Source organism: Pinus tabuliformis, chromosome 7, assembly GCF_031772625.1.
Source record: "Pinus tabuliformis cultivar Carrire ecotype Pingquan chromosome 7, CPIR1, whole genome shotgun sequence".
Lineage (NCBI taxonomy): Eukaryota > Viridiplantae > Streptophyta > Pinopsida > Pinales > Pinaceae > Pinus > Pinus tabuliformis.
In genome coordinates this window covers 1,078,930,504-1,079,002,592 of record NC_142293.1, presented here as the reverse complement: position 1 = coordinate 1,079,002,592, position 72,089 = coordinate 1,078,930,504, and the positions used below count along the sequence as shown (strand labels likewise).

General features: G+C 39.6%; 2 pseudogenes; both read right to left on the bottom strand.

The window, feature by feature from the left end:
• Positions 1 to 34,751: 34,751 nt before the first annotated feature.
• On the bottom strand, positions 34,752 to 35,431 carry LOC149251328 (BTB/POZ domain-containing protein At1g21780 pseudogene; annotated as a pseudogene).
• On the bottom strand, positions 35,367 to 61,415 carry LOC149251327 (protein DETOXIFICATION 40-like; annotated as a pseudogene).
• Between the last annotated feature and the right edge of the window lie 10,674 nt (positions 61,416 to 72,089).

The following is a 72,089-nucleotide window of genomic DNA, read 5'->3' as shown; positions in this document are numbered from 1 at the left end:
CCTTGAATCAGTTATGGATGTATGCTTCTTGTAGTTTCCTTTCTTTGTGCTTTTACAGGATCTTTGTGTAGCTGGGCTGGTGAAAGAGCAAGGAGCTAGGAGCAAGCAGCGAGGAGTGAAGATTGGATCAACCATTAGCGCAAGATAACGGTTAGTGGATCATCCTTCTCTTCTCTCTCTCATCTCATAAAGAAGTAATCTTGAATAGCTTTGCATTCAGTATTTGCTGAGGTACTATCACCCTTAGAGTGGGATAGGGTCATTCCGTATTGGATACTTTTCCCAACAACACTGGGATTCTCCACTAATGGAATCGTAGACTTAGAAGATACGTGGGAGTCACCCAGAGAATAATCCATCTGATCAAATTTTACGATCCTCCCTTCATGAGGAAAACAAAGGATGCGAAATAATGATGATACTATGGCATCCATCTCATAAATCCAATTCCTTCCTAAAAGGAGGTTGTAATCCAGATTCGCTTCAATTATTTCTACCTCAATATTTACCCCCTTTCCCCCAACATAGATGGGAAAGGCTGGAATAATATCGTGCGGCTTATGAAAATGTCCATGAAATGCCGTCAATAGAGTAGGTGAAGGAATAGCTTGAGGCGATCCAATGGCCTTCCAACATGACATGGACATCACACATGTGGAAGCTCCCTCTTCTATAACAATTCGAAAGATGTTGGTCTTTCGATATGTGAATTTTATCTGGAAATCCATATGATGCGAGAGTCTCTTTTGACGTTTGACATATCAAAAGTAAGCACAAGAGATTTTTTTGGATCTACTGCTACGATTGCCAAAAGTAATGCACTCCTTTGAGTAGGGCATGACTGGAGTACCTCTAACGCTGACATAACACAAGGACTTTGAGCCAGATCTACTACAATCAAGTAGTTTTGGGCTACCTTAGCATTAGGGTTAATTGTCGAGCACTTTGCGGAGCCTTTCGACATCCGAGGTATAGACTCAATAGAGGGCCTCTCAATATGGAGCGGCTCTGAAGCATTGGAAGCAAACTTAGCCTTAGATGATTATGATCCACTGTAATCATGTGATTGTGTAGCGGCGTTGATATGTGAACTCATAATGTAGACATTTGATGAATGATCCCCTTCCTGATTGCCCCCTGCGGGGGTACCAATATTAGAGTTCACACCAACAAGTAATTGTTGCCCTTGGGGAAAAAGGTTAGTGAGGACAGCTTGGGAGCTAGAGGACCCCTGCTGCACTAATAAGTGCTGAGCGTCTTGGATCTTAGGGCAGAGATGAGTCAAATGATATCCATTGCATAACTTGCATGGAAATTTTAATTCTTTCTTGGAATCTTTCCTACCCCCTCCGGCATCATTGCCGGGTTTGTTTGCATTTCCCTTCCCATCTTGGCTCTTTCTCCTATCTCGTCCTTTATTCTTCCCATCGGATTGTTGGTTTCCTTTGGGGTTAGAAGTTTGGACAGAATTAATAGACATAGGTTGGGAAGGTGTAGATATAGACGGCGATGCCTGCATAGAAGAAGTAGTTTGTAAAGACAACTACTACAATTGATTCAACAGGTTAGTTGTGTTAACATCAATTGATCTGACTAGCCCGTCGACATGGGGACCTAGCTTCGTTTTGGCTATATCAACCTTGGATCTAGGAGCACCAGGTATAATTTTTTAAAGAACCCCAGACTGAGAATATATAAGTTCCAACTGTTGGGCTCTGAAAATAGCCTACTCTGTGGTGAAAACACTAGAGAGAGACACATCCTTAGAGATCTCAGGTTGTAACGATTTAAGAAACCATTAAACAAGTAATTCTTGTGCAATATCGACTTTAATGAGCCTCTTCCTTCTCCTCCATTCCTGGATATGATCCGAAATGTGAGTTGCCTGATCCTAATGGAAGTTAGCCAAAAGCTTAGTTCCAGCAACATGTCGGACATGCAATTGAAAATGATTCAAAAAGATAGTAGCTAAATCACCGAAATAAGTGAAGGTGACCCCGAGAAGTTCTATGTACCACTTAGCCACATTTCCAGTTAGGGTACGTTGAAATATTTTCAACCTGATTGAATCATCTATCAGGGAGTTTGACGAACACCATAAGTGGAAAGTGGTTACATGGTCACCTTGATCTTCACCAGTTTTCCATTCAAATTTAGGTATATCTAAGGGAAGTTTGGTTTGGACCGGAGGCCAAACCGGGTTATCCCTAATTGGATCATTAGTCAATTTAGAAAGATTTGGCAAGTTTAACGTTGCCATAAAAGGTAGTCACGGAGGACCCTGAGGATTCCACCTAGTGTGGGTGGAACTCCCAACGTTCTGAAAAGAATGGCTGGATTTGTAAAGGCACCAGGTTGCCTAAAGTAACTCGTAGACCCAACTGAACCATAAGGAGCTCCTTGCAGTCCAAAAAAAAACCAGAGTTTGACCAACTCCTGCCGAAAAGCTTCCGTAACTAGTAAAGTTGCCCCCTAGAGAAGTGTTAAAAGGAGCAGAGAGCCCTTGGTAAGGGTTCCATGCATTAGAATAGGGAGAAAACTTCTAGAATGAACTGATAGAAGAATACAATATATTCCCTTGTTGTTTGAAATAAGACTGATTCCCGGCTCCTAACCCGCTAACCGCAGGGTTTATCCAACCTTGAAAAGGATTATAACTTTGACCCGTAGAGGAAAAAGGTATTGATCCCAAAGATGGGTTAGAGTCTGGTATATGACCACCCATAAATGGGAAACCATAAAAAGAAGCTGATCCACTTGCCATGGATGTGGAGGTAGCTGATCGAATACTTAACGGAATTGAAGGAATCACGTTGGTCGGCATTCCAAAAGGGAAAAAGCCAATGCCAGAGGCAACAACTTGAGAACTTCCACTCGAAGATGGAATAGAAGTAGAATCAAATATAATAGTGCTAGGAGTAACATAAGGTATATAAATTTTTCCTCCTCCTTGTATAGATACAAGAGTTTGCATACCGGTAGCACCCATCTTGGATGCCATGCTTCCAACAGTGGTCATTGAAGGCAAAGATCGATATAAACCTGGGCTTGAATCCCTGTTGGTCAGAGTTCTAACATATAATAAAACGTCTGGATGATTGGGTGGAAGAGGAGAGTTATGAGCCATAATAGACTCAGGAAGCTCTTCGACCTCACTAACGTCTTCTGACTGGAAGAGGACTCGAGAAAGAACTGGAGTGTTCCTCTCTAACTCCCTACTTGTACCAGGTCTATCTTGTGAATCAATAACTCCAACCAGAGGATCAATCTCCGATGCACCTGCTACCAATGATTGAAAACCACTAGAAGAATTGATCCTATGCCTTCGAGGAGAAGGCTTAGGACTTGTAGGTGAAAGCCCATAGAGTCTCCCAGACTGACGAGCCGGTCGATCAACCACTTTGAATTATTTTTAAGAAATCTACTTAAAGACTCAAAAAGGTTGTAAAGATAGGCCAAATAGGAGCAAAGAGAACTCTCTAAAAGTCCCTAAAGATACAGAAAATCAAACTACTTTCTATTATTTCCACTTCGGGTGATTAGGACTGGACACAAAAATACAAGAAAGCCAAAATCAAGGGCCTTCCAAAAATAGTCTAGGGTAATTACGCCCCAGGCTTACTAGCGAAGGTATCAAAAGTAGTTACGCTGACCTCTAGACAATAGCCTTTTCCGGTGCAAGCACCCAAGCTTCGTAAGGGTACCCTCCATAAGTACTGCTAAATGTGATGCAACTTCAGCCTCAGGTGCCATGGGATTCCCCTCCGTAGCCACCTATTCGATCCCTAGGAAAAGCAGCTATGGATACCTACTCGTATCAAAATCTGGGCGGAATAGTCGTGAGGTGGGATCCAACAAGTAGGAGAGGGGGTATCTCTCTTCCTTGTCTTCACTCTCCCTTGTGCTTAACTCCCAATCACGGAGCTTTCCCGACCTTTTAAACAATATTGGATTTCGCTCGTTATTCAACTTCTAAGTTTTATAATTTGAGCAGCCTTGGAGAGTTAACTCTCCACTCACCTATTCCAAGGCCCTAATGAACCTAAACTTGTTGGTGTTTGTTAAAGAAAAAAATAAAAGTTCTAGTTCATTTTATTAAATCACTTGATTTTATATAGCTGTTCTTTAAGTCAGGGGGAATTACGAGAGTGAAGCTGGTGATGTTTTATAACGCAAAAGAAACCAATAGAAAAATAACTATATGAATGCAGTTATTTTCTTTGATGAAGAGTGATTTCTACTTGGGTTCTACGAAAACTTATATATAAGAAAAATATTTCTATTTTATTTTCTGAAACAATCCACACACACCCAAAATCTAAAAAGACTAAGAATGCTTAAGATGCAAACTAACCTAATGCAAGTTAAAATGACGATGCAAGATCCTAAACAACACTCGTAAGAAAATGCAGTTCTTTATAGAGTCAATTAAGTCAACTTGGTAATGAAGAGGGAAAAAATTAAAAACAAATATCTCTCCAAAGCAAGTAGAACAAATTGCAAAAGAAACCAATTGCTTCACAACAACAAAACAAAAGAAACCGTAAACCAAAAGCTTGGAAAAAGAAAAACAAAAGCAATGTTTTTGTGTTTTTTCTTTTAAGGAAACAAAAGCAACTTTTTGAGGTCTCAAAAGCACTACTAAAATTCAAAAGATCAAGAAATAAGCACAAGGAGTCTTTAAATCTTTCAAGTTATAAAACTCATTAATAAATGAAACTTGAAACAAGAGAGGCTACAAACTTGCACAAACTGATCCTGAACAACATCAAAAGATTTCGGCAAACCAACAAAATGTCCAGAAAGAAAAACTTTCAAAATTTCCAAAAAGGACTCTCCAAAAAGCACAAAAATCAAGTAGGCCAATCAAACAAGGAAAAGAAAAGCAAGGAAACTTGAAATCCGGGCTGCAAACGAAATCGAAATCAATTTCTTGTTCTGGAAAACCAAAGCATCCAAGAACTTCAGACAGAAGTCTTGAACCCAAGACACAAACCACAAAATTGCTTAAGAAGCAATCCTAAGCCAAATAGGCTTTTCAGTGACAAGGAGATTTTGAAAAAGAAAGCTTGCAGGAAAACTGAGTTCTCCAGATAGTAGATGACCATACAACAACATAAATCACCAGGAAGGAGACCTAACTAGGTAAAGAGATTTGAGAAAACAATTCAATTTTTTTTTACGCAACTATGTAAAGACACAAAAGTGTGCACACGCGTTTCTAATACAAGAAACTCGCTTATACGCGACTGTAATCCAATAAAACAACATATAGAAAGCTCAATTAGGAAAAACAAATCAAGGTCTGTTCAAGAAGATTATACTTGATGCCTGGGACACTAATGAATAAAACAACACTGTTAAAGCAAGCAATCAATAAAATGAACCCCGATTGAGAACAAACAACCCAAACAAGGAATAACAAGAATGCTATCCCCAGTGGAGTCGCCAATTTTGTTGCGGGTGAGATCACCCTAGGGTCTTGGGTTGAAAACCCCAATAGAGCGGATGGAAAACAATAGCAAGAAATGCTCAGGAAAACAACCTAAATGCTTATTCTACTGAACTGTGCAGGAGTGTCCTTACTTGAAGGTCCTATGTTTGGGTAGATCCCGCAGGGTGCAAACCCTTAGCTTCTCCTGATGTCTTTGAAACCTGAAAATTATTCAAATGAAACATATACAACAATAGAAACATAAAGCATGTTCATGATATTAACTTTAGATCATATAAATGAATGAACAATTACGCATCAATATAAGATTCATAAACAAATTACAATATAAATCAATGCATAAACCATTTAATATCGGGAATTGAACAACATTTCTTGATTGAAATAAGCTACAAGTAAGGTGGCGAAATATGACCTGAGTCTTTCTCCGGCTCCAAGCGAAACCATCCTTCAGATCCGTCCTTTCCTGGCCTCAACAATCTTCCTCCAGCACCAACACAAGGATATCTCAAGAAATATGAAGGATATCTCCAACAAGGAAACAAGGATTTCCTAAAACTTTTGGGAGTGAAAGAGGCACAGGGATTTTGTCAGACTCGATTGGGGATAATCTCACTATAGTATCAATATCTTATATCTTCTCCCTTAAAGCCTTCACATGGAGGTTTATTTATACTTCTCCAAATTAGTTTTTCAGTTGGGAAACAGTTGGGCCATGGGCTATAGGAGGTGAGTAATAGGTAAAAACCGTGAACTCCGCCCGAAATTAAGGATTTTTTTTCAAGTGTTTTAACACATGTACGCCGGTTGAGTATATGCTGACCCGTGTGTACACGCTTTTATCACAGGGAAAAGTAGTGTATAGGGAATAAAACACTATTTTTTAGATTTTGGACCAAGTCTGGAAGGAAGGGTTGCCCTAGGCCATAATCAGAGCATCAGATCTACCAAGAGTAGCAAATGGTGCTATAACAGTGACATACCCCAAAGTGCCTGAAACATGATCATTATACAATATACTCATCAATGTATACAACTCAAATCCATCCTTTAACTTTGCCTGGAAAATATCTAGAGCTTTCCCTGAAGAATTAGCTCAAGAAACCCTAAAATGAGAATCATCGCCCTTATAAAGTTCAAACCCGAAATGATCACCTATTGCACCTTGTTAAGCCAGTGATGGCATTGCTCTATTCTCTCTCATACTTGCGATGATCTCAAAAAGGAAGTTTTCCCAAAGAGGATGAGAAGCTTCGTGATCTAGAAGGTTCCAGAGCGACGAGGTGGAGGTGGTTTCACATAGATGAGGTCAAATCCTCCTAATTTGACCTCTTGGTCTCATCCCTATGAGCTACCTCCTTAATATGTGAGCCTAATCCTATCTTTGGAGGAGGTCCAAATCCCTCTCCCAACCTATAAATTTCCCTTCTAACTTTCCCAAATGGTTGATCAATGTCCATTTTCACCCTTATGCTGAGCTTGTGCTACAGGCCATTCATTAGACTTGGAGAAGGAGTGTTGGAGAGTTTCTTGGCTTGGACTTGGATTAACACAAGGAGAGCCTCTCAAAATCAAGGCTATGGTTGTAAGATTCCCCTTTATTCTTTAATAATAATACAATTGCTGGTTCATATTCCCAATATATATGTTCATGTACGTATTTGTTTGGCATTTTTTGATAAGCTAAATAGATTATTATTGGATTTTCTATTGGTTTTGGTATGATTTGTTGTCTCTTAGTTGTTTGTGTAGGTGCATAAGCACTGAAAGAAGCAGGAATAAGACATTGACAAAAGCATTTTCAGGATTTCAACTAAGAGAATCAAATTAGCATCAGAGCAAGGTAGACCTCCTCTCTTGTTCTATTTTTCAATTATAATCTAGGAATATGTCTAGTTGATTGTCCTCTCAAGTTGTTAGACCCACTCATTGGGCTAGAGGGATCGTCTCTATCCGCAAAGAGTATTAACCTTGAATTTTTTTTTTTGACTCCACTGGGGAGCCTATGACCTTTTCCTTCCTCTCCTTCACCGTGTCTTTTGACGAGTTTGGTCAACTGTTCATTTTTAGACTTCATTGCTTGCTTGCAGTCAGTGTCATTACCTGGTAGATGTCTGAAGATTGTTAGCTTGAGCTGTTTTTAAAAATTTGAGATATATCTACCCTTTTCCTAGACCATCGAGGATATGAGCCTGACAGTCGCGATGATATCATGGTTTTTTTAGTTACAGTAGCGATGATTGCTACTTTATTTCTAACAGGTGCGGTGATTGCAGAAAACTTAGAAATTTAGTGTTTTCTCTGTGATTCAGTTTCAGTTGTCTTCTCCTTATGATTTACTAGTGTGTTTGTTCATTGGCTATCTCATTGTTTGATCTCAACTGCCTTTTGACCTGGCTTGAGTGTTTTTGAAGTTTGATTAGCCTTTTAGAGTTCTAGGTCTTCTAGGTCAACCTTAGTACACTTGTCAGTCTTCCGATCACAGATTGCTTACCTGCATTCAAAAGTCTTTGTGTGTGTTTGCAGATTACTTTTGGTTCTTGTGACTTAAGTTGTTTTCTTTAGAGGATATAGGGAAATTTTCTTAAGCTTCATTGGACAAATGATAGATTACAATTCAGTCGTCTCATTGGATCAAAAGGAAGTGTTTGCTTTGAAGTTGTTTATGTTCCAAACTGAAAGTGAAAGTGAAATTCTTTTCTTAGTTTTTGGAACATTTTGCGTTGCATTCAAATCAGTGATGTGAAAGTGATTTTCATACTTCTTGGTTTTCTTGCATTCTCTTTCCCTTTACACTAGATTACGCTTGTTGCATATTGAAAAGAGAAAACAAAAACCATCATTATATCTTAGATATTTTGCTTTAAGATTTGGCATTGCATTTGCTTATCATATGAAGGATTAGATTTCATATTTTGCATTTTTCATTTGAAGATGGTCATAAATGCACATTGCATTTGGTTTGATGCATGATTTGAGTGATTTTCTTCCGTATATAGCTAGCCTTCATCGAATTGAAAGATTTCATTTGATCATCTAGTTTTGATTTTAAGAAGAAACAACATCATTAAGGCCTTGAAATTGAGACATAATTACAGGATTAACTTTAAAATATATCAATTGACCTAAGGGGAATTTGAAACATTAATGATCATATCTACTGGTCTAGGTTAGAGATGTGTTCCAGCATCTTTAAAACTTAGCAGCTGTCGTTAGCTTTGGCATTAGACAATGTTAGCACGAACTTGTGCTCCCCATACCATCGCATATATAAAGGGAGACCCCTCTAGGTTTCAATCATTTATCCATAGGAAGTCGAGTCTATCGCCCTGTAAACATGATACACTGAACACAACATTCGGGGAGATTTCCTGTACATACATCAAGTCCTTAGTCAATTCATTGATTGAGGTGTATATTGTAGTTCACGATTACTTGGTACTCCTTTTACCTAGATTCACCAAAGCAGTCATTTGATCTTTTCCGACTCTTTAAATTTGAAGAGATCATCGAGAAACTTGTCCTTTCACGCTCACAAAACTATTGAAAGCGACTAGAGTCACATTTTCGCCCTTTTCTCAACTATTAAAAGATGAGAAGGCATCGTTTTTGTTTCTAAAATATAACTTCCCATGATAAACATGACATCCCAAGTAGTTGCTTCTTAGACCAAATTGAGTAATTCCCTGTTAATTTAAAGATTGTTAAAGCCTTAATCAATTTGTTTCCTTTCCTTTTTTTCTATTGAGGGGAAGCCATTGTGGCTGAACGATTGAATCCATCGCATAGTTCCCCTTCATTGTCTGATACTAAAGGGTCCTTCGAAGGAGTTAATCCAGAACTTTCTTAATCGCTTGAGGATCAAGGTGCTGAACTTGGAATTGTTCTAAGCATCCAACCTTTGTCTTCTCACCTACCTCCATAAACTTCCTAGTCACCACAAGAATATGATCCAGATTCCTCTGATAATCCCATATGGACACTTGAGAGTCCGCAGACACCAAAAAGTCAACCAAGACTAGTTCTTTATCCATCGAACCCATTGTTTGATCCTATTGCGATATCTCCACAACGTCCGTATAGTCCGTACGATTGACCTGGTATTCCTTTGGATTTATCTCCTCAAACATCAACAGTTCCTCGTCGCCAGTTTTTTCCATCCATGGAGTCAAAAGGTGAGATACGAGTCTCCTCTCTGGGTCATTTGGAAGTTTTCGCTACACACACTCCTCACATAGATGAGGAGCAAGGATATGAGTTCCCTCCAGAAGGTTTCCATTTCATGGGAAGAGTCCCATATCTCTCTTATCCTGAGTTTAGTGAGCCCATATTTCCGCATGGTTATACCTCTCTAGCTCAGGTTGTTTCAGGCACTCCTAGTACCTCATCATTGTATTAGAACCCCATCTGGTATTCCAACGCTATGCCTACATTAGGTCCATTTGTTTAGAACATGACCTCTCGACCGATTGTACAAACTACAGGCACTTTAGTTCTGGTTCAACCTACCATTCCGTCTCAACCTGTCTCGTTATTTTGGCCGACTCATTCAGTTCAACTGATAGTCTCAGGTCAGGTCTGGGTAAGTTCTTCTAACCCTCTAGTGAGTGGACAGACTGTGCCACCACCTGGGGAGCAAGATCTGAATATCCCCATGATGTCTGGCGAAACCAGTGTGAGTGGATTATGAACTCACATGGTTGGAATGAATCAACCCTTTTATGGCGATATTCCTAACCTTGTTGGTCCATCTGGGTCAGGTAACATCCAATACCAATAGCCATATATGGCTCAGGTCCCATTCCAATAGGCTTATGTCCCACATGGTTCGAAAGCTATGGTGAATCCGCCCTGCATTCCTTAATCTGGGCCTTATGTTTAGCCTTGCCAATCCACTATTCCTAGTTGATATGGCCAGATCCATTTCGGGAACTATCAATACCCTCAAGGTATCACCCTAGAAACTATCTAGATACCCTTGCAGCAAGAAGGACAACCTTCACAACAACAAGGGAGACCTTCACAGCAGCCAGGGAAATCTTTGCAGCAACAAGGGAAAACATTGCAGCAACAAGGGAAACTACTACAACCACAAGGGAAACCTTTGCAACAGTCGCAACAACCTTTACATCCGCATACACAATTTTTTCAATAGTCCTCCCAACCTTTGTCCTCACAAGGCCAACCTCTGTAGCCGAAGGGCCAATCCTTACAACAACAAAGTCAACCTTTGCAGCAACAAGGTTAGCCTTGGCAACAATAAGCCTTATATGCGTATCAACAAGATTAGCCTTTGCAAGGTCAGGGTTAGCCCCTGCATCAGCAGGTTCAAAATCCTTACGTCTAGGGTCAGTAGGGTTAGCAGCCTTATAAACCATATGCCTCGTACAATGCTCATTAGTGGCCTATGGGCGGGCATTGTCAAACCTACCCAGGACAGAATCCTCCTTACAAGTAGGGTAACCCTCAGCAGGGACAAAATCAGATTCCATATGGACAAAATCTGCCACTATGGGGGAAAAATTCTTACCATCAAGGATGGACTCTGCAGTTTGGGTCTCCTCAAAGGCCCTATATGCCGTTTAACATGCAATTTTCCTTTCTTGGCTACGTTGGAACTCCCCGATGTTTCTAGGCTCACGAATGATCCCATTGTTCATTCACCATACTGGCCTCCATTTCCATCAAAGATTCCGAGTGATTGCCCCAAATTTGAGGGGAAAGCGAAGGAGGATCCGCAAGCCCATGTGATGACATATCACATCTAGTGTTCCTCCAACTCATACGTCAATGATGTTGTAGAATTTTTTGCTTTTGATAAGATATAATATTTGAAAAAATGTTAAGTTAGGTTATGGACATAAAATAGTGAATATTTTTTTTTTTTTTGATGATAATGTCCATATCAAAGAAAATGTTATGTTAGCTGCTTTAAAAAATCAAGGAAAAAAGAAAATGTTAGGTAGAAAGAAAATAAATAAACTCTGAAAGTGAGCAAGTCAAAATGCCACTACTCTGTTTCTGCAAAATAATGGTTGTGTGCAACTTGTTTTAAATGCCAAAACCCATGACAGTCAAACTGTTTAATCTTGACTGCTTCATGCTTTAAATTTGATGTTATAGTTAGAGAAATAAAGATAAGGCGAAATTGTTTAATCTTGGTAGATCAGTAGTTAGGTAGAGAATAATAAGGTGCTCATGAGTTTAATCTGAGCCCTTGGAGGCTATAAGGGTAGAATTAGATAGTTTATTTTTTCTAAATAAAAAGAAGGGAAAAGGGTTTGCTAGCTTAAATGCACCCATTAAGTGAAGGAAAAAAATGATAGGATAAGCAAAGGGTAAGTAGAGAAAGGTTGCAGAAGTTGAATGGTTGATTGGAAAAAATGAATATTTATCATGTTTTTATGCTCATGAGGCAATTATACAAGGCAAATGAAGGTCTACTTGATCAAGTAATTAAATTCCTATTCATCTCCATTCATCCCTATATTCAGTAATTTCCCCTTCCCATCTTCATACATTCATATTCACTCATTTTTCATAAAAACCCCTTTTCCGATGGTAAAAATCCTTTTTACCTAGGAAAAGTAAAAACCCCTTGTAAAATCCCCTTTTACCACAAAATATGTTTATGCCTAAGTATTAACGAATATATGTCAAAAGGAAAATAATTCATGAAAAGGCATTATACTTAGACTATTTCCCTTTTCCGTCTATATTCCCCTTTTTGCATATATTTTCCCTTCCACTCATATTTTCATATTAACACTAACTAATGTATTAAACCCTTAATATTTTCCCTTTCCCGTATATATTAACTCCTTTATTAAATATCCCGAAAACCCTTAGTGTTTTTACCAAAACTATGTATTTTACAAAATATCGCGTCGGTGGGATGGTAAGTCTTTTAACATGCATACACCACCCACAATGTGATATGCGATGAATGATCCGTACCTGACGCGATATATGGCATAGTTTAATCCCATTTCGCATTTGCTCTCCATCGCAGTCCCACTAATAGCATAACCCTTTCCACATTCCGATATCCAACTGTGATTATCCCGAACTTGACACAGTTATATGTCATGTTTTATTTGTGCATCACGTCTTCCCTTTATTGCATTCCCTTGCGATGGGCCTACCCCCGCCTAACTCCGATTGCAATATTCGATTTGAACTCAGACCCGATATCATTTATCCGCTCGCATTTATAAAGTTTCAAATCCGCTATACATTGTTTTATGAAGAATTTCTTTGTTAAATTGTTTATATGATTTTAACGAAGAACCAACTCCGATAGCGATATGTGATTAGCTTGGACCCGATATCATTATCCGCTAGAGTTAGTACAAATTCAAGTCCGCCATATATGTTTTTGCGAAGGTTTTCTTCATTAAATCATCTGTATGGTTAAAATGAAGAATTAACCTTAAAACCTCCCTTTCACCCCTAATCTGGGTTTTTAACCATAATAAAGCTAGTTTCATTATAATTAATCACCCGGGCCTCCCTGCGTTGCTCTTTCACTCCACCACTATTCAGCTTTGCCCAATAATCCGAAAAGAAGACTATTTTACTGTTTTAATGCCATTTTGTTCTGTTTGCCTATTTTATACAATGAAGCCTGCATAAGCCTCTGTGGCCCATATAAGCCATCATTTACCTTTTGATATGCCCCAGACTCCTTCCGATAAGCCTTTCGAAGCCAATGAAGACCTTCTCTGCCACCTGATTTTTTCTTAACAGTTTATGTGTTTTGCAGGTAAAGTTTTCTGTTCCAAGCTTACAAAGAAAAATCCTGTGTAAAGTTGGAAGACACAATATGAAGATTACTATTGAAAAACACAATAAAACCTGAAATGCACAGTCAAATCTACTCAACAGGATTAAAAGAGAGTTACAGAGTTTAAAGAAGTCAGATGAAAGATCAAAATGAAGAAAACAACCAGCGTAGAGGACACAAACAACAAAGCAGCATAAAGGGAAAAATATCCTACAAAAAGCCAGCACAACCTAAATAAGGGGGACAACAAAAAGCAGTTCAAACAACTGCCCCTATCTTCTTGCCATGAAGATCTTTGTTTTCCTAAAAATCTTAATCAGTTTTAGGGATATTTTCCTAGTTTCATTATTGTATACATAACTCTCTTCTCGAGTTGTAAATGGTTCGAAGTTCATGGTTTATTGCTCATTGCCTGTTAAGTCGGGACTGTTCATTCAATTTTGAACTTGGTTGCACCTTTGAAGGAAGATTTTGTAGACACTTGATGTACTCAGTTTTTCTGGAACCTTAATACAAAGTAGAGGATTCTGAATCTGGTTTTACATAGTTTTGTGTTATCTTGTAAGTTTTTCTAGTTTTTAATCATCATGTTTTTCTTCATATGCTTATGACTTATAGAGATATCTAGGTAGGAACAATTAGAGTTTCAATTCATTCCTATAAGCTCCTGAAGTGATCATCTATTAAGAGAATGGATTAATGCAACTGTTTGTTTAGCTAATCCCCTCTAATCAATAAATCATCAGCATCATGTGTAAGCTTAAGTATACTTCCTTGAACCTTTAGAACGTAGTTTAGAAGGTTTTCCAACTTATGATTGTTCTGCTTGACAGTCTGGAAACTATGATAATCATATTTTTTGCTGTCTTCTACTCACCACTATTTTTGATCTATATCACTGTGTAATGCTTTATAGAAACCCTTTTCTGAAGTATTAATATAATCCAAAGAATTATTACTTCAATTCTACATCTGTCTTCATTCATTGGTCTTCCAAACTAAAACCAAAAACCCCCAAAACAATTATTTTAGATGCTCTAGCATTGGTAGCTGACCTACTACTCTCTCAGAGGTACAACATTAGACTGGCGCCATTGCTGAGGATTCGAATTTAATTTAAGTTTCCCTTGAGACAATGATATTCATTCATTCTTTTCCTTTAAAGGTGATTAAAGGTTTAGAAAGGTCAAAATCATTCACCTTGGTGACTCCACACTCCCAAGCTGGCACCTTAAAAACATACCAGATCTCATTCAGAAGGTGACATAGTTAGGCCTTTGTCAGATCTTGCAAAGATTCTGAGAAAAGCTAGATCTAAAAGGGGACACCAACCATATTCTTCTTCCTCGTCGGTCCTACAATCTGAAGAATTTGAATCATTTGACCTCTATAGTAATATCCCATCTGATCCTGATTATTCCCATTTATCACCTAGGGTTGCTGAACTTCTAAACAGAGGAGTTGATTTTAAGTCAGCATACCTTTTTCATTTATTTGAATCTCATCAGAGACCAACACTACCACCAGGATCACCTAAAACTGAATCTGAATTGGGTGTTAATCTACCAGAATATAAACCCACATATTTCATATCCCCTACCACCTATCATTTCCCTTCCATTTTTGATCAACTTGAAGCTTATTCTTCTGAACAACCTGAAGAGACATTTTCTGTATATACCAATCCTCTCTTTGAATCAAAATAAGGTATTCCTTTACAGGTCCCAAAGCTAGTTCTTAAGACTCCTTTGCATTTTTTCAGGAGATCTCCTCCCCCTCCACCTCCAACTAGTTCACCAACCTCTAAAGCACCATCTTCTTCCTCTATTTCTTATCCATCCTCTACATCCACACAAACACGTCATACTCCACCTGGACAACCTCATACACCTCAAGCACCTCATATGCCTCAAGAACCTCATACACCACCTGCTGTCATGGCTTTTCGACCAATTGTACAGGCTAGATATGCTGCCTTAGTCTTACCTAATAACCTTGATGCATTCCCACCTGGATACTTAAAATACCTTCCCAAGTACAATGGAGAAACTAATCCCTCAGCTGAGGACCATCTTCAAGCTTTCCTAGACTTTGTAGACAATATGAATATTGAGCAAGAGAATGTTTATATGAGATTGTTTGTACAGTCACTTGAAGGAAATGTGAGGATTTGGTTTAGGCAGTTACCAACAGCTACCATTAGAAATTGGGAAGAGCTTACAAACATATTTAAAAATAAATGGGGTGTGAAAAAGGATCCTCTTTACTTCCTCACAGAATTTGAAGAGCTTAAAAGGAACTTCAGTGAACCAGTATCAGATTTCATCAAAAGATTCAACAAACTCTATCACAAAATGCCTACTGATTGTAAGCCCCCTGTAGTAACAGCTAAATCTAGATTTTCTAAAGCTTTCGATGATGACTTTGCTGTTATGCTATGTGAGAGAACTTCAAGAACTCTTGAAGATATGAAAACAAACGCTATAGAAGTAGAAGCAAATAGGGCAGCCTCAACTTCTTTAAAACTAAAGGAAGAAAAGGCCCAAAGAAAAATCAAATTTGTTCAAGAAGCCTCTAGTTCCTCTAAGACTAAGTCATAAGACTAAAAAATAGATGAAATAACATCTCTTCTTAGAAACCTATCAAATAGGATTTCAAAGATTGAGACCCAACCTAGAACCATACAACAAACAGTTGCTAGACCTCAAAACCAAAATCAAGGTCAGTATAAAAGAAACCAACCACTACAAATTCTTCAGAGACCTACCAATGATCAACAGGTTCCTACTCCTCTATTGATAGATGATCAAAAACCTGATGATAATGCTATGACAATTACTGAATATATTAATAGTATGGATTCTTCTTCCAGTCAAATAGCCATCATTCCTCTATCACAATAGGATTAGGTTCAAGAAGATCAGGAAGCTGCACAGGTATCTAAATATCATGCTTTTTATGAATTTTTAATTGCAGAATTAAACAAAAGGTATGATCTGAGGCCTATACCTGGGCCTGGGAGACCTCCAAAGGAAACTCCAATAATTGAACCACACACGAAAACTGTTGAAGCTCAAACAACTCATATTCAACCATTAGATCAGTCAATTGATACTTCCCAAGCTGGTAAAGACATTTTGACTGCATTTAATGTTGAAAAAGAATTAGAGAGGGTTAAGATCCAAATTACACTGTTAGAACTTTCTAAAAACCCTGGTTACAAAAGCCAAGTCACTAAATGGATACAAAATACCTCGGTTGATGTTGAAGGTGATGTCATAAGTCTGTAGGATGAAAAACCAACAGTAGTTTTTGGCCCTAGTTGAGACATGATAGATGAGATAGTACCTCCCTTCTATGTAACTCTTAAAACAAATGATTCCATGTTATACAATTGTATGCTTGATTCAGGAGCATCACACAACCTTATGCCAAAATTGATCATGGACCATTTGAAACTCGATATAACTAAATCCTACCATGACCTATACACCTTTGATTCCAAAAGGGTGCCCTGTTTAGGATTGATCAAGGATTTAGTGGTTACTCTTGCCCAAATTCTAGTCAAAAGTGTAGTACTTGACATTGTTGTTACTGATATCCCTCCCAAGTTTGGCATGCTCCTTTCTAGGTCTTGTTGTGCCAAACTAGGGGGAACTCTACAGATGGATATGTCATACGCTACTATTCCTGTTTTTGGAGGAGAGAAATTAAGATTATATAGAGAGGTAAGATTTTCACATGCTGTTTGTAAGATTGACGAGTCAAGGAACAATCCAATTTATGCAATAGATCAAGACTTTGGTTGTTTTCAACTCACTTCAAGCCAACACAAAACTCAAGTCAAAATTGAAGAGGTAGTTGAAAGTCCTGAACCAAACCAAACTGATATTTGGAAACTGTTCTTTGATGGCTCTTCCAAAAAAAATGGGGCAGGAGCTGGAGTTGTTTTAATTTCACCTAAAAAGGAAAATATAACCCAATCATGTAAATTAGACTTCCAAGTCACTAATAATGTAGCTGAATATGAAGCTTTCTTTTTAGGATAGCCAAAAGCCTAAAAGTTCAGAACTTAAGTGTTTTTACTGATTTTGAACTTATTGTTAAGCAAGTAAAGAATGTTTGCCAGACCAAGCACCCTAGACGTAGGTCATACCGAAATGAGGTATGGGATTCAGTTGAAAACCTTTTTGACGCTTTCAATTTGACTTATATTCCTAGAGATCAGAATATTCACGCAGATGCCTTAGCTGTCTCTACTAGCGCTTTTAAAATTCCTGATCATACTGATGTACTCTATCAGATAAAATTCAAATATAGGCCATCTATCCTAGATAATCTGAAACATTGGAAAATATTCGAAGATGATGAACAATTGAAATCATTTTTGCAGGTAATAGATGATTTTTCATTTTTGAAAATTGATGATGACATAACTGAAATAAGAGAAAACGTAGAAGGAAATGATACTTCATATTTTAAAGCCCAGATTGCTAATCATGACATTATTCAATTATCTAATAATTTTATTCCAAAGGGACTCATTCCTTTAGAAAAATTATTCGATCAAAATGATGTTTTCCAAAACCCGTAGTCTATTTCTTTAGAAGATCACGTAGAAGAGATTAACGTTGGAACTGATGAAGATATTAAAAACATCAAATTATGCGCATCTCTAGACCCAGAAATCAAAGCTCAGTATTTTAAATTACTGCAAAATTATAAGGACGTTTTTTCCTAGACTTACACTGATTTAAAAACCTATGATACATCGTTAATACAGCACAAGATTCCTCTGAAGCCAGAAGCAAAACCATATCAACAGAAGCTTAGAAGGATAAATCCAGCTCTTCTACCAACTGTAGAAAGAGAAATTAAGAAAATGTTAGATGCTCAAATCATCCTCCCTCTTAGATATTCTAATTGGGTTGCCAATTTGGTTCCCGTTAGAAAGAAAAATGGAGAAATAAGACTCTGCGTGGATTTTAGAAATCTGAATAAGGCATCATTAAAAGATAATTATCCTTTGCCCAAAATGGACCAGTTACTTCAAATGGTTTTAGGAGCACAAAGACTTTCTATGCTTGATGGTTTTTCAGGTTATAATCAGGTGAACGTTGATACAACAGATAGAGAGAAAACAACCTTTACTACACCCTGGGGTACATTTATGTACGCTAGGATGCCATTTGGCTTAACCAATGCTGGAGCAACATTTCAGAGAGCTACGGACATCGATTTTGTGGGTCAGGTAAATAAATTTGTGGTTATTTATCTTGATGACATAACTGTTTTTTCTAAATCTGATTAGAAACATTTAAAGCACTTGATGAAAGTTTTTGACAGGTGTAGAAAATTTGGAATATCGTTGAACCCAAAGAAGTCCTTATTTGCTGTCAAAGAAGGAAAATTGGTGGGCCATATAATTTCGAAGGAAGGAGTAGTAATTGACCCCAAACGAGTATCTGCCATAGAAACATTGACTTTTCCTAGAAACAGAAAGGAGATTCAAGTTTTTTTGGGCAAGATCAATTTTCTAAGGAGATTCATTCCAAATTATGCAGAGATAGTAAAGGATATAACAAACATGCTCCGAAGGATCATGAAGTAAAATGGACTCCTTCTTCTAGGCATGCATTTGAACAAATAAAAAGGGCTATCTCTGAAGCTCCCACCTTAGCCAGCCCTGATTATACTAAGCCATTTAGTATTTTCTCTTTTACCTCTGAAACAACCCTTGTTGTTGTTCTTTTACAGAAAAATGAAGATTCCCATGACCAACCCATAGCCTTTTTCAACAAGGTTATGAGAGATGATGAGCTTAATTATGACATCATTGAGAAGCAAGCCTATGCCCTCATTCAAGCCCTAAAATCATTCAGAATGTATGTCTTACATTCACCTATTACTGGTTATGTCCCTAATAGTGTTGTAAAAATTGTCTTAACCCAACCAGACAGTGATGGGAAAGAGGTAGATGGATCACTCAAATTCTGGAGTTTGATCTAACTATCAAGGATACCAAGCTAGTAAAAGGTCAAGGATTAGCTAAGCTTCTAGCTGAATCCAACTGCAAAGTTCTTGGAATCAATTCTGTTTTAGAAATACAAGGGAAGAATACACAAGAACCTTCTGTCCTTGCAGAAGGGGAGAATCCACAAGAACCTTCCCTTCCTTCTAAAGGGGAGAATCCACAAGAACCTCCACCTTCAGAGCATATCAACCCTATACACATTGATGAAAAATTCTTGTTGTCAAACTGGTATCAAGATATTGTAAATTTCTTGATCCATTTTTAGTGTCCAACATCATTCTCCAAAACCCAGCGTAAAACCCTCAAGTTAAAATTTGTCAAGTATTGCATTATAAATGCAAATCTATACTGGAAAGATCCACTTAACATTCTGTTATTATGTTTAACAGAATCAGAAACTGAAGGCATCATTGATCAGTTTCATACAGGATTTTGTGGGGGACACTATGCTTGGAGAGAAACAACATACAAGATTCTGAGGGGAGGATTTTATTGGCCCACATTGTTTTTACAAGTAGGGGCAAAGGTAAGAGGTTCTGTTCCTTGCCAAATGTTTGCTGGAAAATAGACATTAGCAGCTCTTCCACTTGTTCCATCAATATTTTTAGCACCTTTTTCTGAATGGGGATTAGATTTTGTTGGAGAAATTCACCCCACTTCAAGTAATCAACATAGATGGATCCTCACTGCAATAGATTACTTTAATAAATGGGTGGAAGCAATTCCAGTTAGAAATGCTACTGATTCAGTAGCAATTAAGTTTATTAAGGAGAATATATTAGCTAGATTTGGTTGCCCAACTCAAATTGTAACTGATAATGCAATAGATTTTTCTAGTGTTAAAATGATTGAGTTTTGCCAAAAATATCAGATTATGTTACATCATTCAACTCCATACTACCCTCAAGGTAATGACCTTGCAAAATCATCAAACAAAAGCCTGGTAATGGTAATAAAAAATACTCTAGCTGATCATAAGAAGAGCCGGGATTCACATTTGATTTATACAGTATGGGCAAACAGAATCTCCAAAGAGATCAACTGGAAAATCTCAATTTCAATTAGTCTATGGTCAAGATGCAATCTTCCCTACCAATTTGGCATTCCCGTTTTAAAATTTCTGCAGGATGCAACAAATGAACTGAATGATTTTTCAAGAAGAATAAATCAGATTATTGAACTTAATGAAAACAAAGATGAAGTTCAATACAAATTACAGAAATATCAGAATAAGATGAAGATCTTGTTTGATAGAAGAGCCAGGGAAAAGGACTTTAAGGAAGGTGATCTAGTTCTAAGATGGGATGCCAGGAGAGAAGAGAAAGGAAAGCATGGAAAATTCTACAATTTGTGGTTTAGACCTTTAGCAATTGCTAAAGTAAAGGGTAACAACACTTTTGTGCTGCAGAATCTTGAGGGGATATATTCCACTTATCCTGTAAATAGAAGGTTTCTCAAACATTACATTTAGTACTAAGAAGTTGAAATAATTTTCGTTGTAAATACTCCGGTTTTATTTCCCTTTACAAGATGTCAGTGTGATATTTTTTACAACAAGGACTCCATAGCTTGAGGAGAAGGCACATGGATCTACAGGTTCTCTGCATTCTACAGGAGAAAGCAGTCCCCAGATGGAGCCAATGTTGTAGCATTTTTTGCTTTTGATAAGATAGAACATTTGAAAATATGTTAAGTTAGGATATGGACATAAAATAGTGAATAAAATGCTAGTGATTTTTTTTTTTTTTTTGATGATAATGCCCATTTCAAAGAAAATGTTAGGTTAGCTGCTCTAAAAAATCAAGGCAAAAAGAAAGTTTTAGGTAGAAAGAAAACAAATAAACTCTGAAAGTGAACAAGTCCAAATGCCATTACTCTGTTTCTGCAAAATAATGGTTGTGTGCAACTTGTTTTAAATGCCACAACCCATGACAGTCAAACTGTTTAATCTTGACCGCTTCATGCTTAAAATTTGATGTTATAGTTAGAGAATAAAGATCATGCCAAATTGTTTAATCTTGGCAGATCAGTAGTTAGGTAGAGAATAATAAGGTGCTCATCAGTTTAATCTGTGCCCTTGGAGGTTATAAGGGTAGAATTAGATAGTTTTTTTTTGCTAATTAAAAAGAAGGGAAAAGGGTTTGCTAGCTTAAATGCACCCATTAGGTGAAGGAAAAAAAATGATAGGATAAGCAAAGGGTAAGTAGAGAAAGGTTGCAGAAGTTTAATGGCTGATTGGACAAAATGAAATTTATCATGTTTCTATGCTCATGAGGCAATTATACAAGGAAAATGAAGGTCTACTTGATCAAGTAATTAACTTCCTATTCATCTCCATTCATCCTTATATTCACTAATTTCCCCTTCCCACCTTCATACATTCATATTCACTCATTTTTCATAAAAACCCCTTTTCCTATGGTAAAAATCCTTTCTACCTAGGAAAAGTAAAAACCCCATGTAAAATCTATTTTTACCACAAAATATGTTTATGCCTAAGTATTAACGAATATATGTCAAAAGGCAAATAATTCATGAAAAGGCATTATACTTAGACTATTTCCCTTTTCCGCTTATATTTCCACTTTTCGCATATATTTTCCCTTCTGATCATATTTTCATATTAGCACTAACTAATGTATTAAACCCTTAATATTTTCCCTTTCCCGTATATATTAACTCCTTTATTAAATATCCCAAAAACCCTTATTTTTGTTACAAAAGCTGTGTATTTTACAAAATATTGCATCGGTGAGATCATAAGTCTTTTAACATGCATACACCCCCCGCAATGCGATATGTGATGAATGATCCAGTCTTGACATGATATATGGCATAGTTTAATCCCATTTCGCATCCGCTCTCCATCGCAGTCCTGCTAATAGCATAACCCTTTCCACATTCCGATATCCAACTGTGATTAGCCCAGACCTGACAAAGTTATATGTCATGTTTTATTTCCGCGTTGCGTCCGCCCTTTATCGCATTCCCTTGCGATGGGCCTACCCTCGCCTAACTCCAATTGCGATATCTGATTTGAACCTGGACATGATATCTTTTATCCGCTCGCATTTATAAAGTTTCAAATCCGCTATACATTGTTTTATGAAGAATTTCTTCGTTAAATCGTTTATATGGTTTTAAAGAAGAACCAACTCCGATAGTGATATGTAATTAGCCTGGACCCGATATCATTATCTGCCAGAGTTAATACAAATTCAAGTCCGCCATATATGTTTTTGCAAAGGTTTTCTTCGTTAAATCATCTTTATGGTTAAAATGAAGAATTAACCTTAAAACCTCCATTTCACCTCTAATACGGGTTTTTAACCATAATAAAGCCAGTTTCATTATAATTAATCGCCCGGGCCTCCACGCGCTGCTCTTTCACTCCACCACTATTCAGCTTTGCCCAATAATCCGAATTTTTTTTTACTATTTTAATGCCATTTTGTTCTGTTTGCCTGTTTTATATAGTGAAACCTGCATAAGCCTCTACTGCCCATATAAGCCATCATTTTCCTTTCGATATGCTCCGAACTCCTTCCAATAAACCTTTTGAAGCCAACGAAGACCTTCTCTGCCACTTGAGTTTTTCTTAACAGTTTATGTGTTTTGCAGGTAAAGGTTTATGTTCCAGGCTTACAAAAAAAAAGCCTGTGTAAAGTTGGAAGACATAATATGAAGATTATTGTTGAAAAACACAATAAAACCTGAAATGCACAGTCAAATCTACTCAACAGGATTAAAAGAGAGTTATAGAGTTTAAAGAAGTCAGATGAAAGATCAAAATGAAGAAAACAGCCAGAGTAGAGGACACAAACAACAAAGCAGCATAAAGGGAAAAATATCCTACAAAAATCTATCACAGCTTGAATAAAGAGGACAACAAGAAGTAGTTCAAACAACTACCCCTATCCTCTTTCCATGAAGATCTTTCTTTTCCTAAAAATCTTAATCAGGTTTAGGGATATTTTCCTAGTTTTGTTATTGTATAAATAACTCTCTTCTTGAGTTGTAAATGGTTCGAAGTTCATGGTTTATTGCTCACTGCTTGTTAAGTCATGATTGTTCATTCCATTTTGAACCTCGTTGCACCTTTGAAGGGAGCTCTTGTAGACAGTTAATGTACTCAGTTTTTCTGGAACCTTAATAAAAAGCAGAGGATTCTGAATCTTGTTTTACACAGTTTTGTGTTATCCTGTAAGTTTTTCTAGTTTTCAATCATCATGTTTTGATTCATATGCTTATGACTTATAGAGATAACCATATTTAAATTATAACTAACTTATAATTTTTAATTAACTTACAATAATACTTTTAGATAACCAATTTCCGTGTTAAATTATTAATTAACTTATAAATTTTTTTATGAGGTCTCATACCGATTATAAATTTTTTTAGGTCATTTGATTAACTAATTTTCCTTCTAATCATTATATTTTTTAATTATTAACTTTGATTTTCTTTAGTACCTTTTTATTTACTTTTAAATAAAATTATTTACACTTTTTAGGCCTTTCAAGGTCATTTTTATTATTTAGCTTATAGTTTTGATTTATTAGGTCTCGTACCTTTTACCTTAATTACATATTTTTAATAATACTTTTATATAAAATTATTTATATATCCTTTAATTTACTTATTATTAATTACTTTCCTCTATTTTAATTAACTTATAACTTACAAAATTTTTATTTATTAGGTCTCATATAATTTTTATTCATCCATTAGGTCATTTAATTAACTAATTTTTCTTTTTAATTATGAATTAAATTAGAATTTTTAATTATTAACTTTTATTCCTAATACTTGCAAATTATATTTTATTTATATTTTAACTAATTATTAATTGACTTATAGTTTTTAATTTTTAGGTCTCGTACCATTTAGCTTAATTTATTTATTTTTACGAATTAAAAATATTATATTAATTTTGACCCTTGTCCTTAAATCAAACTAGCCGTTAGATTTGCTAGCTGTTGGAGGCTCTGCTCAGACTATTTAACATGAGGAGCTAGATCTGTTTCTTCATCTTGTCCTGACGATGAACCACACTAGTTGGTTCGAAACGCGTCGACAAATGAGATTCCATGTGATTTTCGCCGAAATCTTTCTCTAACTAAATTTGGATCACAGAAGCCTAAACTCGATTACTTATAGAGATATCTAGGTAGGAACAATTAGAGTTTCAATTGATTCCTATAAGCCTCTGAAGTGATCATCTATTAAGAGAATGGATTAATGCAACTGTTTGTGTAGCTAATCCCCTCTAATCAATAAATCATCAGCATCTTGTGTAAGATTAAGTATACTTCCTTGAACCTTTGGAATGTAGTTTAGAAGGTTTTCCAATTTATGATTGTTTTGTTTTACAGTCTATAAACTATGATAATCATATTGTTTTCTATCTTCTACTCACCACTATTTTTGATCTATATCACTGTGTAATGCTTTATAGCAGCGCTTTTCTGAAGTATTAATATAACCCAAAGGATTAATTACTTCAATTCTACATCTATCTTCATTCATTGGTCTTCCAAAATTAAAACCAAAAACCCCCAAAATAATTATTTTAGATGCTCTGGCATTGGTAGCTGACCTACTACTATCTCGGAGGTACAACAAATGATTCTATCTGTCTTTGACTCTTTCAAAGAACTCTCATAGGTGCTTCTGCCAAGTGGTATATCGAATTGCCTCAATGTACCTACAGTGGCTTTAACTCTCTTTCTATGGCTTTTATTACTCATTTCTAGCTACCAGTTCACTATGAAACTGGCACCCATATTCTTACATCACTAAAGCAAGACACCGCGACCGACATCTTTGATCATATCCATGAATGGAGACGTAGGTGCCACCTCATCAAGCTTGAAATTGCTGATGAGATGTTGACAAAATGGTTCACAAAAGAATTTGTCAGCAAGATTTCTAAGGACATAGCCATGGGTGGATGTGTTATTGAAGAACAAGCTATCGCCCGTGCTCAGTATTTAGACCTCGTCTATTTGCAATCTGGCACATTGTATGAGATGATCTGATGCTCCAAGACCATCATCGGCTCTGATAGCATCAAAGTCTCCGGATACACCACCTGTTGACAGTGTGATTGGTTCCATGTCTCAGACTCCCGCGAAAGCTTATTCAAAGTAGAAAATGGTCTCGAACACTGGTTCCAATAATCCCTCTAAGAATTCATTCAGTCCTGGTAAAACCTCTGAGGTACATGCTGTACAGTTTAACACAATAGATAAATCCTCCAAAGGTAAAAAGAAAGGCAAAGGTAAGGGCAAAGCCGATGCCCCAAAATAGGACGCTCCTAAATCTTCTGTTGATGACTCTTCTCAAAGAAAGACGAAGTATCCTTTCCTCATCTGTGAGGAGGATCATTACACTAAAGATTGTCCCTGACGATTTGAAGTTAATCGCTTACTACAAGGGACTCTAGCTGTCTTAAGAGAACCTTTTCCATCACAACAGACCCAATTGGGAGACTAGCCTCAGTCTTCTGCTTCCTTAGGTTCCCAAGTGTTCATGATGCAAGGTTTGTCTCCTATCTCGATCGCTACTTGAACCAAGGACTATAAAGCTACATATAAACAGACTATGAAGAAAGAAGCCCATGATGTTCCTTCTACTTCTACTCCATCTGGTCCACTCCATATTGAGTGCCCTAACGGTGATTCCATCCTCCGACCACCCCCTAAAGGTGTTCTTCGGAAGTCATATTACAATATGAATGCCAGAGTTGCGCAACATTGTATGTCTTGGAGGTTCTTCAATCCTGTCCAATGCAACAGAAATCATTGTTGTCTTCTATAGGTGCTATCAATCCTTTTGATTCAAGTTTGATTACTTTCGATCTAGAGAATCATGTACCTCGTCTTCTGTAGAAATTCTCACTGTAGATCACCTGATAATGCAATGTAACTAAAGCAAAATACTTGATCTACTTCTACTATCAAACTTGCGGAAGCTTAATTGATTTTGAGCAAGATCAACTAGAACACATATAACAGAGAAGAAAAATCAATAACACATGAAACATAGAAGAATACTATGGGGAAAGCCTCAACTAAAAACCCTGCTATCTGTATTATCATACAAGTGGAAATATCTCAGGATCACACAAAGATTTAGCTCTCATAGCTATCTAGATCTCAGTACAATCCCTCTCTCCTACTCATAGACAGACTAGACAACTCATATGCCTTTTCCTCTATCCTCCAAGCCTCCTATTTCCTTGCGCTGTTTTCCCTGGGTGCTCCTGCTGTAACCTTGTGTGACACTGCTCTCACACACTACTCCAACAGACTGTAAAACTGCACAATCCTCATGGAATAAATTCCTTTTGCATGCAAGAGATTTTCTTATAGGAATATTCTTGCAACTGATAGTACACTGTCCCTGCCTTTAATCTCAACTAGGTCTCTATCTGAATTGACATGCATGAGTTATTCATGAGAGAATATTCAGTTATCTGGAGTACACTAGTTTCATGCATGCATGCATTAACTGATTGAACTCACAATCAATTCCACAAATTGTTTGGAACTAATATAACTATACTTAACTTAGTTAACTAAGCTAACTAATTACAACTCAAATACAACTCATCCTTATCTCCTTAATTAAGGGATAACTTTCTCAATCAAAGGGATAACTATTGCATGTCTTCACAAAGACTTAATGTTTGATTTTCACCAACTAATTAACTCAGGATGAGTTAATTAATTACCTTTCAAACAGCTGGTGAGACTAAATTCGAATTTTAATTCTCAATTTTAATTCAAGGACAAATTAAAATTGGAATATATCTTGAAATTCTATCTATAGAAATGCTAATTTTAGCATTTCTTGTTGCTATTTTCAACATCTTCCCCATCAGGTCACATTTCTGATCCAGGTCCTTATCAAAGGAAAGACGATTCATCAAATGGTTATTGATGAAGGTGCTTCGACCTGCATCATGTCAGTTTCATGTTGGAAAGCCATTGGCTCTCCTCCTCTTAACCAATCTCCGAACACCTTGGAGGCATTTGATGACAAAGGTTCGCGAACTTATGGTATTCTCACAAACTTACTGATTATGTTGGAAGGCAAGACTGTTGAATTAGAAGTAGAAGTTGTAGATGCCAATCTCAACTACAACCTTCTTCTCAGGTGAAGCTGGACTCACACTATGTTTTGTGTAGTGTCTTCTTTGTTCTCCATGCTTCATTTTCCTCATGAAGGAAAAATCGTCACAGTCGATCAAATTTCTTTCTTTTCTTTTGGTTTGTCCAACGGTAATGTTGCTTATGTGGGTAATATTGAGATTCCTTACGCGAAAGTGGGCATCGGTATTTTCAAAGACTCCACTTTGATGGGTACCTTTACTCTCCCATATCCACATGTTCATTCAGTCAATATGATCTTGGATTCCACAAATCCTTGGATTATCCCTTCCGAAGATAAAATTGACTCTTTTGGCACTAATATGCCTTTAAGTCCATTGGAGATAAATTATCAAGAATTTTTTTTAGCTTCAATGGCCGCTTCAGAAAGTTATGTTGTCTTCAGTCTAAATCTGGACACTTATGTGCCATTCCCTTGGCTTGGTTCTTGGGATTCTTCAGATCCTTTCAATGAGACATTCCCCACTAACGAGAATATCGTGGAGGTCATGTCTCTGGAGGAAGTTCCATGGAACAGTTTGCATCATCATTCTTCCTTTCTCCCTCGCCTCGATGAGATGCCTCCCTGCCCTTAAGCGTCTGTTTGTCATCATTTTACACCTCCGTTTCAAACGCCTGTTCACGTACATGAAATTTTATTAGAGGGTAATATGGGAAACATCACTGTTACGATGCCTATTGACATTTCCATTAAACCAGGAATTGTTGAGAACATCCATATTGGGGTTTCTTTTTCTCTAGATGAGATCAAGATCTATATTCAAATTTTTAAATAATTCTGAAATGTTTTTGATTGGTCATACAAGGAGATGCTTGGTATTGATCCAACCATAGTGGTGCATGAGATCTTGACATATCCTGGTGCTAAGCTTGTTCGACAGTGGCTTCGCCCTGTGTACCCTCGAAAGGATGCTGCTATCAAAGAAGAGGTAGAGAAGCTTTTGAAAGTAGGTTTTATTTATCCTATTCCATTGATGGATTGGGTATCCAATATCGTCCTTATTGCCAAAAAGCAGGGCACAATATGTGTTTGTGTTGATTACTGCGATATCAATCACGCATGTCCAAAAGACAATTATCCTACTCCTTTTATCAACTGGATCATCGACGAATGCACAGGGAGTAAGATTTTGTGTTTCCTGGATGGATTTTCTAGCTATAACCAGATTAACATTTCACCCACTGATCAACATAAAACAACCTTTATCTGTCCTTGGGGTACCTTCGCTTACAAAAATCTTCCTTTTGGTCTGAAGAAAGATGGTGCCACTTTTCAGCGAGCAATGTCCTATGCATTCCATGACATTTGACATATTGTTTAGCCATACATTGATGATTTGCTTGCTCATTCAGCTAAATGTCATGACCATCCAGATCACTTAAGAGCTATCTTTTTACTATGTCGACATTATAATACCTGTCTCAATCCACACAAATGTGTGTTTTGTGTCGATTCCGACCGGCTCTTAGGTTTTGTCATGTCTCATGAAGGGATCAGGTTTGATACTTTGAAATTTGAGGCCATAGTCAATCTACCCCCTCCTTCATCACTGTTGCAATTACAGAGCTTGCAAGGAAAATCTAATTTTCTCCATTGATTTATCCCGAATTATGTCGAACTTGCCAAAGCTTATACTTGCTTACTTAAGAAGGGAATTCCTTTTATTTGGGATGTAGTTGCCAAAAAATCCTTCGATTCTTTCAAGAAAGCTCTGATTAGTGCTCCTTTACTCCATCCCCTTGATTATCGCCGCGATTATTTCCTGTATTTGGCTACAATTAATAAAACTATTGCTACAATGTTAGTTCAAGACGACGATGATGGCAACGAGCACATGGTTTATTATTTGAGCCAGAATATTCTTGATATTGAGTCCCATTATGCTCATGCCATCCAGAGGTTTCACACTATATGCTTTTAAGGAAAACCACTGTAATTTCTGATTGCAACCCCATGACTTATATACTGAAACGTCAGTTACTGGGGGGAAAATACTCCAAATGGATTGTCATCCTACAAGATTTTGATTTGGAATTTACTGTTGCCAAATCAAAGAAATCGCCCGTCTTTTCTGAGTTAATCTGTGCTCTTCTATCTACCAGCACCCCAACTGATTTTGTTGAGAAGATATCTGAGGAAACACTGTTTCTGATCAGAACTCTTGACCCCTGGTATGGAGACATTATTTTTTATCTCCAAACCCAGACCTTCCGATATGAGTTATCTCGCTGGACCGATGCCAGATCCAGCATTAGTCCCAACCCTATCGGATCCTCGATGATACCTTGTATTGGGTCGGTGTGGACTCTGTCCTTCGTAGATGTCTCACCCTTGAAGAAGCTAAGCTGGTCCTAAATGATTTCCACTCTGGTGCTTGTGGCAGTCATATGTCTGGATATGCCACTACTCAGAAGATCCTTCACACTGGTTATTTTTGGCCTTCTATCTTCAAAGATTGCATTCTAGCTGTCCAAAAATGCCACGAATGCCAGATTTTCAACCACAAACAACGCGCCCCTCCCGCACCCCTACACCCTGGAATTACCATTGGCCCATTTTCAAAATGGGGCATTGATTTCATGGCATGTAACCCTCGCTCAGCTGGGGGGCATGGTTATATCATCATCGCCATCGACTATTTTACGAAATGGGCCTAGGCGATGCCTACATACAATGCCGACGGTATTACTGCTGCATAGTTCCTTTTTAACCATGTTATAGCATGTTTTGGTGTCCCTCAAGCTATCATAACTGACCATGCATCACATTTTTGTCAGCACATGATGGCAAAGTTAACTGCTTAGTTGGGCCTTTGACATGATAGCTCGACTCCATATTATCCATAGGCCAATAGCCAATTTGAATAAATCAATAAGGTTTTAATTACTATGCTTCAACGTACTGTTGGGAAGCATAGAAAAGATTGGAATTTAATCATTTTCTCAGCTCTTTGGGCTTACATACCTCTGCTAAGACGACCACTGGATTCACTCCCTTCTAGTTGGTTTATGGTTTAGAGGAAACTCTTCCAATCGAATGCGAAATCCCTTCACTTAAGCTAGCTATTCAACTTATTCCAAATACCTTTCCTGAAGAGGAGTGGCTATCATATCTTGAGAGACTCGACGAGACTCGTCGCATCATTGCGATGATTATCGAATCTCAAAAGAAACAAGTCAAAGCTCATTTTGACCAAACCGTTTCTCCTCTCACTTTTGCTGAAGGTGACTTGGTCCTTCTTTATGATCAAGCCAACGATAAGTTGGGGGAAGGCAAGTTTGAACCTATGTGGCATGGGCCCTACATTGTCAAGTGTGTCTTATAGAAAGGTGCCTATGAGCTATGTGATTATGAGAGAAATGCATTGTCGCAGCCCTGTAATGCGTTGTATCTCAAAAAGTATTATGCGTGGAATTCGTATGATAACTTTTGTATATTAGTGTGCGTTTTGATTTTTTGGTGTGTTTGTTTTCTTTGTAGACATATGTTTTTCTGCTTACCCTGTGTTCCACTCGGTTTGAAAATGTCGTCAAGTCATTACATTGGTTTTGTTGATGGTGCTTGTCGTAGCACACATAACCTCTCTTTCGTAGCATGGGTACTCTACGACCCTAATGGCGAGCTGATCAACTTACAAGGTATCTGCCTTGGCCGAACAACCAATAATATCGCTGAGTATAGTGCAGTTATTGAACTCTTGTCAGAAGTAGTTGCTCTTGGCATTAGGGATTTAGTTGTTAAGTTGGATTTGCAGCTCGTTGTGTTACAATTGAACAATCATTATTCAGTAAGAAATACATAAATATTGTGTATGTATCTACGTGTTAGATTGCTAGAAATAAATTTTGATTATATTACATATTAACATATTCCACATAATTTAAATACATTAACTCATGCATTAGCAAATTTTGTTCTTGATAGACATTTGCGTCATTTGTAAAACTGAATCATATTACGAACACAGAAGTAGAGAAATATATATATATATATATATATATATATATATATATATATATATATATAGATATATCGCATCTGCCAGAGTGTTTACATCAAAATTTCAAAAAATAGAGTGTTCTGAGACACTTGGCTTTCAAAGCCTACAAACTGTGTAAAAGACTAGAAGAGCTATCATACTGTGCGATGCTCATGGCAGCATGCAACTGCTTTGATCACTCGACCTAACAGCCGATGCACTCTCGTAGAGACTTCGACTGTATGTCTCTGCTAGGGCAGTGGAACATTGTCAATGGTGGCATAATCTGGAACCCCTTAGGTAATTGCTTCCAGGTTGCGCTCCATTGCGGCTAAGGGTTCAGACCCTTCTTCGTAGTTTGCAGCCACTATCGGATGGGAATCTCGCTGTGATATTGGTGACATGATTGGCAGTTTTTCTGGTCCCACATCAGCACATTTGTCATAAATTGAGTCTTAGATTACATTCTCATAAAAATTATAAAAACCTGAAAAAATCCAAAAAACAAGTTTTTACCTACGTTAGTTCACTGCTCGTCTGGTGGTAGAGGTAGATCTGGATCCCCTCTGAAATCCGTGCTGGAATAAGCATAGTCATCCACCATAATTAATTGGCATTCAATCCATGTGAAGAAACTATGGAGGGTAGTGCATATGTTGGTCTGTGCTTCCTCGAGGCATGAGTTGGGTACATCTCATGAGCCTCAGATCTCGGGGGGTAGGATGTGGTGCTTCTGCCCATTGGTACCAGAAGAGTGGTATTCGCTCCAAAAATAAGGTCACTAGTATGGAACCAAACCCAAACTGCTTCAGGTGTCCGTGCTTGCCCTTGGTCAGTTGGCACTTCATGTTTGCCAAAAGACCTCCACACCAGTTGAAAATGATGGGAGTCAAACAAGCAATAATGTACTGGAACTAAGACTTGGAAGCCTCATGAAGAGCTTGCATGCTAAATACACGCACCATGGTGAAACATATTGTTCTTAGAATGAGGTTATTGGTGATAGTTGCAATTTTCACCTTGTCTCCATTTGTTATCTCGGCACTAGGACAATATCTATGGGCCACAATCCTGGTACTTTCACGTCCTTGGTGGGATTCGAAGAGTTGAATGGCTTCCCCTCGGAACAATCCTGTGATGAAGTAAATTTCCATTTCTTCTAGTTCCAGCTCCTGCCCTTTAATGATGAAGATCTCGCGATCTACATCCCAAAGGATAATCAGATAAGGCAATAACTCCATCTGTGCCTTCAACCCTATGGTATGAAATAATTTCAGGAGGCCACAATCCCTCAAAGAATTTATACATGCCAGATCTTGAGATGCTTGGTGATCCTCGACCTCATGGCCTCTTTCTTTCCATTCTACGACCATATTTATCCTGCAAACAACATATAAACACCTTTTAGTGCTTTTTCCATGGATAAAATCAACATTTTTTGCTTTAAAATTGAGTTTTTAATTTCTAAAAGTCGCTCTTGGTGCCATCGCGCGAGCTTTTAGGCTCTAGCTCAACCATCACGGGTCCAATGACCATAGCCATGATGGTCACCGACGACCTAAATTTTAAAAATCCTCTTTTTAAACTTGAAATCCACCGTTCAAATTGCATAAAAAGGTAATGAAATGCAATAGTAGGGATGAGGCTCTTACCTATCACAGACGGTTCGTAAAATGGTGTCCTGGTTCTCTCGCAGTAGCCACCGGAAAATCAAGGAAATTAGGGCACAAAATCACTTTCAGAGCTCAATTTAGTAAAATGTAAAAAGTGAAATTACTTTTTCCTATTTATAAGTTTTGAAAGTCATTTTGTCAAAATATTTTTGTAATATTTTAATATTTTCTCGATATTAGTGATGGCTGTGTTTCATGTGAAGTTAAAGGTGCCTTCGATATGAATAGTGATCATTATTAAATGATTTTGGAGTTTTATTTTATCTCTTTTTCGGTCTTGGTAAATAAATGAAGAAGGAACCCCCTTGAAGTCATATTTCATCTCTTTTCTGACTCTCGAAAATTGAAAAGATTGATGAGTACTTTTTGTTTCGAACTCGTTAAATCAAATGAATCGATGTCACCTAAGTATACGTTTACCCCTTTTTCGGGCTAAGACTGACTATTTACGAAAAAGGTACACCTTGGTCGACATGGTCAAGAGGTTCCTGGATATCGTTTTCTACCTTTTCGGGTTCGAGGTGTTAACTCTAGAATTTGTCTCAGGCTGAGGAAGGAAAAACTCGAGGCCACATCAAACCACGCTCAACCTCGTAGCTAGCCCTACGAGGATAGGAGAGGGCTCTCTCCGGGTCTATCTCGACAGACAAGTTTTCAAAGGGGCTGAGATGACCGATAAAGAATACTGATTTTAGGCTAGTAAAGAGATATGAAATGAGGTTTTAAATAAATGTTTGGGTTTTCTGGGCTGCATGGGCAAAGAACAGTTTGAAGACAGAGAAATATAATTAAAAAAACAGATTATCTCCTGAGGCAAGATAGGCAAGAAATTTAACATCAAATTTGAAGCATTGTGGAGTGGGTGAACTGTTGAGGAGTTGACAAGGGCATAGAAGATGAATCCTTGTCAAACAGAAGAAAACATTAAATATGAACACTTCCTCAATACAGAGCAAATAAATTGAATTCTGCCTTTCTCACTTAAAAGTATTCATTTAGAAACGATTATGAAGTGAAATGAGAACATGACAGGCTACATATGAAACAAAGGATGACACAAATGTTAGATCTCATACCACAAGAATCTCAGGGGTTAGAGCTGCATTTTTATTTAAATCCCTGTCAAAAACTGTGCAATGAAACTCTGCATTTCCTCCACCAGCTCTCAAAAAAAAACCCCCACTTACTTTTACAAGTGATTTTTAATACATTAAAAAAAAAACTATTCTATGAGAAAACATATCAACCCAAAACAAGGGCGCTGTTTCACCTGAAGTTACAAAAATAGAGATAGAATTATCTCTTTATTCTAAAAACAGAAGACCATTCCCCTTAAAATCCTCTGATGGCCACTTTAAAGATACAAACTGGAGCGTAGATCCACTTGGAGATTTAACTGAAGCCCTTAATAGGAGATCGAATCCTATTGCTTTGCTGGGATAGTTATCTGTACCTCAATTTGGCTTTGACTGCCACGTTACATTTACCATTTGAAACAAAACCATTTTTAAATGAAAAACCTCTTCGATCGAAAACCTTGCCTTGAAGATCGATCGCATTTCTTTTGAATATAGTGCCATCCAGCGACGTGCAAAAGGAGATATCCTAAGTATAGCCTTTCACCTTCTCCTTTTCCGTTTAAACTAATTTTTGTAATTAGCGACAGATCCATCAAATTTAGTATATCTGGAACCTTGGATTCCTTCATGGCCTCTGTCGAATTTATCAGCAGCCTTCAATAAAGCTATTCTATGGTTCCAAAAGTCCTCATGTTTGATACCTCCATAGATGTAGCTTAGAAGAGCCATACAAGCTTCCACAGATATGTCTTCAATATTAATTATCGATGATTCTATCTCTTTGAGATCATGCAAGAACATACTCTCAAAAACAGGGGATCGCGCTGCTAAAACAGCCCGATGTGCTCTAACACTACCATTAGCAGTATTAATAATTACATCCGTGTGAAGACCATCATCCAACATACGAGAAAGGCATTTTAATGCACCCTTAGTTGCTTGACACTGCATTATTCCTTCATTGGGCCATATTGAACAAGTTTCTCCACCATTCATGGTAGTAATTTTCAGGTCCAGGAACTCCACATCAATTATAGAACGTCCATGAAAGCTAGAATCTATAGGCCATACAAAATCCTCACTGCTGCGGAGCAACTTATCATAGACTGGTGATGTCCAAGGTCGTCGACTTACTCGTGTTCTTCTGCTGTGATGGATATCTTCGTTTCAAATTTAGCTTTGAAGATAGGTGTTATACACAGGTACAAAATACGCTTCGATCCTCCCAGCTTTCTTATTTCCATCACGGAGAGACTATATGGTCTGATCTCCAAGCCCGTAGATAGTCTGCAGCTTGCCTGGCCTGTTCATTCCAATTTGTATTCCATGTAGCATATAACAGAATTAGACTCTGTAGTGAAGTCCCAGCTATCATCCCAGACCAGATGCCAGTTATCCCTAATCCGAACTTGTAACATATGAGTATGCCTAGCGGCAATCCTCACCATATAACATGAAATTAAGTTCTCATTAGAAACATAGTACTATGAACCAGATCCTATAGCCACACCTGACAACACTGCCTGTATTCCATTAACAAGGATAGATGCAGTAAGAAATGGAACCAACTCTGAGACTCTTTCTGTGACAGTCGAGCTGCTTGTGAAGAGATAACCCAAGACATTTTTGCAAAGAAGAAAAACTATTGCAAAGAATATGCTGATTACTGAAGATGTAGTGACCGAAACAAAAACTGAAAAGCATGCAGCCTCAGCATTCCCAACACCAAGTTCATTGGAGACCCTTACGCTGCAAAGAGAATATTATGAACAGGAGGGAACATCTTATGGCAACATCGAAGCCAAGTGGTATCATCATCTCCAGAAGTATCATACTAATGCTTTGATAACCAATGTCGTGGAGCATCAGGATTAACTACCTTATGGAAAGTGGCATCTATATCAACTGCTGGATCATTCAATGTCCCAGCAAGAAAAACGAGGATCTGATAGTACCATATCTGCAGGAATACCATTATGGCTGAAAATATAGATAGTCTTAAGAATGATGGAAGTTGGCGGAATGCAATTAATTTGAAGCCCGTCCATGAAGCTTTGCATGAAGCAGAATGCATTATGTAAAGAAACTCAAGGATGGTCATAAGCCAGCACGATACATTGTGTGTCATGACAATACCAATGAGGCCTAGTTTTAGTTTGAAGGCAGTTATCCAACAGAATATAAGGTGCAAGATTAATACTCCTCCCGAGATCCAAACTATAGGTAAGACTAAACTCTGTGCATGTAAAAACTTCTGAGCAGATACATTTACTGCAAATGCAAACAGTTGGGGAAGCATCCATTTCAAGAGAAGTCTTGACTTAGCAGCAATGGCAGTTGTTTGGCCAAATAGTTTGAATATAGGTTCTGCAAAAAGGCATGAAATGGACAATAAAAACTCCTGGATCTCCAATACAACAACTACAGCTTCCTTGATAAAATGTGTCTCATCCAATATTATTCGATTCCATTTGACTGAATATAGAATAGAGGAGCTGTCCTCAAGCGGTGCGAATTGATTGCTGGCATTTGAAGAGCTGGAGAATTTGAAACATTTTGACAAATTACATATTCTAAAAAACACATTTAACAATCTCACATTGACTGACAAGACGGAGTCTAACACGAGGGACAACTTACGAAAAGGGACATGATGGAGTTTTATTTTTCATTTCTTTTTCAAACTCTCTAAACATGAATAATATGCCGAGTTATTCTTTCGTCGAACTCGTTAAAATTTTACGACGAAAGGCTTGTCACCATGACAACACCAAGTTTCTCCTTCCTAGGGCTCATAAAACTTACTAGGATGGATTCATTCGAAGAATTAACTTACATGACAAGCATATGCTATCCCCTTCAAGCTTGAGATAAAATAATTGGGGTAATTGCTAGAAATAGCGGGGGAAAATGAAGATGAGACATCATTTGTATAGGCAACATGTCACTCTTGAACATGACACTTTTTTGCTCTCTTGTTGGGTTTGGGATATCCTCACTTAGTAACTTGTTCCCCGGGTTTGGGTAATCTGTCTTGCCTCTCTTTTGACTATTCCACAATGTGATCATGACCTTTAGTCCCATGTTGAGTTGGATGTTGCCACACTCTAGATTTGTGTCGTCAATATGTTCAAGAGAAGTCCAATTTGCAGTTATTTACCTATACCTTGTTTGAGTCGTTGCTACAGTCCTGAATATTGTTCCACTTTATTCCTTGTTTCGTGTCGATGATGAGGGATTCATGATTTCCCTCCTTTGACAGGTCACTTCCTGCCAACTTCAATCATTATCCAAGAAGATGACTTAGGAACTCCCTTTCAATACCTTAGAGTTGGCATGCCTTAATGGTCAGTTCTTCGCATTCGACGATAGGTCTTCATCACCAACCTTCGATTGGGTGATTCCACGAGTGTTCAACGTCAACTTCATTATCACATTCATGGATTGTATTGTTGTACCTTAAGGGCCATTGTCATTATTGATGCTTTCTCTCATACCTGTTAACAATCCACATCATTGGCCGATAATCAGGTGGTTTTTTAGCATGTTCGACTTCAACACGTTTATTCGCATGATGGGATTCATACATTGAACGGGTCGGGATGGAGCACAAGACCCTGAGTATTGCCTGTTATGGCTCAGGTTTCATGGAGTTTTATGTTATTCATGAATGTACACATGTTTCTACTATACGGATGGCTATGACCATACCGCAAGACTTAATACTTATGTTGATCCTTGTTATCTCGATGGCTGTGCCCATACCATGGATCTCTTTATATAGTCTTCATCATCCAAATGGCTACGTCCATGCCATGGATTCATGTCTTAATCTCAAATATGTATATGTATATGAATCCTTTATTTGCAGGTATCCTGATAGTGTGCATGTTGGCTTGTTGGGGCCTAACCTAGGTTCAACGTAAATTAGCCAAACAAATCCCTATGCTACTGGCCCTTTCGGCATCATCCCATGGAGGGCAGACCAAAGTCTCACCCAAAGAAGTATTGGGAGATGCTGGAACCAATTTTCTGCACCCTGAGATGGTCGCGATGTCGGTTGATTCCTTCTATTCCTGCTCCCATGCAGATCTTTTAGTTTTAGGGCTCTTGCTATATAATCCCTTATTCCTCCCTTTGATACCTCCGTGGAATGGTATGGCTGACCTTCATGCAGCCCTAACCTTTGGTTTAGATATTTTCGCACTGCTAAGGCAGTGTATTGCACATATTGTCAAGTTATCTTAAGAATATTACTTATATTATTAGATAATCACAGCTAGCATTGTGTAAACATATATTCTTATTTGTGTTCAGTTATCTAATGTAATTACACACATTCGCGCATCACATAAGAATTATAAATGAAATTCATACACAACATGACAAGATGCATCAAACAGAACAAAGACACAGAATTTGTAGAATGCTTCTCTTTATTGATATCTTCAAGTGATTACAGACTCTATCCACCTTGCGCACACAACTACAGGGGTCCACGCACTCAGCTGTGGACTTCCACCCTAGGCCTCTATACACTTAGCTACAGAGCCTCTCCCTACACTACGACTTGAAACTTAGACTTCTTACTTCAGAGCTATGACTCTAAGACTTATCTCAACTACCTAGAGCTTACTTACTTAGCTCTTTTTATACAACCCCATGGCCCACGGACCATGGGTAGATCTTTTACAACCAACTTTACTTTACAAAAATAAGGGCATACAACCCTTTATGACTCATGACACCTTCGCTCTCCGGAACCACAAAATGCAGAGTCTTTACAAGTTTATTACAAAATTCGACCCAAAACATGGGCTTTTAGCCCCAAAATTGTCCTTGGGGGATCTTGTTCCTAACAAGCTCCCAACACAAACATCGTGACTCGCCCTCGAGTCACTCGGTAGGCATGGAGATCTTTGCGCGAAGCCCTTCCAGCTCAACTTGTATGACCACAACCTTAGCCGTGCACTGTGCGACTGCCTGCTTCGCGTCTTCGACCATCTGCTCAGTTAATACTCCTGAACTGTCGGTCTAAAGATTTTGCTGAGTGGCTTGGAGAGTCACAAGATTTCCTTCAGCAGAGCCTATTAGCCTGTAAGCCTTGTCCAACCAGGGCTTCAGTATTTCCTTTAGCACTGGTTCCTTGTACAGCACTGCATCCACCTGTTCTTTCAGCTGCTTGGCGTCTTGCAACTTTTCTAGTCTTTGTGTTAGCGTGACGGTTCATGCTGTGCCCTTGACCTCATCATAGCGCTGCTATAGCTCACGTGCTTCTGTTTCTAGATGCTGTATGTTGGGGTCCTCCTGCAAGCCTGTCAGGACCTCAAATGGCTGTTCAAAAAGTTGTGTGCAGTCTGCTATTGCACTGTCCACCGTCGCTACTACTTCTGTGACAACGGTCGCCCGCTTCTCCTTGAATTCTGGTGGAGTTGAAGGCTGGGTCTTCAACTGCAACTCTGTGATTTGCGTGTTCAAATCTAACTGAAACTTTGCCATCTCAGTGTGAGTGTCGCGGCAGTTCGCTAGAAAATTTCCGCAAAGGTAGTCCGACCAGTTGAACTAGACTTCGTCGGCGCATTGGGCTGCTAGCACGACGATAGGCGCTGACACCTCATCGGCGTGACACTTCCTCATCATTTTCCCTACTAAAATCTGCATAGCTACCTTTACAACAGGGTCATAGATGTTGGATATAGCATATCCGCGTTGCTTCTTCACCAACTTAAAATTTTCTTTCATGGACTCCATGAGGGTCTATTCACTACCTTTTTTGCCAAATATCATGGCCAGATTCTCTCCTATGTAAGACTATTGCATGATCGGTGGATCAACCTGTCCGTGATGGGTATTGGCTCCTCCAGCCACAGACACCCATCATGCACCAAGCATAGCAGCTGCTTGATGACCAATACTGTCATCGGGTGCGGTTGTAGTGCAACACCCAAGCAAGTTGAGAAACCCTGCCTTGTCTACTCCTCTGAGCCACCTCCGCTGCTCCAATGTGGTCATTCCAGTGTTTTTATTGATGATGCGGCACATCAGCTACTCGGTCGCTAGGTGTGGGAACTTCTTGTGATCAAATAAGTTCCAGTCCTCAAGTTTTAGCAGCGACACCTACGCCAAGTGCGGTCCTGCATACACAATCTCATCCGGAAACAAAGGGGTTTGTAGGGGGGTCTTGCTCTCATCGATGTCTTTTGGCACCTTGGTCTTGCCCTTGCGTGGAGGGACATACTCAGGAATCCGAGTAATAGGGTCAACACCTTGGGCTTCAACCTCCTCCACTTCAACTCCCACATCCTCATCATCCATTGGGATGTCTTCGATTTCTTCCTCTTCTGGCTCCAAATTTATGGCTTTGCCCTTCTCCTGTGTGGTGGGATTCATTGGGTTTCTTCTTAGATGCATGCACCAGTATTGCAGGCTGCTTGCCCTTCTTATCCTTCATGCTCTCCTTGGTTGGGGTCGGCTTTGGTCTCGACATCCTCGACAATTTAGGGACTTCTACTAATACTTCGACCACTTCTGGAGCAACTAATTCTGCCTCTATCTCCATTTTCGGCACCGACTCCTCTACTACTTCTTCGGTATCTATAGCTTCTGTAGGTGCCAACATAATGCTTTTCAACAGTGCTCACGATGTCTCTAGTAAGTTTGCAAATGCTGGAGTCACTTTTAAAGCCTCGAATAATTCTCGATTCATGTGTGCCTGAGAGCTCAACAACTTAATTCTCAAAATGCCAAGTGTTTTTTGCTGGGTAGCCACCTGTAGTTTATAGGGCATTTTGAATTCAAATCTGACCATTCCCCCCAAATTTGGTTCATTAATGCCAGATTGGAGGCAAATTTTCAAAGATTTGAGCCATAAATTTGTCTTAAATTTCGGCCGCCTGCTCCATTTGGCCATATTTCTATCGTCAAATCATGAACATTGACTTTGATGGTCACTTTTCGGCTGACCTACGTGATTTCTCCTTGGGTAGCGCACCTCCCTTCGCACTACCGCGAAGCCAATGACACTTCCTTGCTTCACACAATGCTCCAATCATGTAGCTCCCCAACCCAGGCAGTGTAGTTTATAGTCCCGCGCCTCCTTTTAGATGCCTAGAGTGCTAAGATTGTGCTACCTTCATCTAGTCACATGGATGTACCCCCGGTGTATGGCTTCAATCAACTGCCATTCACCTTTCCTGGGAAGGGATCTCCATTCAATTTGACTAGTTGTACCGCTCCTCTGTCGGTAATCTCCTTAATGACATAGGGCCCTAACCAGTGCATCCTGAATTTCCCTAGAAATTTATCAAACTTGCTGTCATATAACAAAACTAGGTCATTTACCTTAAAGGTGCATAGCTTAATGTGCCAATTATGCCATGATTTTTTGCGCTGCTTTTGGACTTGTTGGTGAAATCCAGCCAGAAATCTCTCTTACTCAAGCTCAGCCAGCTGCACGAGCCTCTCCTCTAGGGCTCTGCGATCTGTCATACTTGTGAGTGCCACTATGCACAAACTAGGCACAATATATTCCATAGGCATTACTGCTTCAACACCATAGACAAGCCTAAAGGGAGTTTGTCCAGTCAACTTCTTGCATGCTATCTGATAATCCCATTGTACTACAGGTATGTGTAGGTCCTAATCACTTCGCTGAGCGTTGCAAACCTTGGTTAGTGTGTTCCCAACAATTTATTGAATGCTTCCACCATCTCGTTAGCCTGTGGGTGATAAGGAGTGCTCTTCTAGTGATATACCTGAAATTCCTCTGTTAGCGCGCTGATCGTCTCATTCAGAAAGTGCATACCATGATCACTCATCAAAATATTCAGACACCCAAATCGCATTAGTGCATACTCAAAGAGGAACTTCGCAGCAGTCGCGATTATGCCTTCACCCAATGAGTTAAATACTCCGTTGTGGTGATAATGTACCTTGTTCCTTTTATCACCCCAAGAAACTCTCCTAGGTTGTAGCTCAGAGATGCTCGGGAACATACGAGTTCAACTTATTATTACAAATGGATGAATGGAGGGAATGATTGTTACAGGGAAAAGTGTCTATATAGAACTGCTCTATCCCACTAAGATGTGACAGCTGCCTTAGAAACAAACAGAGAAAAGCTACTTTCATTTTTCCTTTATGAATTATAGATAGAGAGGAACAGAAAGACCAACCTCGGTCTTGCGCTAATCTCCTGATTTGATTCCTCTCTTCTTTGATAGTCTTCAGCTACCTGCTCCCTTGCACACCTAGCTTCACAAAGTCCCTGTAAGATCACAGAAGCATAGCACTATACAAAGACATGGATCTATAATAATAAACAATCTAGGATCAGATGTAAATTGACCATACAAATGTAGCAAGCATCAATGACACAAAAGCATGGAGGAAAACTTGAATAGATTTTATTGATAAACAAGAAAAGAGCCAAGAGGAGTTACAACCTATTGTTCTGACCCAGCATCAACCTCCCAGCAAAGAAGCCCCTCTTCACCTCAAACAAAGCTTAGACCACCCAACAATTTGATGTTTGTCTCAAGAAACCAACAACAATTCCTTACAATATGCAAAATTCCAGCCTCTAACCTCTGGATCTCTGGGATGAGAGATCTATATATAGATATTTGCAGAGGTGTGAGTCAGCTCTAGGTTTTTGATTAGTGTCTTCTCTCTGATAGTTCTTGATGCCACTTGGAGATCTCATTGATCTCTTACTCATCCTTGGGTGATTATGAGAGGCAAGTGTCCCAGGAGAAGTTTCTGGAAGATTCCATGATCATCCACCACGCAAACTGTCTCCACCACTTGTCTTTTCTCGTCCATCGTACCCCACAGAAGGGCTTTTTGAAATGCAACGCACTTCCCATGTGTACAAGGTGCGATGCATCGCACCTTGGCCATGGAGCAAGTGAAATGATCCAGTTTTGACCAGTTCTGAGTAGTTTTTCATGGAGAACTTCTGAGAGAAGCTGTAATCAGTTGACCTTGTTCCTTTAGGGGTTAGAACAACACTTTTAGGGACTTAGGAGCCCTTGGTTTATGGACATTTCATGCTTGGGGTTGTAGTGCCCAAAAATTTCTATAACAGTTGCCCCCTAAAGCATGAGGTCGTTAATCTTTTGATGTCGGGTGAAATGCTTTATTATGAGGATTCGAAGTTCTTTCAATGCTGGGAGGAGACCTGTAATAAGATACAATACAATACATTATCTTCATAATATTTTCATGATCTAGCTGAGGCGGGCATTCCCATGCTCAGCTTTATAAATTCATTTTCATGTACATAGGACAGACAATCGTCTGAGTGTAGACTGATGATTCTGATAGAGCCATCATCCTTTTGATTGGATGATTATCTGTGCAGCAATGATGTACATTGAATGTCTTTATTTCCCTGAATATATATTGCAGCCCGGATGGATGAAACTAGATCCGGGGTCTTCAATCTCGTTTGATCTTCACTCAAAGTACAAGTCGATCCATGTGAAAGCTGTTCTGCAGTCGAACATGGAAAGACATTACTTGATTACCAGCCAATGATATAAGCTGTTAACAAGCGCGAGAGGAATCACCGATAATGATAATGACCCTCAAGGTACTACAGTACAATTCACGTGGTGTGAATAAAGGACTTGGCGTCGAACACCACGCAAAATCTTTCGGTCGAAGGTCATTGATGTAAACCTGTCACCGGAAGTGAGAAACTTGCCATTGAGACATGCAAGCTTCAAATTACTGAATGGGGTGTTCCTAGATCAACTTCTTGGATAATGAGCTGATGTCGACAAGAAGTGATCCGTCATAGGAGGGCCTTAATGAATCCCACATCAATGACACGGAACGGAGCAAATGATTTTAATGGAGGTGAAAACGATCTGGTGATATAAGGTTCAGGGTGGCGGTCATGAAAGAATGGAGTATAAATGTATTATAGTGGGTGAGACACAGGTGAATTCTCTGCATGACTTCTCTTGAACATATCGGCGACACTAACGTGATGGATTGGTAGCATTAACCCCAAATGTGGATGGTATGATGGGACCATGGTGATGTGACCGGTGAATGAAACAACCCAACCCGACTTGGATGTGGAGTGAAAGTGTCATGTTCAAGAGCGACTTGCTACCAACAAAGTTTCTTCAAGTTTTCTTCCCAATTTTTCCCCAGTCATTGCTGACTAGTACCTCTTTATTTTTGTCAAGCTTGAGGAGGATAACATATGCTTGTTCTATAATTTTCCCTTCGGGCAAAACCATCGCTATGTTTTTACGAGCCTAGAGATAGTGAAACTCGTTCTTGTCTATAGACAAGTTTGTCGCTATTAAATTTTAACGAGTTTAACGACAAAGATAACTTGGTCCTTTTCAATTTTAGAGAGTCTGAAAAGGAACGTAAAGGAAACTCCAAAATTCCTTTTTCGTCATCTAATCCCTTAAGTCCAAAAAAGCATAAAACAATACATAAGGGATGAATTTTGGATACTTTTAACGAGCCGAACAAAACAAGCGCTCGATCTTTTTGTGTAATAATCCCTCAGGTCCAAAAAGATTAAAATTTAGAGGAGAAATAGCACTTCCGGTCCCTTTAACGAGCTGGAGAGGCCAATGGCTCGGCAATATTTTCATATTTTACGAGTCAGTTGAAAAGAGCTTAAAGGAGACTCGTCTTTTGAGGAACAAGTGATAAAATTGGGTAAAAGCTGATTCCAGGTAAGGTTTGGAATTTTCCAATCACGACAGTGTTACAAGGATGGCTAGTGAGATCACTCTTCGCAGCTGTTCCTCAAAAAGGGGTAAACAATCAAATGGAGGTGAATGTTCGGCCAATACAGAGTGGAGGTGATGATGAGAACATGACCAAGGCTTTTAAAGGATGAAATACTACATTCACGATGGTTATTTACCGGGAAGTAGTTCATTTTTTAATGAGCTTAAATGCGGGGGGGAAACATTTGCTCATGGCTTATGTTTATTTTTTAACAAGCTTGAACTATGTGCTAAAACTGCTCGATGCGGGTTTATTTTTTAACGAGCTTGAACCCTGCAGTAACACTGCTCATGGCGGGTTTATTTTTTAACGAGCTTGAACCCTGCAATAACACTGCTCATGATTAGTTTGCATGCCCCCAGCATAATAACGCAAATCGAGGTGCATGCCCCCCAAGCTTCATTGCATTCAACTCAGTGGTTGGAATGAAGGTTTACCTTTGAGATTTGGAAAGGGGATTTGTTTCATTTTTTAATGAGGTCGACACGAGATAAGAACCATCCTCGAAATCCACCATATTTACAGTATTTGATATAAAATAAAAAACTGATGGATGATTAAGGTTGCTGGAATAATCTTCGTGGTAATCCGGAAGATGGGAGCGATTGTGGTAATCTTCCCATGGTGCCTCTCCTATCATCATTGAAGAGGTGCCATATTCCTTAGACCTATCTATCCAAACACTCGATGAGCATTGATTTGGGTTTGCCCCCCAGGCCAAGAAAATTGATTTCTACAATATTTCTAAAATGGCGATGATCCATGCTGACAAAATGTTTAGGAATCTTTCGAATCCATTAGATATAGAAGATTTCATATTGTAGGTTTCCACTGTGGCCACTTCCGCCAAATTACTCGGAGGCGGTAGGGCAAAAGTACCCATTAAGGCAGGGTCTTTTAGGAGCCCTACTCCAATATTTTGAAGCAAATGATTGCTTCCATGGATCATTGGAATGCTTCCCGTAACTTGTGAACTGTTGGGGAGAAATGTTTGTTGGTCGATGATTGTAATTCCTCCTTGGAAGGGAAATGCAATCTTCCTGAAGTAGGTCGACACAACTGCGGCCATGGCATATATCCAGGGCCTTCCCAGTAGGATGTTGTAATCGTGGTTTCCATCGATTACTTCAACATCAATTTCTACTATTTTTCCCCCCAGTTCAACTTGCAAGTTACTTAAAATCCCGTATGGAGTGTATGATCGTCCATCGAATGCTTTTAATGTCGTTGACGATCTTGACAAGGGTGGTGAGCCTAAATCTTTCCAGCAACTCATCGACATAATACATGTAGATGCCCCCTCATCAATAATTGTTCGATGAACAGTTTTGTTGAGGGCTTTCACTTGAATAAGGAAAGCTAGTTGAGCTGGTAACTGAGGGTCATATCCTTTATGATCAAAGGCCACAAGATTGGAATCCATTGGGTCAATCCAACCTATTGTTGATAATAGATCCTGCTTTTGGGAGGGGAAATTTTGCGGTACCTCAAGTGTTGACATAGCGGATGGCGATGGGGCTAGGTCCTCTACTATATTATAATTCTGTGCTACTTTGGCACGAGGATTAAATGTCGATTTGTGTACTACTCCCTTTGGCAGATTTATCATTGGCTCAGGAATGATGGGTGACACAACTTCGGTCAAAGTTGTTGTCAAACTACTAGGTTGTTCATTAGCCTTGTTATTCGACAGCTGTGGATTCCCGTAATCTTTATTCCTTGTCAAAGCATCATTTTGCTGCTTTGAGATAGACAACATAAGCACTTGGGATCGGGAAGCATTTTGATTAGCAACCAGTTTGGTCCCCGGGTTTGGAAACGGATCAGTCAATACTGCTGAGGATTTTGAACTCTTAAAGAGTTTCTTAACTTCAGCTGTATGTGGACAATCTCTCGTCCGATGATCCTCATCACATATATGACACCCTGTAGGGGGTTTCCTTTGCCCATAAGGGTTTGCAGAAGGTTTTTCAGGAGATGACTCATCCTGCTTCTTTTTTCTCCGTTTCTTTTTCTTCTTGCCCCCTGGTTGCTTCAGTTGTTTGCCCTTGTCGGTCGACACGACATTTACTTCCGAGGTAAGAAGTTCCTCATTTGCATTTTGAATAGAAATATTACGGGCCTTTTTAGATGTAGCCTTTGTCGATTTCGTGTCTGTTGCGCCAATCACGCCATCTCCGACATGAGAGTCATTGTTTGATTTAGGAGGAGGTGGAACGGAAAATTCTGGTCTGGGAGCGTCAGGGATTCTATCATAGAGCATGCCAGACTGAGTATAAATCAAGTCTAAATATTGCGCACGAGCAATAACTTTCTCTTCAGTGACGACTCCTCCCTTTGCCACATCTTCTGTAATGGAAGGTAATAATGACTTAATAAACCATTCAGCTAAAAGCTGATTAGGAACATACGTTTTTACCATTCTACGACGACATCACCACTCATGTATATGATCAGATATGTGAGTGGCTGTTGTTTGTTTGAAATTGGTAAGAAGTTCCGTTCCCATTTCGTACCTTATCGGTAACTGAAAATGGGTTGAAAAGGTTGTGGCTAGGGTACTGAAGTTGTCAAACAAAGCTCTGGGAAATTCGTTATACCATTTTGCTGCTGGACCAGTTAACGTCCTCTGAAAAAGGCGAAGCCTAATCGAATCATTGTTTAGGGTGTTTGATGAACACCACAGATGAAAGGTCATCACATGATTCGACAGATCTTCACCCGGATTTCCATTAAATTTAGGAATATCTGACGAAAGTTTATGCGGAATCGCTGGCCACCAAGGGGCATAAGCAATTGGATCATTCGTCAGCCGGTTAAGATCTGGTAATTCTAGAGTTGCTACAAAGGGCAACTATTGATTCAGGTTAGGCGAAGCATACCCAGGATAATATGGAATCGCCTGAGCAGTGGGTCTTTTCATACCAGCATAATGTATTTGATGCTGGCAACTTTGACAAGGTTGATGGGCATAACCATTATAATATGGTTGTTGATAACCGCTTTGGAAATGCGGTTGCCCATTACTTAGAAAGACTTGTTGCTCAGGTCCTTGATATGATTGTTGGAATGGTGGTTGTTGAGGTTGAACTAGTCCTGGTTGTTGGACCATTGGCTGTTGTCCAATACTGGATGATTGACCAAGATGAGGAGTCATAGTATTTGTTTGAGCCTGAGTCGCTCCAGATAAGGAGGCACTAACTTGAGGTTGTGATTGAGTCATTGAGACAAGAGGTTGTTGTATTGCAACCTGAGAAACTTGGGGTTGACATACAACAGGTAACGCTTGTACTTGCGATGCAGTCACCATAGCAGGTATAGTGGGAATATTCGACACAGGGTGGACTGGTTGCATTGAATATACAACCCTTGGTTGCTGAGGCAGTATTGGTACCCAACCGCTGGATGTAATTCCAGTTTGACCTGAACTTTGTTTTAAAATCTCATATGGTTGTTCTCCGGGAGGGAACAATGAAAAGACATACTGCCCTCCATATGGTGGCAATCCAGTACTTAAAGGGTAGATTGGCCTTTGAAGAGACATTGGATCAATTTGTTGAGTTTCAACATAAGAAATACCGGATGATAATCCGGATGAAGAAATAGGAACTGACCATGTTGTCGAAACAGTCCCTGATTGGACTCTGGCTTGTTGTTGATAACTTGCCGGGACAGATGGTATATCGGCGAACATCGTTGGAGTAGCAGCAGGAGGCTCTACCACTGCTGCGTCAGATGACACAACCCTGGATGTCGACGGTTGTTCAGACATATCTAGCCTATCCAAAAGATTTCCTAACGATTCTACAAGAACTTGCGATGAAGGGAGACTAACTTCTAATACCAACGATGGAACAGTGATGTTATTCCAATTAAAATAAATTTTAGACGCTTCGACACAACTTGTTTTTTCAATTTTTAAGAGTCGAGAAAAAACAAAAGATGACTCTAGTCGTCTTCGATTTTTAATGAGCCTGAAGTGACAAGTGCTCAGATGGACCTTTTCTGTTAAGGAGTCTGAAAAGGAACGAAAGGGACTGCTCTGGAAATCTAGGTAGAGGGATTAGCAAACCAATCACAAAACTGCAGAATACTTTTTACGGTACGGCAGTCAATCTTCCCGAATGCTGTGTTCAGTGCATTGCGATCGATAGGGCGGCAGACACGGCTTCCTATGGATAAAGGATTAAGCCTATTGGGGTCTCCCAAAATATACTCGATGGTACATGGGAGCACAAGTCCGTACTGGCACTTATCGTCTCAAAGTGGAGGATCACCCAACCATCAGTGAGAACAACAGTTACCAGGCTTTACGACGCCGGAATACGTCTCTAGCCTAGACTTCTAAATGTTGTGCGTTAAGTTCCAAAGCGTTGTTAGATTCATTGAATTTATTTTAAGTTGATCTTGTTTATGAAGTTTTCCTTTCAGGTTCACCGCGAGATGTAGATGTAATTACTAAAATGCAATCTAAGATGATAAACAAACTTTTTATCTTCTTTGTGCAATGAAAATCCTAGCTACTAAGGAAAGAAAGACAGAATCTTTTCACAAAGAGCAAAGAGCACACTCTAAATGCACTTCCCTAAATCAAGCCAATCAGACTGTCTATATGCAAATGCACATGCATGTATTTGTTTTCGACTTTCTTATTATATGAATGCTAAAAAGAAAGTTGATGCACAAATCTGAATTTCTTTTCCAGCGACAAATATCAACAAGTTTCTTTTCGAAATAAAAAATGGAGACAATCACAACACCTTACGATTTTGAAATGAATACTTGTTCTTGACACTAGAAAATTACAAATTCAGACCAAAAACAACAGTAACAGGATAATCGACCATCAACAGCAATCAAACTCTTTCCTACGATTGAAATCGACACTTGCGACAGTTTCAAATCAAAGGACGACAATACGATTACGCTATTTTTGTAAAGGAGGACTGTAAATGACTCAACAAACACACAAAAAAATCTACAGTTCTTTTGTACAAAGGAGGTGGAATAACAGCAAGGAAAAGGGGTTTCAAACAGACATATACTGATCACAGGCAGCACAATTCAAGAATAGAACTGGAAAGAATGAACCACAAAAACCACAACTGCACAGAGCTAGTCTGATCAGCTCACCTGTAACACAGAGAATCTGAAATGTAGCGCAGGTTGTCCACTCGGGAAGTGCGCTGAAATTTAGAATCTCTGAACAGTACCTGCGCTGGGCCAGAAACGAGACTCTGTTCGAGTTCCGGGTCACAGTTTGCAGTTCAGTTCTTGGGTTTTGGCTGAGCAAAAAGCAATCAGTAATGCAACAATCAGGGTTAGATCTAAGGAGGATCTAAGAGCTATCACAAGGGCAATTAGATAGTTTGTGAATTAGTTGTTTAAATCATAAACAGATCCCGTAGATGGATTGAAGTAGCAGTTGCCTACTTTGCATTTGTTCTGGCAAATGCAGTTCGAATGCTACTTATAAGTTTATGAAACAAACAACAAAGAATGATAAACAAATAAACTAATTAGCTCCCCAGCGGAGTCGCCATTTTGTTACAGGGAAAAGTGTCTATATAGAACTGCTCTATCCCACTAAGGTGTGACAGCTGCCTTAGAAAAAAACAGAGAAAAGATACTTTTGTTTTTCCTTTATGAATTATAGATAGAGAGGAACAGAAAGACCAACCTCAGTCTTGCGCTAATATCCTGATTTGATTCCTCTCTTCTTTGATAGTCTTCAGCTACCTGCTCCCTTGCACGCACAGCTTCACAAAGTACCTGTAAGATCACAGAAGCATAGCACTATACAAAGACATGGATCTATAATCATAAACAATCTAGGATCAGATGTAAATTGACCATACAAATGTAGCAAGCATCAATGACACAAAAGCATGGAGGAAAACTTGAATAGCTTTTATTGATAAACAAGAAAAGAGCCAAGAGGAGTTACAACCAGTTGTTCTGATCCAGCATCAACCTCCCAGCAAAGAAGCCCCTCTTCACCTCAAACAAAGCTTAGACCACCCAACAATCTAATGTTTGTCTCAAGAAACCAACAACAATTCCTTACAATATGCAAAATTCCAGCCTCTAACCTCTGGATCTTTGGGATGAGAGATCTATATATAGATATTTGCAGAGGTGTGAGTCAGCTCTGGGTTTTTGATTAGTGTCTTCTCTCTGATAGTTCTTGATGCCACTTGGAGATCTCATTGATCTCTTACTCATCCTTGGGCGATTCTGAGAGGCAAGTGTCCCAGGAGAAGTTTCTGGAAGATTCCATGATCATCCACCTCGCAAACTGTCTCCGCCACTTGTCTTTTCTCGTCCATTGCACCCCACAGAAGGGATTTTTGAAATGAAACACACTTCTCGTGTGTACAAGGTGTGATGCATCGCACCCTGGCCATGGAGCAAGTGAAATGATCTAGTTTTGACCAGTTCTGAGTAGTTTTTCATGGAGAACTTCTGGGAGAAGCTGTAATCAGTTGACCTTGTTCCTTTAGGGGTTAGAACAACACTTTTATGGACTTAGGAGCCCTTGGTTTATGGACATTTCATGCTTGGGGTTGTAGTGCCCAAAAATGTCTATAACAATGATGCTTGTTCAAGCCAGATAACCACTTCTACTTTGCTTAACTCCAAACATGCGTGAACACCCCCAGACTACAAGGCTTTAGACCACCAATTACTCACATTTTAAGGGTTGGGTGAATATGGAGAATACTGACCACACCAACAAATGCACAAGACCATGTGATGGCTGGCTGCAACCAGTAAAGAAGTCTACAAATCTATTTCCCTATGCATAGACAGGATGACAGCTCTCTGGCACTAGGTGAAAAGAAACCTGAATGGCTCAATCATTGATACATACAAGAATTTAACATAGAGATAGGATGACAACTTCTCTAATGCTAAACATCAAGAGCTCAGAAATACAACATATCAGGCACGACTTAGAATAGAAGAACGATGAAAAGTGAGCAATTAACAGCAAAAGAAGCTTGTATTAGCTGAAAATGAAGACGAGACGCTGCGAGTATCAAAATAGTTACAGTCTCCAAAAGTTGAACCTTACATCAAAACATCAACCATCAACCCTCTTTACATCTTGTTTTGGGGTATATATAGAATTTCATTACAAAGGCACTTGGCCATTTTAGGTATGGAGGGGTCATAACTGACCACCAACCGCATTTAGTTACCTGATGGAGCTTCTGAGTGTGTTTACTTGTCTCTATGAGTGAATTTGATCTCCTCGGGTGCTCTGCTGTCCTCTCAGGCGGCTGGAGTGTCCTTATCCATTAAGTTCCATAATTGCTAAATGCAGCTACATACTCATACTCGGTCCTTTTCCTTCTTGGCCATACTGCCTGTTGAATGTGGCTGTTGCGGAGCAATTGCTACTGGTACTGGTGAGCCAGTTGCCTTTGTCCTTCGGGTGCATGGAACAGTTAGGGGGTGTAGACTGAGAGACGAATGGATGGACTGGATGAATGAGGAAGGTCATCCATCAGATTGAGAGGATGGACGACGGGGATGGCTTAGCGGAGGGTATCAGGAGAGATGAGAGCGGAGCGATTGTGGGATATTGGATCTCAGGCGGATAGATCTAACAGTGATTGGGCGGTGAAGGTGCGTGGCGGTTATTGGGCGGGAACATGGGACCGGGTGGTAAGTGGTATTGCTCGCGCAATCTTAGGACGTTGGGTGGTAAAAGGGGAATGGTGTGGATTCCACTCAGAGTGTGACGTGTGGCGGCGGAGGAGAGAGGAAACCACTCTCCATCGCACGTTAACGTGCCGTTACTTTGTGGTCACGGTTAGAGTGACTGCCATTGGATCTTTGGCAGAGATGATCAGGCGGTGGGGGAGCGGTTGCGCAAGTCACTACTAGATGCGACAAGGGCCGTCAGATCAGTGGGAGAAGTCAACGGTAAAAGTTCCGGGCAATGATTTTATGAGGGTGCTAAGTCGTATGAGCACAGTTTCATGGGGTTTTGGGCTTTGCGTTTGGGGTTGACCACAAAAAGGGGGTTCGTTGGATTTTTAGAAGGGAAACAGAGGAGATGAAGATAATGGAGGGTAAGCGGGGCAAGAGAAAAAGGGAAAATGACCGCTGTGTGCCTCTTTTGAGCATGATTAATCTCTCTGAGCTAGTCCCTGTCCTTCAAAAACCAAAGTTATGAGGCAGAGCTAACACTGGCTCCTTCTGGGGATGAGATCCTCCCTGTGAGGTCTGAAGAACTTCAGATCAACGCCTTTCCTGTCAAAACCAGATGAGCAAAAATTTCCTAGTGTTCCATTGGGCATGGAGTCTAATTTAGCCTACACTAAAACTGATAAAACAACATATTTACAAATTTAAGGCCTAAAAGCCTCAAACAACATAAACTTTCAAAAAACGGCCATTAACCGGGCCATCAAAAATTGTCTCCCCTTCCATACTTTGCAGTATGAAAGTATTGTTCCCTTGGTTCTGAGAAATGATAAAAGGCCCTGTCCATGAAGCATCAAACTTCCCATGGTTGCCTTTCTTCTCTTTCATGGCATCCCACTTAAGAACCAAGTCTCCAGCCTAAAAACTGTTTGTCTTTTCCCTTCTGTCAAAAGCTTCCTTCATTCTCTTTTGATGTGCTGTAGACCTTTCAACCAGATGTTCTCTGATTTGATGTACCTCTGCTAAATCAGTGATACTTTTTGCCATGTCCTCTTCCTCCTCCCACTTTTCTTGCAAGATCTTCACCACAGGGAGGGTTAACTGAATTGGGAATACAACCTCAGTTCCATATACCAGCTTGAAAGGAGAATTCCCTTGTGGATTTCTTGGTGGTCACTCTGTTAGTCCAAAATGCATACTTGAGCTTAGAATCCCAATTATTTTTGTTGTCTTCCAACTGTTTTTTAATTATCCTTATCAGATTCTTGTTGGAAGACTCTGCCAGGCCATTGCCTTGAGGGTAGTATGAGGTGGAATGAACCAGTTTAATGCCCACTGAGTTGCACATGGCCACCAATTATTTTGCCCTGAAGGCTGCTGCATTGTCTGTAACCAGTTTATGTGGACAACCAAACCTAGTAAAGATATTCTCTGATAAGAACTTCATGGCCACATGGTGATCAGCCTTTCTGGTAGGGATGGCCTCAATCCATTTAGTGAAGTAATCTGTGGCTACTAAGATCCATCTGTGCTGGCCACTAGAATGTGGATTGATTTCTCCAATGAAATCCAAACCCCACTGCTGAAAAGGGCCACTAGCATGTATGGGTTTTAAGGGCAAGGACTTCAATTGCTATTTCCCTTCAAATCTTTGACACCTGTCACAAGATTTAACAAATGAAAAGACATCAGAAAATAAGGTGGGCCAATAGTACCTAGCTCTGAGGATCTTGTGAGCTGTAGTTTTCCAATAATGATGTCCTCCACATAAACTAGAATGAAACTACTGCATCACTTCCACAGACTGTTCTTTGTCTAGACACCTCAAAAGAATCCCAGAGGGGGGACTCCAGTAGAGAAAATTTTCATGAATGCAGTATCTAGCTGCCCTGAGCTTAACAATTCTAGCTTGGCCTGGACCAAGGCTTGGAGGAACTTCTAGCTTCAACAAGTATTGAGCTATTGTAGAGTACCAATCACAAGAAGCTAGATTCTCTGCCAATGACTAATCTTTCCCTGGTTCAACTGTTTCTTCTGCTGCCTGACTATCTTCTGAATTTATGCTTATCAAATTCATATCTAACATTCTGCAATTTTCTTCAGCCATTAGTCTAGCAAGGCCCTGACCTCTAACAAGCTTGGTGGGCTTCAGTTCTATGTTAAATTCAATAAGATTTGCAATCCATTTAGCCCTTCTTCCATCAGCATCAGGCTGCGTTAGGACATCTTTAACTGAAGCAGAGGGCACATATGCAATTACCTTGGAGTGCAGAATGTAAATTCTGAAAGCTTTCAAATATTTTATAAGAGCATATGCATGTTTCTCGATGATATCATACCTTAGCTCGACATCCCTTAAGGTTTTACTGAAAAATGCCACTAGATGTTCTGAGCCTTCCTCATCTGCTTGCATCAAAACTACTACGAGGGTGTCATCAGAGGCAAATGAAAATATATGGAGCTCCTTGCTGTAATCTGGGATGATTAAAGTAGGAGCTTCCATAATAGCCCTTTTGATGGATTCAAAAGATTTTCTTGCTGCATCGGTTCATCTGATTTCTGACCCCTTTTTCAACATGGAGGTAATGTGTTTCACAAGCTCTGCAAAATTTGGGATAAATCTCCTTACAAAATTTATCTTGCCCAGAAAGGACTGGATATCCTTCTTTGATCTCGGGACAGACAAGGTTTGTATTTCTCTTACTCTTTCTGGGTCAATCTGGACACCTGCAATAGAAACAACATGTCCGAACAACTTGCCTTCTTCTAAAGCAAACTGTGACTTTTTAGGATTGACTGAAATCCAAAACCTTCTGCACTTCAAGAACACTTTCTTCAAATGTTGCAAATGATCATGATGGCTGCTGTAGTACACTGTTATATCATCAAGGTAAACAAGGACAAACTTATCCTTCTCTCCTACAAATGCTATATCCACAGCTCTCTGAAAGGTGGCTCCAACATTCATCAACCCAAAAGGCATCTTTGAATACATAAAAATGCCCTAAGGAGTGGTGAAGGTAGTCTTCTCTTGATCATCTGGATGTACAAAAACCTGTTTATATCCTGAAAATCCATCCAGGAAAGACATCACTTTGGCTCCTGAGACCTTTTGCAGCAAATGCTCCATCTTGGGTAGAGGATAATTGTCTTTCTTAGAGCATTTGTTTAAGTTTCTGAAATCGACGCAAAGCCTGATTTCTCCACTTTTCTTCTTCACCACCACCATGTTGGCTACCCATTTTGAATATCTGAGAGGGACTATGATTTTGGTAGCCAGTAACTTTTTGATTTCCTTTTCAATCAGCAGGAGGAGAAAAGGATTTATTGGCCTCTGTTTCTGCTTGAAAGGAATGGTGTCTTTTTCTAAAGGGATTTTATGCTGGATGATATTTTTTTCATATGTTTTTAGGTCACTATAATCCCAGGAAAAAACATCAGCAAATTGCTCCATTAAATTGCAGTACTCAGAACTTTGGGCAGCAAACAAATGGGTGGACAAATTTATATGCCTTGGACTTTCTGGACTACCTATATTATGCCTATGGACTGCAAATTGGTCTTCTTTTTGGGTAGCCTTGTAGGGCACATCATTCTGGTCAAACAACTTTTTTAAGGGAACTAGACCTTTAGGTATCTGATTGCTGCGCAGTTGGACAATGCTATCTTTGCTAATTTTGTTTCTAAGATAGGGCTGAGGGCTTTCCTCCAAGGCTTCATTCTCTTGGTCAATTTGCATTTCTGAGAATTCATCAATGACTTGAAGAATCCTATTTACCTCATCTTCATCCTCGAAAACTTTCCAATGCTAGACATTATGAGGAAAAGATGGTCTATATTTCATTTGAACTTCATAAACTAGTCTGGGAGGCATGGGAGGGATAAACATGCTAGCAGACATAGCAAGGGAATCAACAAGCTGATTTCTGACTCTAGGGATATATGAGATACAAAAACTATCAAAAGAATCTTTGAGTCTCCATACCTCATCTCTATATGCTTTTAGCCTTGGGTGCTTTGCTTGGAATGTTTTGTTTACTTGCTGAATGATAAGATCAACATCTCCAAACACCTTTATGTTTATGATTTCTCTCTCTTTAGCTGCGTTAAGGCCCAATATTAGAGCCTCATACTCTGCTATATTGTTGGTGACTTGGAAAGCCAACTTAAATGACAGATGTATGCTTTCTTGTTCTGGAGATATTAGCACCACCCCTGCTCCTGCACTTTCCCTTGAACATGCTCCATCAAAGAACATTTCCCAAACCTGACTTCCTTGCTCTCCCTCGGCCTGATTCACTGGTTTCTTGAGATGCAATGAGGCCTTCTGGGATTCTTCAATTTGGAGGATACATGCTCCAAAATCAGTTTCCACAACATAAATGGTATGATTAGAAGGATTCTTCTCATCACTAATGATATAGGCTAGCTGTGCTTCTCTGTACAATCTCCTGCTTTCCCCTCCAAAAACTGGGACAGTGGCATAAGATAAATCATTTTTTAATGTCCCACCTAGTCTCTTAATCCACCATCTGGATAGTAGCATGCCAAACTTAGGAGGGAAATCTGCTACCACAATGTCCATCATCATGCTCTTCATGGGCAACTGAGTGAGGGTAATGGCTAGGTCTTTGATTAATCCTAGGCATTTTACCTTTCTTGAATCAAATGAGAATAAGTCATGATATGGTCTAGTGATATCAAGGCCTAACTCTTCCATGACAACTTTAGGCATCAAATTGTGGCTGGCCCCTGTGTCTAGCAGGCATATATGGAGGGTTTTATCATGAATGGTCAAGGAGATAGAACGATGGGGAGATATTATCAACATGTTCGATCATTGGGCTAAGCATAACTGCAGGCTTATCATCTTGCAAATTGACATAGTCAGTAGAGGCTGGTGAGGCTTTTAGCTCAAGAGCATCAAGGATAGGCTCTCTAAAAACTTCACTCTTTACAAGTTCTATCAGAGGCACAAATATTTTTAACTTTTAGACTTCTGATTCAAAGCCGAAAGGGGAAGGAGACTTATCAGGACCTCTTACCTCTTGAGCTGGTGCTTTGAGGATTACTGAATCAGCTGCTGGCTTCTTTTGTCGGATATTCTATTGCTCTGTCGGGACAACAAATCTTTTGGCAGGGTTCTCCTTGACATTGTTTGCTTTTGACCTCAAATTATATCTTTCCTGTTCACCAGTCTATAGAACAACCTTTCTGTCCCACTCTTGACTGGTTTGTTCTTGGAGTAATGATTCTTCATAGGCAGCCAATGTCAAGAAAGCAACACTGCCCTTATCTTCCATGCAATGAATTTCATCCTCTTCTTCAAACTGCTCCTCTTCCATGACTATGTTCTGGAAGGGAGCCTTCACTCTTTGCTATTCATTTGATTCTCTACCCTTCTGAATGATCTGCAATTTCTCATTTGCTCTTTTGAATAAATTTGGGTTTCTTGGAGCAAATGTGTTTGGAAGCCTTGCTTTTCCAGAGCTCTGCTCAACCTTTAGCTTAGATATCTCAGCAGCCAATGACTCTATCATTTTAGTCATTTTGTCTAACTTAGGTGTTGAAGATGAAGCAGAGGAAGAAGAAGCCTCACCTCTCTACCTCCTTCTATTAGCATGACTTTTGAGCTTTTCTGTAGCCATGATATTCGATTCCACCTCTAAAGCTACATCCTGCATTTTAGCTAGAGTGGCACATCTTCTTTCTCTCAAAAGTAGGCAAAAATTAGAGTCAAAAGCATTGGCATAGGTGAGTTTGGTAGTGGTGGGGGTAGGCTTTACTTTAGCTGGTATCTTACTATACATGTGGTTAAATCTTTTATTAAAATCAGGCAATGATTCCCCACTCTCCCTCTTGAGGTTTCCAAACGTTTTATGGTAATAGAGCAGGTCTTTCTTGTCTCCCCAATGCTTCAAGAATACATCATCTAAGGCTTCAATGTCTACTATGGACCTAGGGGGCAATTCTCTGAACCACTTTCTATCCTCTCCATCGAGGCTTTGAACAGACACTCTCATCCACACATCATCCTCACTGATATCTAGGTTATCAGCATAACTATAAAAAGATTCAAGGTGTTCTTCAGCTGTTACTCCCTCTGTACCAGTGAACTTGGGCATATATTTCTAGTACTCTCCAGTAGGCATGGAATTCAAAGGAACAAGCAAGGCCAGGGGTCCATACCTAGCAGCTATGATTCTTTCCATCTTTATGGGTGCTTGCTAGACTACCATGACTGGGGCAGGTGGAAGGATATTGGCAATTTGAACAGTAGGGAGTAGTGAAATGGATGACAGAGACAAAGGAATATGATGGAAAGTATGGGAGGCTTTCTTTGGACCGAGATCCAAATGGGAACTGGATGAACAAGGAGCTTTATGAATCTATGAAAGTATTTCTTCACTAACAATGTTAGGCTCTATATCTTCAAACTATATATTCTCAGCTATAATATTCTCTTGCAAAGATACATAAGATTTCTTAGGCTTACCTGATCCTGATGCTCCTTTCTGTGATGTTTTCCTTTGCTTAGCAATCTTCTCAGGGTCAGGCACGGGTGAGCTAGTGATTTCTGAGGATTTCTCCGGGTATGCTCACAAAATGAGCCAAAATTGTAATGTGGAGTTGCCACTAGGTTGGTCCTCCAGTAGAGTCGCCAGATAGATGATTACAACTAGAAATGTGTCCAAAATTTTTCTATCATCAAAGCTGGAACTGTGTCATTCTCCCAGGGAAGCTGAGCTTCAATCTCCTCTCCCCGGAAATGACACCAATTAAAGTTATCACCCTAAGAAACTCTCCTAGGTTGTAGCTCGGAGATGCTCGAGAACATACGAGTTCAACTTATTGTTGCAAATGGATGAATGAAGGGAATGATGCTTGTCCAAGCATGATAACCACTTCTACTTTGCTTAACTCTAGACATGCATGAACACCCCCAGACTACAAGGCTTTAGACCACCAATTACTCACATTTTAAGGGTTGGGTGAATATGGAGAATATTGACCACACCAGCAGATGCACAAGACCATGTGATGGCCGGCTGAAACCAGTAAAGAAGTATGCAAATCTAATTCCCTATGCACAGACAGGATGACAGCTCTCTGGCACTAGGTGAAAAGAAACCTGAATGGCTCAATCACTGATACATACAAGACTTTAACACAGAGATAGGATGACAACTTCTCTAATGCTAAACATCAAGAGCTTAGAAATACAACATATCGGGCACATATTAGAACAAAAGAAGGATGAAAAGTGAGCAATTAACAACAAAAGAAGCTTGTATTAGCTGAAAATGAAGATGAGATGCTGCGAGTATTAAAATAGTTACAGTCTCTAGAAGTTTAACCTTACATCAAAACATCAACAATCAAACCTCCTTACATCTTGTTTTGGGGTATATATAGAATTTCATTACAAAGGCACCTGGCCATTTTAGGTATGGAGGGGTCATAACTGACCACCAACTGCATTTAGTTGCTTGATGGAGCTTCTGAGTGCATTTACTTGTCTCTGTGAGTGAATTTTATCTCCTCGGGTGCTCTATTGTCCTCTCAGGTGACTGGAGTGTCCTTATCCATTAAGTTCCATAACTACTAAATGCAGCTACATACTCATACTCAGTCCTTTTCCTTCTTGGCCATACTGCCTGTTGAATGCGGTTGTTGTAGAGCAATTGCTACTGTTACTGGTGAGCCGGTCTCCCTTTTCCTTTGGGTGCATGGAACGGTCAGGGGGTGTAGATTGAGTGGCGAATGGATGGATTGGATGAAGGAGTAAGATCAGCCATCGGATCGAGAGGATGGATGGCGGGGACGGCTTAGCGGAGGGTCTTGGGAGATATGAGAGGGGAGTGATAGTGGGCTGTTGGATCTCGGGCGGATAGATCCAACGGTGATCGGGTGGCAAGGCGCGTGGCGGTTATCGGGCGGGAACATGGGACCAGGCAGTAAGCGGTATTGCTCGCACCGGCTTAGGACATTGGGTGGTAAAATGGGAATGGTGTGTGATTCCACTCGGAGTGTGACGTGTGGTGGTGGAGGAGAGAGGAAACCACTCTCCATCGCGCGTTAACGTGCCATTACTTTGTGGTCGTGGGGAGAGCGACTGCCGTTGGATCTTCGACAGAGATGATCGGGCGGTGGGGGAGCGATTGCGCAAGTCGCTGTGCTGGATGTGACAAGGGCCGTCAGATCAGTGGGAGAAGTCAACGGTAAAAGTTCCGGGCAATGGGTTTATGAGGGTGACAAGTAGTATGAGCACAGTTTCACGGGGTTTTGGGCTTTGTGTTTGGGGTTGACCACAAAAAGGGGGTTCGTTGGATTTTTAGAAGGGAAACGGAGGAGATGAAGTTAATGGAGGGTAAGTGGGGCAAGAGAAAAAGGGAAAATGACCACTGTGTGCCTATTTTGGGCGTTCTGTCCGAGCTAGTCCATGTCCTTCAAAAACCAAAGTTATGAGGCAGATCTAACAACTCCCGTCTTTCCTTGGGCCTAAATAGGTCCCACAAAATCTATTGCCCATTTCTCAAAGGGTTGTAATGTCATTTGTGGAATCAGAGGAATATCATCCCTTTGTGATGGCCTGCCAATCCTTTGAGACACATCACACAACTTGCAATACACTTTTGAATCCTAATGGAGGGTTGGCCACCACAACCTTGCACGTATAATATTCTGCACGATGGATCTCCCTACATAATTTCCTCCCACGGCACCTCCATGAGCGTCCGCGAGGATGCTGCTTCTTTCAAACTTTGGTACATACTGTTGCAATATCTCATTAGACCCCATTTTGTATAGATGCCCAGCAATAACAGAAAAATCTGCCGCGCGCACCACTGAATCCTTCTTCTGCTGGATGGTGTATCCCTCTAGGGTAGTTCATATCGTTAGGAAGTGTATGATATCCTCAAAATGACCATCCGCGATGCCCACTGCAAATAGCTATGCGTCAGACAGTCCCTCCTCCAAATTAGTGGGCCCTTCCCCTATTTCAATGCGTGACAGATGGTTTGGTCCTGCATTTAGTCGTCCAGGATTCACAATAACCTAAAAATCATATTCCTGGAACAATAATAGCCACCTGCAGATTCTCCCACCCAACATAGGCTTATTGACCAGGTACTTCAGTGCAGAGTGATCCATATACGTCTTCAAATTTCCTCCCAGCAAGTAGTGTTTGAACTTTTGGAGCGCATTTACCATAGCTAACCCTTCGCGCTCGGTGGTGGAATAGTTCTTCTTCGCCTTGGATAACCTTCTGCTTGTAAACACGATAGGATGGTCCAAGTCTCCTCCACCAGCCTGTGTCAGTACTGCTCCCAATGCTATACATGACACGTCAACATGTACATGAAACTCCTTCTTCCAATCTGGGAAGGCTAAGATCAGTGCGGTGTCCATATTTTCTTTCAATACATCCAAGCTCTTCTTACAGTTCTCATTCTAGCAGAATGTGACATCCTTCTTCAACAAATTCTCCATAGGCACGGTGATCTAGGCATAGCCTTTGATAAACTTTCTATAATATCTTATCTGTCCTAGGGTAGCACGCAACTGTTTCACACTCCTTTGCGCCTCCAAGTTTTGTATCACCACAATCTTCACGGGATCTACCATCCGTCCCTGTTTGCAAACCACATGACCCAGCAGGGTCCCAAAAGGAACATAAAACATACACTTCTTCAGATTGAGTGTGATCTAGTATCTTCGACAGGTACCCAACATCAGGCACAAGCTTTCTACATGGCATTTCACCAGCCCAAACATAGTCCAATCATCAAAGTATACTTTCATAAACTTATGAATAAACACCTTGAATGCAGCAAGGACTACACGCGAGAAAATTGCAGGCGCATTCTTCAACCCAAACATCATTACAATGTATTGGAAACAACCCCACTTAGTCACGAAAGTTGTCTTGCTCCTATCCTCCGGCACGATTTTGATCTGTTGGTACCCCGAGAAACCATCAATGAAGGAATATGCTTACTAGCCACCTACATTGTCCAACACTTCATCAGTGAATGAAGTCGAGAAAGGATCATGTATGCAAGTGTCATTCAACTTTTTGAGATCCACGCATATCCTTATTTCATCCTTCTGCTTCTTCTCTTGTACCACCATTGGGTTTACCTAGTCAGATTCTTCCACAGGCTCAATGATGCCTGCAGTGAGCATCTTTTCTAGCTCTAAGGGGACCTTCTCCTTATACTTCAGATTGAGACAGTAAGGCCTCTACTTAACTAGCTTCGCATCGGGCTTCAACGTGATCTTCATAACACCTAGGTGCTCGATTATCCTTTCTAGATCCGTAAAGTTGGTAGGGGATAAATCCTGGTATTCGGGGAGCAATTCAATGACCTTATCTATTGTTGCGTCATCCCAGTAATCTGCAATATTCGTGAACTTGGGCTTTGCCTCCGTACCAATGTTTACCTGTTTCATTTTCAGCGGCGCGGTTATATCAAGATTCTCAACCCGTTGTCCTTCAACCTCGCGGTGAACTTCTGTTTCAGGGATGTTAATCTTTCACGGATCATCGTCCTCTTCTTCAGTGGTTATGTTATAGCATTCTAGTGTGTGACTCAGCTGAGTATCCCACTCAAGCTGAATCAGGTCTAAAGGATCCTGCAATATCCTAAAGATTGTTGCTTTCACTTCTTGTAGTGCCTCGTCAATAAATTCAAACCCATCTTCAAAGCTAAATGTCATTATGAATCCTTCGCGTAGAATATCCCATTCAACTGTACCATGGTAGAGCTCTATTTCTACATACCAGTTCATTAGGATGACATATAGGGTGTGATAGAACAAGTGCATCCATTTAGGTTGGGGCTTCTCTCCATAAGCCTGAGCCCATTTGGCCAAGTACGTGCACAAATCATCCTTCCCATCATATTTGTCTGTTATTCGCACCTTCGGCTTCCCAAAACATGTTCTAATCATCCTGCTATATTCGCGCCAATCATCAAAGATTCCCTTGTGCGTACCCCACCATCTTGCAGACATAGCGCGCAGTGCCTAGTGAAACGCCTGGAAGTGCCTCTTTTATGGTGCCTCCCTTTCAAAGGCATCCAAAAAGATATCTACATCATTCATGCCATCATAAGTGGGCAGATTTCTTACCTCTAACGACACACAGTGCAACGACCGGGTCATCTTGTTACAACTCAGTGTGGTTACTTCATGTAACCGATTCTTCTAGTGCTCTAATTCTTCATCAGAGTTCGAGGTACAAGAAGTCTCGTGATCCCATGTAATTCATCCATTCGTTGCTGGATTCACCCAATCTTGGTCTCGCGCTGTTATCTTATAGATACAGTCCAGATCGTCATCACTCTCATAATCGCGGAATGGTTCAGTATAACATGATCCTTTAGAAGGATATAGGGGCACTATTATGTGGAGTGATTTCTTTTCAAATATCATCTTTTGCTTCTTTATGTTGATTACCCCGTTCATATCAGTAGGCCAATCAATTCCAAGGAGCGCAGGATAGGGGTTGCTATCATCCATGATTTCTATTACTTCAAAGTTAGCCAGCGCGCTTGCACCTTCAATATCTACAGTCACCCCTTGCAGCCGTCCCATGGGGATTATCTTCTACTAATTCACCATCCTTAGTTGAATCGAAGACCACTATAGCATGGGTCTGCCCATTTGTTCCCAAGTCTGCTTTGGTAGGAAGTTCGCATCTGACCCTAGGTCCAAAATAACCTGATCCATCTCATACTCTCCTATCTACGCGGTCAGTCTCATCTCCCGTCTCATTATTGATTTATGCTTACCAATCTTTCGGACTATGCATGCCTTAGTCAGAGTGTTTTCGGCGCATCTATTTATGAGCTCCTGTAACCCCTTCATAGCCTTGATATCACATAGTAGCTTCATGCAGGTCTCCAGGAAGGTTGTAAGCATAAAAGGGTCCATCTACTGATCAGGCTTATCCTTTCTCCTTGAGGTAGAGGCCTTAGCGAAGCTCTTCTTTGCCTCCATGAATGTTTCATGCGCGTGCTCCAAATTGAACTCAGTCTCCTTCGCTGAAGCTTTGCGAACCCATGTGTTTTCCTCAGGTTGTTCCCCTTATCATCTTCTATTGTGATTCCACTTCAGATCACTATATTTACGTTCAGATCTTATTCGCGCGGCCCAGACCTCATCATTTGCAGGTTCTGAGTCGACTGAGGTGGTAGTGCCCCTTTGTCACGTATCCTTGCTATCAACGTAGGACAATCTTCTGTTTCATGATTCCTGGTCCTTCGCAATTGTAGCAAATCAGCTGCGCCCGACCTCTACCAGGTCCTCCTCCGCCTTGGCCTCATTTGTGCCCTAGAAAGCCTATCAACGCCATCCCCATGCTCTAGTCAGGGGGACACACTTTTTCCTGTACCCTATAGGTGGGAGTTCTATCCATCATCTTTAATTACACTCATCATGTCCTACCAACCTACAGAAGTTGTAGAATAGTTGCTGCGATGTCTGTACAAAATTCTGCAACAAATGATAGTTATCTGTGGCATGTTTTCTTCCTACTTGACATATAGAGCACCACAATGCAGGCCCTGGGCTCGGTCCTGCCTAAGCTTCTGGCCTTAAAGGCATCAGTCCTCCTCCTGAAATATAGTTCACAAATATTGGGCAATGGTATTTGTCATGCCCCTGACCCTTGCATTTCAGGCACCATACCTCTTCAAACTTTGCATCTCAAGGCAAAGATTTTTCAACTGCACATGGATCTGCTGAACCCCCAGATTGGGATCTTGCATCGGTGTTTCATGCAGTCTCATTGCAATCTCCAAGGCCTCTGCTTGAGTTGTTATCTTCTGTTGTGACGACACAACCCCCAGGTGAGGCAGGAGCGAAGCCATAAACCATTCGCGATGTTGTTTGTTTGTTAAGTTCATGTTAGCTTTGCGGATTTTACACTTTAATCTCTGATCTAATTCCCAAGGTGCCTCGCCTGTTGCATTGTGATTTCTTTGAACCCCATAAGCGACTATGCCTCAGATTTATGCCTATTGAATTCTTTATTCATTGCTGTCTGGATGTCTGCGACTCCAACATACAGGTTATCATTAGAGTACTTGATGTACTAGGTTAGCGTGTGATCCTACAGAGCACTAACTAGTGTTTCCTTCTTCATGTTATCATCTATAATGCCCTGAGATTCCCATACAACTTTTACCACGAACCAAAACTGGTTCGGGTCCTCATTTCCCAAGCCTTTGAACAAAAGCAGCTTTACTAAATTTTCCATAATGAACTGTAGTGGGGGTGGAGGTGGTAGTCATGGGAATCCTTGTCTTATTAACTGAATAGCACTTCATAGAGAAACCTGCGTTATTCCATCTTCGTCACCTCACGAAGGTGAAATCAATGGACTATATTCAGGACCCTTTCTTCCTTCATTCCTGTAAGTTTTTCCACTTCACATAGCTCCAAACATCAAGGTAGCTGCATAACCCGTTTTTTGCACAATAACATTTTAATCCAGGTATTCAAAGATTTCACGTACTTACCTCGCAGACCTTTGAAAAATCACTGCTCTGCCTCATTGTAGCTGACTGAGGTGTCGACCGTGAATTCAGTTACAAATCCTCCTATGATGTGATCGAGCCAATGATCGACAACGCAGGCGATCTTATCCTCAGATGCTTCCAATCTCCGCACTAGCTCCGGGGTCCAAACAATAGGATCGTCAAGTTTCCACCTTCCTTGGCTATCTACTAGCTTCGCGATCCACTCGTATAGCTCAACCAGAAAGGAACATAAAAATATCTCGTGTATTTCTGTATATAGGTACCTGTCCAACCATTGTTCCTTTGTCAGTCGCGGACTTCTGTTTTCCTATGCCATGAATTCGTGGATATTTTTATCCAACCAGTCTTTGATCTCTTTCTTAGTTGGATTCCAGTGATATGACATCACACATCTCTTATTCAAATTCCGGTCCTGGCAACGGAACCATTTTTTGGCTTGTTGGGGCCTGACCCAAGTTCAATGTTAATTATCCAAACAAATCCCTACATTACTGGCCCTTTTGGCATCAGCCCACAGAGCGTGGACCGAAGTCTCACTCGAAGTAGTATGTGGGGATGCTGGAACCAAGTTTCTGCACCCTGAGATGGTCGTGATGTTGGTTTATTCCTTCTATTCCTGCTTCCGTACAAGTCATTAAGTTCTAGGGCTTTGGCTGTCTAACCCCTTATTCCTACCTTCAATACCTCCGCGGAAGGGTACGATTGACCTTTGCATAGCCGTAACCTTTGATTTAGATATTTTCACTCTGCTAAGGCAACGTATTGCACAGATTGTCAAGTTATCTTAAGAATATTACTTATCTTATTAGATAATCACAGCTAGCACTGCATAAATAGATATTCTTATTTGTGTTTAGTTATCCAACGTAATTACACACATTCATGCATCACATAAGAATTATAAATGAAATTCATACACAACATGACAAGATGCATCAATCAGAACAAAGACATAGAATTTGTAGAATGCTTCTCTTTATTGATATCTTCAACTGATTACAGACTCTATCCGCCCTGCACACATAACTGTAGGGGTCCGCGCACTTAGCTGTGGAGTTCCACCCTAGGCCTTTGCACACTCAGCTACAGAGCCTCTCCCTACACTATGACCCGAAACTTAGACTTCTTATTTCAGAGCTATGGCTCTCTACGACTTATCTCAACTACCTAGAGCTTACTTACTTAACCCTTTTTATACAATCCCATGGTTCGCAGACCATGGGTAGATCTTTTATAGCCGACTTTACTTTACAAAAATAAGGGCAGACAACCCTTTATGACTCATGACAACTTCGTCCTCCGCAACCACAAAATGTGGAGTCTTTACAAGTCTATACAAAATTCGACCCAAAACACAAGCTTTTAGCCCCAAAACTGTCCTTGGGGGATCCCCTTGTTATCTCAATGGCTGCACCCATACCATGGATCTCTTTATATAGTATTCATCATCCAGATGGCTGCATCCATGCCTCGGATTCATGTCCTAATCTCAAATATGTATATGTATATGCATCCTTGATTTGCAGGTCTCTTAACAGTGTGCATCCTTGTCCTTGCCAAAGCTTGTAAAGCATTTCAAACATCACTCCTCGCTCTACCTTCATGCTTATAGGGGCATCTGTTACATAATATTTTGTCATGCCTCCTGCACTTCCTTGTGACATACCCCGAAGTGCCCAAAACATGATCATTATACAATATACTCATCAATGTATATAGCTCAGATCCCTCCTTTAACTTTGCCTAGAAAATATCTAGAGATTTCCCTTAAGAAATAGCTCATGAAACCCTAAAATGAGAATCATCACCCTTATAAAGCTCAAAATTGTGATGACCACCTGTTGCACCTTGTTAAGCCAACGATGGCATTTCTTTTTTCTCTCTCATACTTGCGATGGTCTCAAAAAGGAAGTTTTCCCAAAGAGGATGAGAAGCTTTGTGAGCTAGAAGCTTCCAGAGCGGTGAGATGGAGGTGGTTTCACATAGATGAGGTTGAATCCTCCTAATTTGACCTCTTGGTCTCATCCCTATGAGCTACCTCCTTAAGAGGTGGGTCAATCCTATCTTTGGAGGAGGTACAACTCCCTCTCCCAGCCTATAAATTTCCCCTCTTCCTTTCCCAAATGGTTGATCAATGTCCATTTGCACCCTTATGTTGAGCTTGTACTAGAGGCCATTCATTAGACATGGAGAAGGAGTGCTGGAGACTTTCTTGGATTGGACTTGGATTACCACAAGGAGAGCCTTTCAACATCAAGGCTATCGTTGTAAGATTCCCCTTTATTCTTTAAATAGTAATACAACTGCTGGTTCATCTTCCCAATATATATGTTCATGTATGTATTTGTTTGGCATTCCTTGATCAGCTAAATAGATTATTATTGGATTTTCTATTGGTTTTGGTATGCTTGGTCATCTCTTGGTTGTTTGTGTAGGTACATAAGCGCTGAAAGAAGTAGGAACAAGACCTTGACACAAGCAGTTTGAGAATTTCAACAAAGGGAATCAGATTAGCATAACAGGAAGGTAGGCCTCCTCTCTTGTTCTATTTTTAAATTATAATCTAGGAATATGTCTAGTTGATTTTCCTCTCAAGTTGCTAGACCCAGTCATTGGGCTAGAGGGATCATCTCTGTCCGCAAAGAGGATTAACCTTGACAACACAGTGATTACCCAAGGGTACCAGGTAATACAACTATATGCCCATTTACATGCAAAAATTGGACTCCATTATAATTTATTTTATTTTATTTGATTGTTATCCCTTATTGCTATATTTATATGGCCATCCTCTCAACTTCAAACACTTTTCGCCTATGCCTAATTCTATCCTCATACATGGTCTTTTAATTTCCTTTCTATGAGACATATATCCACACAATTATTTTCACATAGTTCACTACATGTAATACCCAACAACAAGAAATAGTACATGAAAATATCAAACACATTCCTCTCAAATGAATTCATCACGGGGACCAAATTCGCTTCGTATGTTTCATCGTGACCATCTCACCATAACTTGAACTTTATCTACCAGGTAACTTTCCAATTATGTTCTTTTCATTAGCTCATTTATAATATCTCTGGGCTCTCATACACATGGTTTTCATGATCTCTGGGTATGTACAATCCAACCACACCTCAAGCCATGAGGCCAACAATTCGTATGAGATCACGCCCTTGATTGCCTCCGATGTCATGAATTAAATCTCCATGCTTAACATGTTCCATCAATTCCATCATGGAAAAAATGTTATGCATGACATGACTCATATTGACTTCAATGAATTATAGAACAACAGGTTGTCCTGACATGGACTGCACAAATGTTTCAACAAATTGTTTAGTTATGCCCGCCATTTCAAGAGCATGGAGACTATTTTCTTCACATCTTTCGGCAGAGATTTGTTTCCAAAATAGGGATCTCGACTATGGACTTGTAAATTTTGTTGACCTTTGGATGGTTCTCGAACAATACCTTCTCATCCTCCCACAAACCACCAATTTTAACCTGGTCAACTTTGACTCTATCCCAGTGTCAATTTTACCTAACATAGTCATCCTAGAACTTGGCTTGTCCTCCATTTATTACTTCCCAAAAGGTATGTTATTGTATGAGTGATTTATTGTTTTTGGAAAGTTTCTAGACGAAGAAACCCAGAGTATTAAGATTTTTGCAAAGATGTGTGACTATACTTGCACTCATACATTATTTGGAATTCTAGATAATATTCCAAATATTATCACCATCTTGTATCCATCTCCACCATAGTTTGTTTACTATTACTTTGTTGAGTGTCTCTTGGTCCCTCAATCCCAGCCCACCTCTCAATTAGGGGAGGCTGACATTTTACCATGCCACTAATGCCAATTTCTTCTCATGAGTGGCTCCTCCCCATAAAAAATTCCTATGGGTATTTCGAATGGAGTGAAGGACCCTTTGGGGGTAGCAAGTCTAGATATTCTATATATAGGAAGAACTTATAGAATAGATTTAAGGAGAATCAAATGTCTTGCAATTTTCAAAGATATAAAGGTGTAGTTTAATTTTGTATATATTTTGTCAATAAAATATTACCAATGAAATGGTTTTTAGTTAATTCTCAGCAAGGGGCACTCCTAGATAAATAATGAGAAGTGTAGAGTGCTATAATCCAAGATATTTTGCAAGATGAGATTGAACACTAGGGTGGGAATTGAAGAAAAAGACCAGATACTTAGACAGATGGATGGCCATACCAAAGTCAAGAATAAAGTCTTTCAATAGATATTTTAAGGCAGGAGCTTCTTTTATTTTGGGCACCCACATCAACATGGTATCATATATAATGTTGATGAGTGATTGGGTCTGAGAGATTATTCAACTGAATCCTTTTAACATCCCTTCTGATCTTGGATGTCGTCAAGTATCTTCCCAATCCTTCAACAATTAAAGCAAAGACAAAGAGGTAGAGCGGATCTCCTTTCCTCATACCCTGTGAGAAGTTAATAATGGCTGAGAGTGAACCATTGAGGAGAATGGAAAAGAAGGAAGAGGAGAAAAAGGATGATATCTAGGCAGTCCTTTAATCAAAGAAGCTAAAATCTCTCAACACATTAAACAAGTAAGACTACTTTAATTTATCAAAAGTTATAGAGAAGTTCAATCTTATTATCATAACAATTTTTTTATACTTTTTCATGGAGTGAATAATTTCATGAGCAACCATAATTCCATATATAATTTTTTCCACCTTCTACATATCTCGATTGCTCCTTGGAGATAAGAGAGGGAAGAAATGGCTTTATTCTGTTATCTATAACTATGGAAAATATTTTATAAAGAGTGTTGCAGAGAGCTATAGGAATAAACCAATCATATCTGTAAATTTAGTAGATCTGGGGACAAAGGTAAAGAAGGTGACATTGAGGGAGGGTAAAATAGATTGAGTTTTGTGAGACTCCTCACGACAACCAACACTTATTTTCCCAAAAATGACCAACATGCTTGAAAAAAACTGAAGCAAAACCATTAGGTTAAGGAACCTTATTCTTTGGCAAGTTCACAATGACTTCTTTCATTTCTTGGAGATAAAATTTCCTCATCAAGGCTTCAATATGGTATGTGGTGACAAGACTTGGGATATGAGCCAACATCCTTACAATAGCTGAAAGGTGATAAGGAGAGGGCTCCCATAAGAGGCGTTTGTCAAAAGAGATTAGTACCTTTTCAAGATCAACATGATTTATTAATCTCTGGCCTGAAGAATTAATTAAGGAAAGTATACTGTAGTTATGCATGTGATTGATCATTGATTTATGAAAGAAGCGGTTATTTCTCCCCCTCTTTGATCCAATTTATTTGGGATTTCTACTTCTAGAGAATATATTCTTACTTCCTTATTTATTCTAGCTTGGATAGAAGCTCATATTATTGGCTAGCTAGATCTGAAGAGTGGCCTTATAATATCGATTACTATTGTTATCTCTAGTTTCACTTCAAATTGAATTTTGTCCTCAAAGATATTCAACTGAATTCCTCTTGGTTCCATTTTTTATTTGAGATTTAAGAGCCTTCAATTTTTGTTGAAAGTTGAACATGGTTGAGGTCCCCATGGTTTCAATATTTTGACACCATTATTTAGGTTTTTTGACAAATTTAGGGTAAATGAGATATAAGCTCTCAAAATGAAATGACCTATTTTTGGGGGTAGTTTTGAAATCAAACTCTAGTAAGATTAGCCAATGGTCTAACCCAAAATAAAGGGGATTGAAGCCTCCATAGAATAATCCTTCTCTAATAAATATTATAAAATTAAAAATATATCTATATTGCAAGCAATTTAGTGCTTACCTCCTTGACAATTGTTCCATGTATGTATACCATTAATTGTTTGGATGTCTATGGCTCTTATGGATTTGATTGTTTCCTTGAATATAT